Consider the following 72,089-nt stretch of genomic DNA (forward strand, 5'->3'; position numbering starts at 1 on the left):
TTAGTAAAATCATAAGAACAATGCACAATGATGAACATCAAAAAAAGGATACTAAGGTCATTAGCGTCGCATTTTTTATACTCTTACCGGGAGGTTTATTATATAGATATGAAATAAAATTACCAAGCTTGAAAACTTAAAGTGCGGCGATTTTAAATTCCAGTCAGTTTCAGTTCGGCATTGATCCAAGGTTGAGTTTCCCGCTATTTGATGCTTGCATTTTAATTATAATATTTATGTTTACAGCTGGCTATTTATTCTTAAATTCCCAGTTGCTGTCAGAGAACTGTGATTAACCAGGAGTGGTGACTAACTTTATACATTTATTAAATTATTCATTGAATAGAATAATATTTTTACCCAGGTTTATCTTTATAAAAATGCGATATTCGACCAGCTATTATTTGACTATGAAGCAATTCTACTGCGAATAGATTAATTACTGTTACGTATTTGTGATGGGTCTAAGTATGAGTGAGGATGTTATGCACAAGGAAAATTTGTTCTTAATTAGTTATTTTTGAAGGAAGCTGAAAGATTTCACCAAAGGAAAGATAGGTAAAGCATTGCATTGCCACACCACTGGTCAGTTGTAGGTTGTAAGTGGATCAAGGATGAAGTGTATTAAGGTCTGGGTCAAAGCGTTGACCAGTATTGAGGAGGTCGAGGTTTGGCATGCGTCTCCTCTAAGCGCGAGAGGAAGATCTCTTTCGGGAAGTAACCTATATTGATGATGGTGCCTCAGTGAATGGTTAAAGGGGAGGAGGCGGCCGCCCTCCCTCGTAATTTTTTCCGAAAATTATGAAATACTAGGAGACCCGTGCGAAAATCTCACACTCTCCTTTAAATTTTGTTTTTGCCTGCTTATTTTACGTTTTTATATTTAATTAGGGATTTAATGGGATTTTTAACTTTTTTTGAAGTTTATAATAAAAAATGAGTGGAGTCGACCTCGAGTGAGTAATTGACTTGGAAAAATAGAAACTTTTGTGCCAAGTAAATGGATAAATAGTGAAACTTGAGATTGTTATTGTATTTTTCTACAAAAACCGGTGATACAACGTTTAAATAGACACCTCATTTATTAATATAGGTGCAGTATTAGCGGAGCATTTACGGAATGACAGAAAAACCCTTTGTGTAATAATACATATGATGAAAAATTTTAAGGTGGCTTTCAAATGAAAGGTTTTATTTCACCAGTTGAAATGAATGTTGTTAAAAATCAATTGATGAACATCGTAAAGCCACCTGTCTATCTATTATATCAGAACTCAGATGCATATTCGATGTAAAATTGCATGTGATGTGAGTCACGGAAAAACCTTCCCCTAAAAAACGGCCTTAATCCGCCACTGGTCCTAACCCTAGTAAAATTGAGAAGTAGGCAGTGATGTTGCAACTTATAGATATGGAGCAACACCGTAAAATTCAATATATTATACCGAATCTAATTGAATATTTAATTCCTAGCGCAATATCTATGTCTATCCGTATATGTGAATATTGGTCTATTATTTCTCACATTGGCTTGTTAATTACTGATATAATCATATCCTTGCAGTTTGTTTTCCCAATTTTAATCCTCGGATAGATACGAAGGCAAAAATTTGTCACGATAGGGCCATAAAATTTTCATCACGTATTCCATTTTCAAGGTTTTACTTTCAATAAACGTTTGAAAATATTTCAAACATTCATGCCTTAAAAATTAGGGAACGACCAATATTTATGAGAGCCAAGGAAAAATCGTTTTCCGAAGCCAAGAAAAAAAAGCGTGAGGCACGACTCGATGTCGTGTTTCAAATTCGTTCTCGTTTACCAGCCTTGACCGTGGTCCTTCCCTACCGACGACAATTTCGTTTCTGAATATTTTTTCGAGATCACCGAATGATTTAGAATTTTCGATGACCTAAGTAAACAAACGCAAATTCTAATTTTATTACTTAAGAAAACCTTAACACTAACGATAATGGTGACCACTATCGCAATGTTTTGCGTTATTTTTCAGTTATTGCTTATAGCTGGACAGACCATTTGATGAGATCTCTGAATTGATTATTTTTATAATGATATCAATTTTTTTCTCTTAAGATAATCGTGAAAGACATTTTTACTTTTGTTTATGATAAATCAATGTATGGTAACGTAAATGTTTACAGTTCAATTCCAAGATTAGTTATAAGTCAAATTGTTTATCTTTATTAGAAGTTTTTTTCTTGATGGTAACCATTGATTTTTTTTTTATTTTGTAGGGTTGACTCTTCATTTAATGGAGCTTTTTTTTTACGGTGAAACATGATTGGCTTCGCTTAAATTGTTATTTATTAGAATGTAACTTGGATAAAATAGTTATCAAATAACATTAGCTATTGATGCGGAACCCAAGCTAAAGCAAATTAGTATTTTAGTCCAACAAGGCTGCGTGACCGTGCGAGTATTTTATCCCTATACCCAATAGTATTGTAGAAAACTGACATGTTATGCGCAGCAGTCATGTTTACAATACCGCACTACTCATGCAGCCTGAAATAATCCGGTTATATTTTGTCGGTACCTTTGGTGAGGATACCATCGCTATCGATCAACTCCCTTCATTTCGTGGTGAAATCATTTAAAAATTACTAATTACCCCTGAACTTTGGTATAGTTTAATTACCTGATTAATTGCTTATAATTGCTAAATTATAATGACCATGAATCTATTTTTAACTTTGGGGTTATGGGATAAGTTGATAATGATGTTCTCAAAAGTGATTGAGTGAAATACCGGCGCGTTGAATTTCATTCGAGTTGTTGTCTGCATTTAGGTATGCTTTTCTTTATCCTTACCACGAAGGTCATTTTTTTCCCTTTTGAATCATACTATATCCAAAATTCTTAATCAGTCAAGGAGTTGAGATTCATTTGCGGTGTTAATTTCATTTTAAAATGTTGACTACAAAATCTTGGACGAGGCTTTGCTTCACTCAAATTGAGGTCTGAAATATATTTATCTTCTATCGCACTTTCTTTTAACTGGGTGAGTGATATTGTCGTTAGTGGTGAGCATAATCAAGAAAATTTGTTAGAATCGGTTGTTTAGACTGCGGAAAAATATGTTAAAAAATTCTGCGTTGTAATTATCCTATTAGCACATCCTTGCAGGAAAGTTTACATGTTAGTAAATTTGTCTTGAATAATTTAAATCGGTTCATATTTTGGCAAGTTTGGCCAAGACATTCCTGGTGACCATTTATTTTATTCATTCTTTATTTAATTCTTGTGAAAGCTTAGCCTGAAATGGAAACACAAGCCATTCTCACTTGAGCTCTGAATTTGTCTTCTTCTATCTTGAGTCAAATAGGAATTTTGCCTCGGATCATTCATCATTAGTTTAAACTTGGAGAGCGTATTTAGTTATTTTTAATGCTAAGGTTTTGACTCTCCTTATTTATGTACCACCATGATCCGATATGTGCGAAAAAGACGGATTTACTATTATTCACCCTTTAGGTGACAAGTCAAAACTTTATATGCATTAAGAGACTCCTCTTAAATTGTTAATTATTAGAATATAACTTGGATAAAATAGTTATTAAATAACATTCGCCATTGATGCGGAACCTAAGCTAAAGCAAATTATTATATTAGTATAAGGTGGCTGCGTGAACGTGCGAGTATTTTATCCCTATACCCTATAGTGTTGTGGTGAACTGACATGTTACACGCAAGATTAGCCTTCATCAAAAATTTTAAAATTTGGCATATGGGAAAATGCTTTGGCAATATTTTTAATTTGACGGCTAGGAAAATGTCGAAAAGAGCAAATAGCAGTTGCATAAATTATGTCCATTTGATTGTTTGGTCTTTAAATAAGTTACTCATCACGATAAATGACCGGTTGCGCAAAAATTATACATCCTCATGAGTCTACTATACCAACACTTTCCAGGTAATAAATACTCTATCATGAAAATATAAAAAATAGTTAAATATTCAAAATTCACCACTGTGTATGGGTGCAATATTTTGTTATATTGAAGTCGGTAATAGCCTTATGACAATAAAATTAATGGTACTGGTGATGATTCCTGTCCTTGTGAATGAGTATTGTTATGGTACTTGAAATATGATTGCCACAGTTATAGGTATAAGTAAAGGATAACAATTTTTTAGTTGAAGTGCACTTGATTGACATACTTAGGCTCTACTATCTTTAAAGTTGAGTAAGGTTATTAAAATTGTTTAATGTAGAGAAAATATTTAAAAACTATAAAAAGAATTTTATTTATGAAATATTTAGTACATTAAAATTTGTTGTGCGTGGATTTATCCGTAAAATGGAGCCGCACATGCTTGAAATATTTTACTGCACCTCATTTCACACGGTAATTCTTCATCTTTCAAAGAGATATAACCTATTATTTAGGGTTCATTGTCATATTAGATCTGAAAAATGTGGACTATTGTGGAGGGGATCACTTCTTTCTGCTTCACTGGCCTCTAAAAGGTCCATTGTCCTAGAAAACATTTTAGGCACGTGTCTCATGTGCAACTCAATTGCTAAAGAAGTGCTAGGAATTTATGTACACTTCATTTCATTCTGTTGTTGACTGGAGGTTTACTTCACGGAAAGGAGTTGCATTGACTCTACAGCATCCTCGGCCGCAGTCAGAAAAATTGTCGATAGGAGGGAATTTGGTGAGCCCGCATCGTAAGTTATGCTGTTGTGGGGCATGAGGGAGGTCTTCGTACTCTTTGGAGTGTCACCTTCCCGAGCATTGCAATAGGTAGGCCATCAACGGACTGGCCACATAGATTTGAAGATCCCACCCGTGCTCCTCAACCTCCCCTCTGGAATGCGGCCTCACCAATTTCTCTTAAGTCCTTCCGCCTTTCCGCTGGCTACGGCTCAGGTTGCTTGTCAACTGGAGGGCTCCAAAATGTTTCTCCTGAGTATCACGCATCGATTAGAATCGTTGGAAGGTCCTCCTCTGCTGGTATTGCTGTTGTCTGTATTGCTGAGGCACCGGTTCTTGCGCTGCAGCGGGTTGGTCGTAGTCGTACTCGTTTGCTGCCTCCTCTGCTTGTGGCTGTGGTATCTGGGGAGCGGGCCTTCGAGATGCCGGTGGGGGCCCGGCTGGGATGCCGGGAGGCACGGGCGGGGCCTTGGGCAGGTGGTCGCCCTCGGCGCGGAAGCCGTTCTCGTCGGCGACATAGGTGACGGTGATGATGGTGCCGTCGGGTGAGGGGTAAGAGTAGGATCCCCTCTGCACCAGGAGCGTCACCTGCTCCTCAACCTCCTCAATGGGTCCGCCCTTGACCCGCTCCACGGGCCGCTTCACGTTCACCGTCTTCAGGATTCCAGATTCCTCGGAATGGATGTTATTGCCAGTCTCCCAGCTGAAATGATGCATCAAATGACAGAGAAATTAGAGGAAATGCAGTGTTTTTCCTTATTGCATACAGTCAGTAGCCCATACTAGCGACAGATTTCATGTAGTAATAATAAAAGGGACTTCGTACTTTCCGCACTAGTTACCAGTATATATGGAAAGTACAAAGTGGCTTTTATTATTACCCGTGTCCCTATTTTACTATTACTTACTTTAGGTATTAGTATTATCCCTTATCCCTAACTTAGGATAAGAGAAACATAATAAAAAGGAACGGTTGGTTTACAATTCCTTATTTACAAAGTGCAAGGGCTTTTCAGAGTTCTGGTTAACATTTACAGTTTGACCTATTTCCAACAGTATTTTTATTTATGTTAGAACATAAAATGTGATGAAGTTGATTGTAGGTGAATTAAATTTGTGGTAGTTAAGCATGGTAATAACATGTGCATGGTATACAATGTGGAAAGAGCAAAGTACATTTGATTAAGCCTAAGCATAGCTTCCACAATGTGAATGCACCTACTATCAACTTCATCAGATTTTATGTTCTTACACAAATAAAAATACTATAGGAAACATTTCAAACTGTAAATTTTACCCAAAACTCTGAAAAGCCCTTGCAATGTAAAAATAAGGAATTGAAAGCCCACCATTCGCTTTTATATTTTTGTGTTGTCCCAAGTCAGTGACACATTAATTGGTGACCTTTGTTTTCTAATGCCTGTATCATGTTAAAAGTTAAATACCCCAACATGGGACCCTATAGTAGGTTTTTTTCATTCAACAGTAAGAAAACTAATCTGCAAAAAAAACACGAACTTGAGAAAAATATCTAATAAATCAACACCACCCTTTGAATACAGTTCGATTATGTAAACATAGATACCGATATGAGCACACACAACGTTTACGTCATGGTAGCCATCCTGAAAAAGTAAAAAGTCCCCTTTTGGTCCAAGTTAGATCCCTGTCCCATGTATAGCTCGCCTTATTTATTTACTACCATGATCCGATTTGTGAGTTAAACACACATTTATCTACTTATAAATACTCTATTATGACTATACATAATTTTTTTAAGTTTTTGAATAGAGCGAATAATTATAGGGTGGTTGATGTTGAAACAGTGTTACAGGGATAAACGCTGAAAGTTTTTGCACGATATTTTTCATTTTATGTGCGTAAGGAGATGAATGGAGGTGAAGTGGACGGAGTGTAAGAGAAGCAACGAAGTTCTGTACTCGGTGGAAGAGGAGAGACAACTTCTGGATGAAGTGCGGGGACAGAAGGTTTGGATGGAGTGAGCGTTGAACGGGGACGGGTTGTTGAGAGAAAAATTAGTTGGATGGATTTTAGCTAAGTGGAAAAAAGTTGGGAGGAGAGTAGCATTTGTAGGTTGAATGATTTATAGATGGATTATTTTTGAGAAATTAAAAAAAAATTAAGAAAATCTATTGAGACATTTCCAATAACCACGTCTCCAAGTCACTTTAACAAAGTCTTAACCATCGTATTGCAGTGAAAACAATTTAAGGAAGAGCCATACACGGAATTGTAGAATTATAGATTTATAATTAGGTCTAAATTTATCGCTTGGAGCAAGGAGTGTAGGTATGTATATCTCTATGTTATTTGGAACTTCTCTGTGTAACACATCGTGATTTGTTGCTATTTATTTGCTCTTTCACTGTTATTTTACGTAAGAATCATTAAGAACATCGTTTGAAATGAAAGTAGGATAATTAAGGTATAAGAGCAATAACATAATTTTTTAAGCTTCATAAAAATGTACTGGATATGTAATCCGCTAGAAAATTACATCAGAATTCCTTAATTATGTTGATTTTTGTCACTCTGCATAATTGTTGGTCGAGATAGCGGTAGTCGGTTTAGGCAATTGGCCCCCGTAAAAACTAACAAAGTTATTCTAACTTGAAATTTTCTCAAAGCCTGAGATTTTTGGCAATTCAAGGCGTTCAACCATGGGAAATCATGCCTCAAACCCCGCCTCTCCCAACGGCTATAACCCAAACTCCTGTAAGTCCATGCGATTCCAATTATCGCCGATTTTAAAACTCTTCTGTTCCCCTGGGGAGACATTCAGTGTCGGCTCCCCCCTCCCCCCAAGCAAGTCTCCTCCCCGGGCGTGCGAACTATGCCTTTTCAATCCCGAATGGATGATGCAATGGTCCCTACTCGGCGTGTGCTTGTTGCGCAATGCCGGAGGGAAAAAAGGTGGGGGTGTCGTGAGAAGGGAAGATTGTTAAGAAAGATACAAAATAAAGGGAATGGCTGAATAAAAGCTTAGCTAGTCAGAGGAGGCCTTTTGAGAACCTATGGGATGGATTTAAAACAGGTGTAAGCATGCTTCTCCAATATGGACCTGTGCGACTACAGTAAGATTTGATAGGGTGGCTATTAGAAATTATTATGTATTAGGATATTCGTATATGCTACGTATGGAGTATGTTTCTCTATGGAGGCGAGGCTTGGACATCGACAGCAGCAGGGAAGTCAAGAGTGGAAGCAATAGAAATGTTGTGCTACCGAAGAATGATGAAGATGAAATGGATCGACCGTCTTAGTAACGAGGAAGTCCTAAGAAGCGTGGGAGAAAAGAGAAGCCTCCTAAAAACCTTAAGCAGAAGACGGGACAACTTAGTTGGCCACATTATGAAGCATGATGGCCGGATGAACACAATCGTCGAAGGACAGGTGGAAGGGAAGAAGGGCAAGGGACGGCCCCGAATGAGTTAAATAGGACAGGTTGTAAAGGATGTAAAAGAGAAGAAATACGTAGGTGTGAAAAGGCTATCGGATAGGAGAGAGGAATGGAGAGCTGCGTCAAACGACCTCAGGATTGTTGACTAATGATGATAGGGTATTCGAGTGGCTGAATTCCAACCGTGAGTGGTTTGTTGCTATTTATTTGCTCTTTCACTGTTATTTTACGTAAGAATCATTAAGAACATCGTTTGAAATGAAAGTAGGATAATTAAGGTATAAGAGCAATAACATAATTTTGTGAGTGTTATTGGAGTGAAAGTGAGTGGTATTCCAACCGGCGTCTTCAGGTCGATGGACCTGAAGACGCCGGTTGGAATACCGGAGAAACTGTCGTCATAAAGAAAAATCCACGCGGTGAAGCCCAGGAACATGGAGACATATATACATAATGTATGGCTTATTTAAAACAAAGATTCTAAATATAAAATTATTTATAATTATTAAAAGTTTCACCTACCGGTAATCAAATTAAACAATAAAATGTGCACTTGACATTTTAGGGGGTATTATATTAGTAATATACATATATAGGGGTACGGGAGGAAAAAAAGATTGGGACCTGCTAGTCTACATGCTTCTCCAATGTTCTACTTCAATAAAATCTTGCGTAATCTATTTCAATGAAAATTTGCATAGGGTAATCCAAGCCACTACTCTCTGTTTCGCCGGCCATAAGCTGACAGGCAATCAACAAAACAGAAACTGGCAATGGTCATCGATATTCTAATGTCCATTGACATTTAAACTAATGCTTTTCAAATTCAGAGACAGTGATGTACATAAATTTGCCACCCTTAAAATCAATAAGATTTTCAAATTTTCAAAGTGGTATCTGGTGTTGATTAGTGAAATTTATAATTTATATTGAACCAGTAGTAAAAATTAAATTTGTAAATTTCCACAGGCTGCATTTTTCCATAGCCATGGTCAAACAGTCCATACCAAAAGATGCTTGTTCTAATGGACCTTCCAGTTGAACGTAATTATGTCTTCTGCTCGACCATAGCCGTTTAAAAAATCATCCTGTTGAAGTTAAAAGTTTTTTTTTTCTTGTCGGTTCAACATGGCACTATAACAATTTCATTTCAGAGTTTGAACTGACTGTATTAATGAAGACTTACCTAAAGCACTAAAACAAACATAGTGATGGCATTCTAGGTCCATTTAAGGGTTAATAAAATATACTTCTCTCTTACTATTACCTACTTATCGTATGCAATAGTTTTCTATCACAAATTAGTCAACTTTCGTATAAAATTTGCAACAAATTAGTGTCCTCCATTTCAAGCTACTCTAAGATGAGACATTACTGGGTGAATCAAGTAATGTACTCATTTTAATTTATTACTAGCTGCAACATACCAGAATACCCGTCACCCTCAATACTTGCCCGGGCTATAAACCCGGAATCGGCCCCTGTGAGTGTATATACCACCTCTTCAATGGCGATAAATGTAGGTACTCAGGGGAAAAATCACAACACAAGTGTACATGAGACCAGTGTAACCTTTCCAGTGTTAGAGCAATGTACCAGAATAGGTCATCTTACATAGAACATATTGGTGAAATTAGTTCCTTCTTTCTTCTTATGCTATTATTAGCTGAGTTATCCATCAATGTTCAGTGTATATGTGGTTGATGTAAGATAGGACGGAATTTTCTGGTTTTTGACGTATATTACTATTTTTAATTTTTTACAAACTTGATTTTTTATCTTGATACTCAATTTTTTCTTCTTGTGAAACTGTAAGGATTTTAGAAAATCGTAGTCCATGAATGAATTGCATCGGTTGAATTTCGCGCCACATTATCTTTTTCAATTCCTTTCCCTTCATCTTGACCCCTTTCCCAAAACCGACACGTTTTAGCGACAGCGAGAGAGTGGTTCATCGCTTCGCCGCCCGACGTGAATCTTCGGAGAGAGCTGCCACCTATTGTCGGTTCTTAGAACTCACGGCAACTCTTGCCGGTGGTAGTCGGAGGTGAAGGCGCTTTTGAGGAAATTTTGGATGTTTTCCCTCAGCGCGGGCGTTTGTTGTTGTCCTGCCATTAGCTACCTGTCCTACGATATTTTGCTGGTCACACAGGTTATGCGCCATAGAAATGAAATGACTGAGAAAAACACTTAACTTTTGTTTGGTGTACGTAAGTTCCCCACTAAATACCCTATATATGTATAAAATTCCTATAATTTTATGCATTAAACTCTTATCCAACTAAATATCTCATGTGTTCCAAATTATAAGAATCAAGGAAAATGTTTTAAAGGGGGGGAGTTTAAGCTCTACGGCTTCATAAAATGCAATTCTTATTGAATAAAAATTTGTTAATCATTAACGATTTGCTTTGAGAAATGGTTTAATTTGTTCTTTTAACAGGGAATATCATGTTCGAAAATTCTTCTTCATCTTTAGGTGCTTATTTATTTTTTATATCTTCAATTTACGGATTAGTGTATTTTTCAATGTTAAGAAATTTAATCGTTCAAATGTGGTCTAAACGCAGGTGTTTACTAACAGTATACGGAATGTTAATTCTACACTTAGGCAATAACTCTTATTTTTTAGCGACATATAATCGATTAAAGTTTGCTTTTCTGGTGAAGTAATTATGATTCACGTATCTATTTTACTGAAATAGATTCTACTATATTTTTTATTGGTCATTTCAAGGAATGAAATACTACCATTATATTTAGAATATTCGCTGTAAAATCAAAATTGTTAATGTGTGAGAAAAATTCACAGGGAAAGTCCATAAAATTTGACTAAGTAAAAATTTATGGAATGCCAGGGAAAGTAATGCGAAACTTGGGGAATAGCATCTTTGTTGTAAAATACCAGTCCCCAATATTATTCCCATGGTCCCCCAGAGAAGTGTAAGTCCTTTTCATGTAAAATTCCCTTAATATATCACCGTAATAAACTATGTATTTTCTGTTTCCTCATATTTTGTCAACTCAAAACTACTACTATTGCGGTTAATAAATGTTTTAAATGAAATTGGATCGTTTTTAACCTCACTTTGATCTATGAGATGAATTCAGTCTGAATTCTAAACGAATTGCCTTGGTGAATCAATTAATATGGCCAATAAAAAATTATGTTGAAAAGATATCGATATTATCATGAAGAAAATTTTATTGAAAAAGGATCTCGAAATTCGTTGGTACAACACTGTATCCAATCTGCTGTAAATAAATATTGCTGGGTTTGAAACCCAACATTAACCATAAATATTTCTCCTCTTGAGCAGATTTAATCGACTATATGCCGCTAAAAAATAAGAAATATTGCATATATCAAGTATCTCTCTTCATATTAAATGAAGTTAAAATTGACCATTGAAATTAGTCTAAATTTGGATTTCTTAAACCAAATAATTTGTATATTATGAATACACTAATCGATTTGAATCGGCGAATCTATTTAAATAATAAACCGCCAATCAGTCTAGAATTGGTGAAGATAGTTATGAAAGTCAAGATATTTTTAGTGTTTTATGCGAATTTCAAATGCCTCCTTATGGATGTGCAAAATTTCGATTTATGTCGTTGTATATTTTCGATCAAAAAAAGGAGTAGACGCGCGCGTCTAATTCCCTCCCATCTCTCAGAACAATGTGCCGTAAAAATAGTCGTAAGGCATCCGCTTTTAGCTCGCAAACACTGTTAAACCGTGCCTTCAGCGGAAGGCAATGAAATGCCAATGGCGTTAATGCATACCGATTGTCAGCTGTTGAGGGATTCAGGGGCGGATGATGAGTGCATAAATATCTTAGGCAACGGGTCGGTAAGACTCGCTTTCATATAAGGATGCTGGGATGGGGAAGATTGGTGCGATGAGGTTGAGGGGGATGACAAGGACACTGTGGTACCGGGTGAAGCAGGATTCACCCGTAAGGTGAGCCGCGGCCGCTGAGATAACGGTGCCTTCCGCGGTGGGGTGAGGGAGTATTGCGGAGAGTTTAGCGGGAGGAGTGTTGCATCTTCTACGAGTGCAGCGTAGGAGTGGCCTATTAATTAAAGGAGTCACTGGAATTTCCCCGTGAGAGTATATGGGCGATGTCATCGATAATGCTCAAATAAATATTGACCTTTTAACCCATTTCCGCCCAGAAAACATGGTGTTTGCGATTGTGAAGATACTTAGGTACGTTCATCCCATGTATTTAAGACTAGAGGTTAATTAAATCAGAGAGCCAGGCTTTATAAGATGATAAAGATATTAGGCAGCAGAAGGTTCGAATTTCATGCAATATTATGATTTTTTTACTGACCGACAAGCCTAACCAGTTTATTCGGACGAGGTCAGTCTAATGCTTTAGACGGATAAATAGTCTATAAGAACTTTTTTATGCTACAAATCTCTGTAGCTTTACTAACTTCTCCTTCCATCATAATATCAAATGGAATATATTAATCCATTTCTGCCCAGAAAACATTCTGCTTGCGATTGTAAAGATACTTAGGTACGTTGATCCCATGTATTTAAGACTACAGGATGATTAAATCAGGGAGCCAGGGTTTATAAGATGATAAAGATATTAGGCAGCAGAAGGTTCGAACTTCAAGCAATATTATGAAATTTTTTACAGACCGACAAGCCCAACCAGTTAATTCGGACGGACGGACATGTGTAGCTATTTGAACTTCTCGCACCATCATAATAGTAACATTTGGATTTTGTAATTGAAATTTTTATTGAATAAACTACTATTGTTTATTGCTTACATGATATTAATTCAAATTCTATTTATTTGTAACGCTATTGTTTTTAGAGTTTAGCATATTTACCATGTTAAGTGATCAGTTTCTCTCTCATAGTGAAATCAATGCGGTTTTCAATTATCGAATATGGCTTATGACCTCCCTGGAGGCACGAAGGAAGAACTATAAATCGATTTTTACTGTGCAATCGAAGTTACCGATTGATATAGTAATATCAATAAGAGAAAAATGTGAATAAGCACGAGAGTTTCTACTAAATTATACTATGCAGCGTTGCAATGGTTCGAGTTCAATTGTTATTGGTGAAATGGCCGGGAAAACTTATTTTGTTCACTATATATGGATTTATAATTACTCATTTTCAGATTTTCTCGAGACCAATTTATTCCATAATGTTATACCTCTAAACTTATGCCTATTTCTTATCTCTATTGCAGGAAAACGTTTCTTCACATACGGGTGAAAGCTTATTTGATATTCTTTTTTGTCATTTATTTGAAAATAAATAGTAAGTAATAATCATTTTAACGTATTTGTGGAAGCAAAACTCATAACTTTCGTGAATTGGCTAAGATTTCTCAATATTGGCTTTAAGGGTTCATCGATGGAGTGGAGAAACTGCACATATGGAATATCCCCTATTAGTTCCATTCTGAACCGGTCAAATAGGGGCCGTAACCTTTAAAATTTAGGGTAATCCTTAATTTTGGAGGCGAGTCAGAATTCGGTAGCAATTAATTGCATTTTTGGAAGTTATATTTGGCTCGAAGGTATGACACAAGAGGGGTAATGAAATATCTTTCGGAAAACGTCGAGTGAGTCTCCGTTGACACCGAAACTCTAAAAGAGGCCTGTGAGGAAAGTGAAAGTGGAGATGATGATGACGATGCGTGGGCTACTAATTTCATAAGGGCAGATGTAACCTCACGCGCTCGAACGCGGAAACCACATTTCCATACCTCACACAACTTTGGCGAGGGAATTTGGTGGATAGACAGGCGTGTGTTTGGTGGTAAAAAGGGAGAGATGAAGTGGAATTAACATGCTATTGATTATGTATTGGGTGTTAAAATAATATTATTCATATTAAATCTATAAACCTATTAATTTAGAATTTATATCGCCCAAAGAAACTATAATTTTCTCTTACTACATAAATTAACAATTTTCTCAGTTTGGTGCATACTTCGAATTAGCGGACTTCCATCTTAATTCTCAATATAGTGCTGATAAAATGTTTTTAAACTCCATATTCCCGTACCAAATTATGTTGAAAAACAATGATAATCGATTTGGATCTTTATAAGAACACAAATGCCGGAGTGTATATAATTTTTAAATATTTTCTCGAACTCTATCATCTATTTTATACAACTTCATCAACTCTATCATCTCTGTAGCATTTTTGTACTTATAAAGCTTCAAATTGCTTGCCATTTTTAGTCTAGATAATGTTATTAAGGGATTGTATGCTTTGCTGTCAAGTCGTAATGGACACTTTATCATTTATTTCGTAATACTCTGCTTAGAGAAAACGCCGCTGTATTACGTCGGCTTTTTAAAGATACTAAGCGTACACATTTTTATGAACGTAAGAAAATTCTATTCTGCTAAAGAAAAGTTTGCCGTCCTTCAATTATTCGATAATTATGCGATATTTAAAATTTCTGGGGTGTAAAAATTTATTTTAGAAAACCAAATGGAAACTCTAGCTTTTATCATCTCTAGTGGTGTTGCGCCAATCCACTTCGCGCCTAAGGTGATAATGATAGTGCACTCCTCTCCTTGGGCTTGATTTGCAAGTCGTGAAGGCTTAAATGGCTGCTGGCCAAAGGCTTTGGGAATAAAACATGAGCAATGCAATGTCTCTCTTATGGAAGGTGAACTAACGGGTGTTTAGTAGCTTCTGCTTATTGGTCATCCCTTGATTAGATGTGTCGTAAATGACGCAAATGGCTGACACTCACTTTTATCTGAAGGTCTCCTAAAAGTTCTTCTAACATCCCCTGTATTTATGGTATAACATATGCTTGAGAAAGATTTTAGCAGACCAACTTCTGTGTGTGGATGAGTCAATACATTCCTGAGGAAGTATTTCTTTCAACCCAATAACTATATATGTTTAAGATTTTCAGTTAAGAAATTATGCCAATTCTGACCAATGGGAACTCCACTCAGTCGAAGGGTGGTTTGAAAATCGATTTTCAGAGCTCAAAAACGGTGGTTTTTAAGTAGTAAAATAGTTATATTCGTTTAACTTTTTCCAGCAATCACGATCAAATACTAGTGAAAAGTGTTAACTACCTTCTAAAAACATTGAATTTTTACTGTAAGTTTTGACCGAAAGGGAAATATGGCCTATAGCCCTCAGGCGCTAAACATATCACTCCTATTCGTCCCGTTAGGGGAAATAAACTGCCGAAATATATCTATTTGGTAAGGATTTTGCTGAATTCAAATCTTGAAAAGCTATTTTCATAGAATCCTTCCAGAAAGCCTCCAGTTATTTGTCTCCATGCTTGGTTTGGCGATAGCGTTCCCTATTCCTTTTAGCCTCTAATTTTACTGGATTTCTCCAGTATCGATTTTATCAACTTTAAGCTGTGTCGCCTCCGTCACAGTCTTAAGCCGCTTTGTTTTTCGCCTCCATTTGTCCCTGTAGGAGGTGGGAGGAGAACTAGTATCGGAGATATCATGGTTTGCCAATAGCGGGATTCTTCAACCGCGACAGTGGTTGGCAAGTTCCAGATTTCTGTACTAAAGATCTCTACTCGCTAGGCAAGAAAGTTCCCTATTAATTCGTCATTGCATCTTAACTTGCTGGACAATATTACTAAATACTTTTGCCAAGTGGCATTTTCGTTAATTCCCAAATCGAGAAGCTTATCTGCAAAAGTGACCCCTCTCAAATCATTAGTCTCCATGGTTAGTTTGGTAATACAGATTCCGTGTATCCGCCCCTGGCGATGGTGGAAAGAACTCAGGCGCCAGCGTGAATCTTTTGAGGGGGTCGGCAAGCGTGTTGGGGAGGTAAGGAGGTTTGGTGTGGAGGAGGATGTTGCCGGAGATAGAGGACGGACGGGTTGGGTGAGGCGGGAGAAAGGCAAGAAAGTCATCTGGGGGGCGTTGCATCATCAACCGCCCGAGCCATCTTTCGAGCATGGAGTGTGAGGGAAAATGCCATCATCGGCGTCACCCGCCCCTTTGAGGGACGCTGCACTTGCCTCCTCTCCGGGAGAGGTACTTGGGTGCGGGGGAAAAGGGGTGGGATGGGATAGGATTGCGGGGAGAAATGGGAAAATACACACGTGCATAGTGCTTAGATACAACCCTTAGATTGGTATATAGCAACTAAGGGTGGGTAACTATATTTGGTGAAACCTTAAAACGGGAAACATAATCATATATGCACTGATATTGTTTAATTATTATTAAATTATTCTACCGATAAAGGAAGGTTTCCATGAAGTACTTAAGAAGTATTCTTGGAGCCTCCCCTTCCTTCACGCACTTCCCTCTTCAATTCACAATAAGACCTACTCCCTTTCATTCTATCTAAAAATCCTATTCTTTTCCTTCCTCTCCCTCATTTACATAGCATTCTACCAATATCAAGCACGGTCTCTGGCGTTACTTTGTGGAACTGCTTAATCGCAAAATAAAATAAAAATACCTTGTTCTATTCCACATTTTATTTAAAATAGTACGACCCGGGTTTCTGCATATCATGCTATCATCACGTGATGATTTAAAATCCCTTTAACCCGGGTTTTAACATCCCATCCTCGCTAAGTATTTCCTCCATGCATACTTTCTTTCTCCTCCATAATTAATTTAAAATGATCCTGATAGTCTCACAATTTTTTTATGGTCTTACACATGTTTCGACACTATATTACTCCAGGTTTTTAGAAATCTTTGAGAATGACATAGTGTATTATGTGTTAACCTGTATCAGCTCATTAAAAATTTGTGAAACATACAATGTAAAGTATCTGTGATTATGTTTCCTGGTATATAGTGGCCCTCCATTTCTCCTTTATACAGAACAAGTACCTTCAGTTCCCTGATCTTTTATCCTTGTGTCCTTCGTTATCTCTACCTAGTTTATCTCGGGGTCGTCCTTGAGGGACTTATATTTCTCCTGTAACTCAATTGTTTTCCTCACGAAGTGGGAAAATATCAAAATACAATTGCGTTCGGTTGCGCAATCGTTACTCATGGTGTACCGTGATTGGACTCCGTAAAAAATGTAGGACCGTAAAGAGACTACTAGGGAAAATTGCAATGCAACTTCTATGAATATGTCTTCAAGAAAAAATCTACAGGTGTGGTGTAAATTTAATTGCAGTCTGATTATTGACGGGTAAAGGTCCCACTTTGCCCACGACTCTCGCTCATTTGAAAGCATACCTATACTTCGCGTAACTTCTCTTTGACACCTCCATTAGGAGAAGCATGAAGTCTGTTCCAAGATCATTTAAATAGGTCAAAGAATTCCTATTACAGTGAAAGTGATTCCTTGACCACTTTATCTTAGGTGGTATATTTATCGTCATTTTGAAATACGGTAATTATTAATACAATTAAAAATCTTTCATTCGTTTCGCTTTATTCTTCGTTTTATTAATTTTTTTAAGATAATGTGAAAGAGATAGCGACAAAGTGTTTTAAGTATTGAGGTAAGAGATTCTCATTATTTGAGCCTAAATTTGGTTATTTTGGCTCAAATTCAAGAGGATATTTACTACATTCTTTTCGAATGTCATTTTCACCAGCATATTCCACAACAATACGCCTCACGATGTTAATTTCATTTGAAGTAAGGAATCCACTCTCTTTCATTATCATTAAATAACCATTCGCATTGACTGGGATGTTTAAATTTCCAGTCGAGTGATTTAGCCAGTTAAGCTACCTATATGGTGATAGAAAAGATTAGTTTATAGCGAACACCTCTAAATGTTCAAAGTTTGGGCTTTTCTCTCCGGTCCAGGCGTAGATGCACGACTTGGACTGGTAGTCGCATAATATGCTCAGCTGTTCACCTTATCCGGTATAGTCCAATACCTTTCTCTTAGGGCAAATATTCCTCCGTATATTAACTTGCTAAAACAGTCGACCGGAAATTGGGGGATCTAGGTTCGAGCCCAGGTCAAGGCGAATTATTTTTTCTCTTTGGAATTTTCGCATAAATTGTGCACTGCGGGTGACTCAGTAAGTATTAGTTTCTTAACGTGAACTTATATTCCCGCTGGAAGCCGATCGATTGACACTTCATTTTAAGAACATCACAAAAGAAGGTATAATTTCTGGGAGTACATAAATAAATATTTTTGGTCGTCAACGAACGAGCACAAAACATCGGTGATATAGAAGTAAACATGGAATTATTATTGTTATTGCACTATTCCACCGATTAAGGTAGGTTTCCATGAAGTACAAAAAAAGTAATCTGGAAGCCTCCCTTTCCTTTCAGCACTGCCTTCTTCAATTCACTGTAAGGCCTACTCCATTCATTTTAACTATAAATCCTGTTATTTACCGTCCTCTCCCTCATTTACCTAACATTCTACCCTCTAACACCGTTTTCAACATCCCCTCCCCGCCAAGTACTCCCCCAATCCAAACCTTCTATCTCCTCCGTATCTCATCTATAAGTTGCCTCTCGTCACCCAACATGACCAACACTTAGTCCTTCTCTCCGTCCATTTCACCTTTTCCATTCTTCTGCATACCCACATCTCGAATGCTTCCAATCTTCTCTTGTCCTCCTCCCTTAGTGTCCACGTTTCCGCACCGTAGAGAGCTACACTGAAGATAAAAATCTTCACTAAACTTTTCTTTTAAACTCTTACAGAACGATCCTTTCGGAAGCTCCTTCCTGTTCATGAACGCTTCCTTTTGCTAATGCAATTCGCTAACTGATGTCCTTGCTACTGTATCCGTTTTCACCTTGGCTAGTCCTGGTGTACTTAAATTATCATATTATAAGTTCATAAATGTTCGCTAAATTTTATAATGCATCAGCCGTGTATGGGATTTACTTCCCTCAGTTACGTACAACGGGATGGCGGTTAGGTAGGGCTGACGACGGAGAGAGTTAACGGAGAGGAGGTCACGGTGCCACAGTCATCCCATACCACCGGTGTCCTCCTCTCCAGCCTCTCCCACTGTCGCCTCTCTCGACGAGATGAAGCCCATCCCCGGCAGATGGAGGGAGACTTCAACGCTTGCGTAATTTCAACAAGTCCTGCGAGTACCCGCCATTAAACATTTATGCAAGACTCGGGCATCCCGGCGTACTTAAAGCACTGTGAGGAAAGTGCAGTTAGTATCTACCATCCCGGGTGGGGAAAATTAACGATACTTATTTTTAGTGCTCTCTCCGTTTTCTTCCATTCGCCCGCTGCGTTTCGGTTCGTTATGCGCCCCACCATAAAACTTTGTCGTTTACGGTCGATATGATGTGTGACTTGTGGGAGCTTGGTTCGTTACCTATCTAGGAGTGTCGTCATGCATTTTTCAAGTGGCTTGACTCTCTATAATCAGTGTATTTTATTCTTTATAATTTTATAGTGTTACGAATACTTTTATTAGGTTTGATATTCAAGAGAGTAGCATAAGAGTTACCAACTTATCATTGCTTCCGTTCACTATTTAACTATTATGAAGGGTGTATTTATTCAGTGCTTTGTTTGAAAATCATGAAAGGGGTCCAAGGTAAAAATATCAAAGTACATAATTTCTCTGTTGCTCAAATTTCATTGATAATTTTTATAAAAGGATATTTTATTCCCAAGGCATTTGATTTTTTAATATTTACTGACTGTATAATTAGTCTCGGAGAAGATAATTTAGACATCCTTGTTTTATTTTTCTCAAATTTACTTTCAGTGCCTCTATCCCATACTCAGCACCTGTAAATCCTATGTATTTAAGTTGAAGTTTTTCATTCTAAGGGTATAATTTTAAGGTTATTTTCGAAATATACTTGCATATTATTAGTGATACACTTTTAACCTATGTAGAAATTATAATCTCAAACGCCTACGTGTAAAAGAAAATTTTGCTGTGAGAATGCAAAGTATGGTTTGGGTAGTACATACATTTTGAAATGGCCTTTGCAAAATCCAATGCCCAATCGTCTTAAATAACTATTGATACATACGAGACTTAATTGGCAGAGGGTTGAAGTGATAGTTATTAGTTTTATTGTGACATTTTGTAGCTTATTAATTTTATTTTAATGCTTATTAAAAAATTAGGCCTATGACATGAAATTTCAGATGATTAAATGAATGTGTCTGGTATTTTGTGTAATATCCAGAATAAATACAGTTTTTGTGTTAATGTTTTGTAGACTTACTATTACATTCCATTGTAAGCTGTCAGTAAAGGAATCTAATATTGCTGTTTTTTGGCAACATTAATATTTTTTCATCCTGTAATTGAATTAATTTCTCGGTTAAAAAAAACCCTATAGGTTTTCCTATTTGTGGGTATTAGGGACGAATTGCATAGGAGCAATAAAATCCTGTTCCTTCCCATATTCTCTGGTTGTTGCGTTTGATGGGTATTGAGCAACTTCATTAGGAATTGAGAAACGCATCTTCGGTATCCGGAAGGGAGGAGAATGAGTGATGTCACCCCAAAAAGAAGACGATGCGTGCTCGTGTTCATGAGCGTCGCTTTCTCCGCCGGAGAAAATCGGTTCTAGAAAAGTGAGCGTCAAAAAAGAAAACGCTAAAAAGATTTGAATTATGACTAGATAAAGAGTTCGCCTTGAAGATGTTCTCATGAGGGTGAAGAGTGAGGGGATTTGTGAGCGCGACTGTTGTCATGGAGATCTCATCGGTATCATATTGGAAGACGGGGAAGCAGAGACCTCGTATCCATGGGGTGAAAGAGAAAGTCTTTCGTAATGATGGATTGATCAATGCAGGGGCCACTATATTAGTGAGGATAGCTCTAGAAGAAATCATAAATTCGAATTATAATGCAAACGCCTTGAACTCGCTGGGTCTTGTAGTTTATGTAAATTGAGTACGGATAAATAAACCCAATGTAACCAATACATTTTTGGTAAATCCGTAGGAAAGGTTTACAGCAGTCATGTGTGTGCCTTAAATCTACCTTGCATTCCCTTCGTAGATCTTTCTCCAATATTCCATGTAACTTAATTTAATCTAGTCTCTTAAATGTCAATATTTAAATAAGACATATTGCTTTTGGGTCAGAAATTTCTTTCTCTTTCGATTTCTTCGTCATAAGAATGCCAAATTACCCAACTAGAAATACAACCTTCCTGATATTCTCTCAAATTTCCCGCAGTTTAATAAGAAATGTGTAAATACACTTTTAACTTAGGCGAAGATCACGGCAGCATTATGTCAATAACTCATTCCTATTGCATGTGTTAATGCAACAAAAACAAGTCCTAGGAAGTCTCTCTGGCATTGTTTTTATTGTTATCTAATTCATCATAATATTTGTTTTCCTCTATAAACAAACGTGAAGCTTTCTTACATGATTTTAGGCGGCAGAGGCGGCTATTCAACTTTCAATTTCGGCGTCATTCAGCAGTTCATTGTAAAACAAATTTTAGGAAAACATTTTTGATTATTAACGACGGATGGATTTATTTGTAGATATTAAGCTTAAGCTTAAAAAAATTAGAAATATACGCATAATTTATTTCTACATAGAGAGATTTCTAGGAGGAATTATCATCGTACTTATCCTTCGCTAAAATCATCTATCATCGCAAAAACCCTCATTTATCTCCCATATCTTTCCTTCATCATTATATCCTTTACTCTTTAGTAAATCTCCTCTTTTCATTTCTCTCCACTAAAAACGTATCAACCTTTTTGTATCTTACCGTTCCTCCTCTTACTTAACATGGCTATAAAAGCTTTCAAATTCGTTTTTATAGCTATTTTTGACCTTTTATGTACTCATCTCTTCCCAGAACTACATAAATTTGTTATATTGCGCACGACAGGTGGATGATGCCGTTATGTAACCGGTTCCGTAAGGTTTCTGTCATAGTTTGTTGATAGAGGAAAGAAAGACATAGCGTCATGAGATGGTTACAAAACAAAAGTTTCATTAAGCAATTTTGAGCATGTTGCGTGTATTTTTTAATGTTTGAATCTATCAGCTTGTTTCACTCAAGATTAGCTTATTTTATATTTTAGCCTATGGGTAATTAGGCTAGCCTATCCTATCGTATATTGATTTTTTTCATTATCACATTAAACGGTCTAACGTACACCATAAATTGTTTGAGCTTTCATTATGCCCAGCGTTATAAGTTCAATAAGCCATCGTCATATACTACGTGGCGTAGTCTTCATAATATGCCTGGTCATGTAATTATTTTATCTATAATTTTAGCTTAAAATCATTTCACTAAATGCTAATATTCAGTAGCCATTTTAGACCGCCTAAAACTACCGTTTTCTTTATATTTCGTTGTGAATAGAAAAATTTATTTTGGTGCCAAAAGCTGTACAAACACTTTGTCTTAGTCGCTTACGGAGGACATTAAGTGGCTTATCAAAGTTGATATTATGTTCCAGTCTTTTCATTAGTGTGTGCTCGCATGTGCTCGCATTTAGTATGTACCTTTGATTTCTGTTTTTAGGTAACACATACGTGTAAACGCTTGAATTTATTTCTCATTTGCTTTTCTAATGGAGATTTAATATGAAAAGGTATAATTTCAGAGAATGAATTAATTAACACTCTTGACTGAATAAATTGTTGACTTTTTACGTGAAATAATATGTGAAAGTTATGCCCATAGGTTCAATGAAAAATGTTAATTCCACGAATATATGTCAGCTGCTTGTCACATATTTGATGGAGAAGATGGGATGAAAATATTAAATACAGAAGTATGTTCAGTGAGAAAGATTAATAATATATTCTTGCCGTGGTCTTGTGAAATATTTTCGGGGAAGGTGAAGTGAAAGTAATTGATAAAAAATATTATTTCCCCTGATAGACTGAAAAAAGATACCGTATTAGATACCTTACCATAACTTTATCTATAAATATTATTTTCATATAATTTATATTGAACTGAATATATTATGTTGAAAGGCTCATTTAGACTTTCTTTGCCAGGGAAAAGAGCTTCTTAGAGCGTGATTAAGTGGGTCAGTACCTCGTTCTGTAGCTTCCGTCCTCTCCTTGCTCTCGCTCAAGCCTCAGGATGGGGATGGGCGTCACTATCTGCCTGCCATCTTTCGTGAGCTGCGGCTGCCTCTCTTCGTCGGTGAGCGGAGGTGCCGTAAACTGGTAGCGACCCGGTGGTGTCTGTGGCCTGGCCAGGGAAGCTCCCGCTAAGAGCAACACCATCGACGACACCTAAATGTCAATGGATTGCCTCATAAATCGACTGCAAAGCTGGTTGAACCAATGGTGAAATTTTATTTCATCGTGAATAATAAACAAAATTTGCCGTAATAGTATTGTATTATCAATAATAAGGAAATAGTAGACATATTAGTATATAGTAGCGAGATAATATGATATACACAACTGCAGTGAGAAGTTTTTGATTCAGATATTTTAATCTGCCTTTGCGTTTTAAAGTTTTTCGTTTTTTAATGTACTTGAAAGTGTAGATATATCCGTGAATAATTATTCTCATTTTTCATGATATAACTATTAAAATTTTCTAATAATTATATGTTTATAGCAAGAATTAGCATATATTTAACAAGAATTTCAAAATTAGTAACAGAGTATTATCAAATAACCTTAACAAAGAGTAGAAAATTCGAATGATACTCTTTCATTTCTTAGATTATTGTCATCTTGTTTGGAATTATAAGGGATACGTTGTTAAATTTCTGCAATTATGCAATTGAATGTAATTAAAATAAAAAATAACTTTCTTGATGTGTTATTTTTTGCAACCGCTACGTTGTATTGCGATAAGTTTCCCTTATTGTCTTTTTTGATATGTAAACATATTTAATTATAATTTATCCATTTTAAATCATTAAACCACCTAAAATTATCCATTCAAAGTAATGAATACGGCGCCACCCAAACACCTCCTCTATTCGTACTCACGATCAACGATCTTCGCGCCATCTCGCGGCTGCAATGTCAACCGCCTCGAACGAAACAAAACCTGGGAGACAAAAGAAGAGCCGAGAGCGCAAGCGGAGGGAAGACTCGGGAGTAATAAACGCCTTCCTCGCCTGAAAGAAAATATTGATACTAAAAAACAATTAGACGTTCTGGATGTCGCTTCGAGTCGCAGTCCTTTTGGGGTTCTCTGAGTTCTGGGATGTGTATCGAGTGCGGAAAACCTTTTATACAGGAGAGCGGGACGAAGGTGGGCGAGTGGGGAAGGGTGGGGGATTACCAGGGCGTGGAGTTTTGCCTGTGGTGGAGGAGGTATGGCAGGGGTAAGTGGACCAGTTTTGGGGGGAGGGGGTCCTCCTGCCCCCTCCTGTCCCCCACTCCGCAGCCTCAGAGGAGAAAGTGCTTTTAGTGGTGGACGGGGAAAGGAGGTGTAACGCCAGCAGTATAGACTAGAGGGTTGAATCGCGAGGGACTGCAGGGAAAGGGTAATCAGTGTATTGGAGAGGAAGAAAGGCGTATTGAAGATATCCAACTCGGTATGAATGAAGGCAGTGGAGAGGATGATGGTATGGTAGCTGGAGTGTTCGATTTCCACCCGATGGGTCTGGGTTTAAATCCTAGCGGTGGCAGAGACGTTTCAGAGACAGCCCGAAACATCTTTGAGTGCATTGTGGAGAGCATTGAAAGTTCAGCACGCCGTCTGTAGATTAGGACGTTAAACTAAGCGGATTGTGTACCGCGCAATAAGAGAATAAATGTAACAGATACCGTGCACCTGATTAGGGCCCGGTCAATAGGTCCTGAGACACAGTATTTGAGCAAAAGGAAAATTAATGGAAATGAAAAAAACGGAATTATATGGAAAAGTCCTCTGAGGATAGTCCACAGCACTTCTGAGTTCCACTAAGAGATTGTAGATGCAATTTCTTTTGCCACATCTTTATTGTGTCACGGTAAGACTTGAGGGAAAATTTTTATTATGAATATGGCATAATGTGCCGAAACCTGGTTTGATTGACATAAAGAAGTTTGAAAATTGGAGAGTACTTTCTTTATGTTTATTATCAAAGGTTTCCATCTTTTAAATATAAATAAGAAATCGCAAAAACTTTTTTCCGAAACATTTTTGGGAACCACAGGTTTCAACAGATACTTACATGGCAAAATGTTAATTATTGGAGTCCACTGATGATATACAATCTCTTTCTGATACTGATTCTCATATATCCTCGCACATATTGTTTTGATTTGAGATTGCATTTTAGAATGTCGGACAAGTACCTCTACCTTTCCTTTTAAAACTCTTTCTTTCCATTATTCCCATTCCCATTCCCATCTCCACCTGCCCTTAAAAATTCCAACACCGCCTGCCCACTCCACCTTTCCTGATTACCCTTTGGTATATTAGCAGACAGACGGAGACTTTTGTCGTATCCTAGCTGTTGGTAAAAATATACTCCATGCCCTACGTTTTTTATGGTCGCACTCCTTACCTAGGAATGATTGTGGCTCAATGAAAGTATGTGTAAAAATTTTAGCGACTTAGTATGGGAGTGTAAGGGAAATTTTTATGCTCACTTATTTAAAAAAATGTATTTATTGCAGTTGCTGTAAGAAGTATAATTTAAAAATGGTGGAATACATTGAATTCTCTCTTGCATATGGAACATATTCCTTTTAATGCAACCTCTAATTATCCCCGTGAAATTTTTTGGATGTGATTGTGATGTACTCAGGAGTGCATGATTTTGTTTTTACGGAAACCTGAGAAATGATTAAATGCTCATGTGTGGTTATACTTTTAAATTTATTTCATAGGACAAATATTATCCATTTTCACAGGATTTGGTTACTATGTAACTGCATAGACAAGACTACTTAAGTCAGGTTTACTTTTGTTTAAGGATCCGTGATCCTTGAGATAGTAAAATGATACCTAACGTGTCCCAGGAGATTACCATCTTTTCACTGTAACAAATCTTCGAACAATTGGTGTAAGCAAGATGAATGCACTTGTGAATTCGGACTTGTGGAAGAAGGTGCCTAGGTATGAGTAATTACACCATTTGAAGAAACTTAAAATTTCACTGAATATCTTCATAATTTCATGTAATTCATATGAAATTTTTCCTAACGTCATGTATTGGAGTCAATTTGTGTTTGACTGCTAATTTTCGGGTTATCCAGCCGCGTCTGTCGTTTATGGTTGACAACAGTTTCAACCATAAACGATAGACGCGGCTGGAGAACCCGAAAATTAGCAGTCATCGTGAACAACGCCGCGGAAACCTACGCACGAATTTCAATTTGTGTTTGATTCACCTAAACTACTCTGACCGTGAAATCTCATCTATACACAATATTAAAGTAATCTTGTAGAGATTTGAATGATCGTTTCTTTGTATTCAACTAGAACATGAAGCAGTCCTGAAATACGCCTAAATGGCATTGAATTGAAAGAAACTCTTTGGGTTCATATTCTGAAATTTAGACGTAACCAAGATGTTGTGTTCACAATCATCCTCCCTTCTCTGGGTGAACGTCGTACGAGTTGTTTTGTTGGCACTTTCGCCTTGAATTAAATATTTATGTAAAAAGAGATATTTTGAGCGCTAATAAGAGGATTTATATTTGCAGCCACGAGGAAATTTAGTTAAAGTCAATAATGGGGAAAATTTCAAATTTTTTGATTCTCTTCATTCGTTTTTCATAAAGAGTTCAATGATCATCAGTAAACTACGTTATACTCACATACCTTTTTACGGAACATCGAACACGACAAGTTTTTCGTCTGCGTGCGGAATTTTTTTGTAGCTTTAAGTGGTTTTATGGATCATTGATCATGTATGGATCATGGAGCAACGAGGGTTATTGATGGACAAACCTCCCCAGAACTTAGATAAATTTCAAAGTTTAATCCATTTTGCTTAATTGGATAAATATTACTTATAGAATAGTGTAAGGATTGATAAAATATCCCTCAGAAATCCGTAAAACCCACCATTTTTAAACCATTTATCATCAACATTTTCTGGGGGAGGGCACCCACACCATATTCCATACCTCCAATATTAGTTGCTCCAACAATCCCCCTCGCCTTAATTCCTCGTTGCGCGCATGTTATGGTTAGCCTCTTATAGCTATAAATAGCATCTCAATACCTCTAGTTTCTTTTTCAACCCTTCGATGAAAGTTACTTCGGTCTCGTTTGATGGCAATTTTCGGGGTGCATGTCTGTCGATAGCTCAATTATGTTATGATAATTGGTACCAACAGGAAATTATTCTTCTCGTCAAGGATTATGGCTGAGTGGCTGAGGCGGTCATCTTAGTGGATCGCTTTTCGAGGTGAATCCGTTACTTTTTACGCTCTCAAGGACGTGTAAGAGAAATTCCCAGTCTGGTAAATGGATGCCATTGATTACACAATTCTTTCTCGAGGGTCATAACTGGAGCTTCCTTTCACCATTTATGTGGGCGTGATATTTTCAACTTTCGAGAATATTTTGGGACGAAACCTGCTCCTCTTCATTTTATTTCAAGTTTCAGGGACATTATCGAATAAAATGACAACTAAAAAAATCAAGCCTACTAAAAAATCAGGCTGCCTGCTCGTTTTTTCTAAGGAATCCACCGCTTATTACTTTCGCGCTGAGTTTTAAAAAAGTGGTGATAATTTGTGGTTATTATTTGTCCAAAGGAAATGACGCAGTGAGAAAAGTCAAGGCTGAAAATAATTATTTTACGGAAAAGAAATTTCTGGAAGCCGTAGAATCAAATGCCCTTTGATGTAGATGGACAGCGAGTCAAAAGATTCCCGAAAGAAAAATCCCTTGTTACGGTTACGAGTTATAAAATCTTATGAAATACCTTAATAAGATCCTCTTGGGTTGAATTCATATGCAGTGTTTATTATGATTTTAGGTTTAATTTGTTATCGGTGAGATAGAGAGAAAACAATGCACGTTTCAGTGAAAAGTGTGGAGAAATACGGAATTAAAATGTCGACTTTTTATCCCCGTATTTATTATGTTTTTTCCCATTCTGAAAATTATATCTGGTAAGGTAAATATTATCCTTGAGCACTTGCCAAAATCATCACATTCTCATTTGTGTTTACATTTATCTTTTTTTGTGTCTTCTGTTAGAGGTATGAAGTAATGCATCTAGGCTTTGTATGGATTTCATTGTGTTTTACCACCGAATTTAAGGCGCCGAATTTAAGCCAATCCGTAAAATATTGAACACCAGGTTTTGATATTCGTTCAGCTATTTCCGCATTTGGGGTGATAGGTTGAAAAAAAAGTATATTGAGACGCGGATGAACTAGATAAATAATCTAAAAATATAACTGCAAAAATAAGAGTTTAAGAAAATAAGAACTTAATGGTATCCATCCAGCTACATTGAGAATGTTCCTGAAAATTTGTCGTCGAAGGAAGCATTGGTATGATATGTTAAACCTTTTTAATTCCACAGCAGCGTTAATGCGTGTGCTCTGAGGAAAAGTTTGCAAACCCTTATATTTTCGTTTTGTTATACCTAAACTGAACCCCATTTTTTGGGGGAAAAATGGCTTAACGTCTTCTGCTAAGAGGTGTAATGATTGGTAGAAGTAATGTGACGTGGTGTGCAAATCGGGAGCTTCATAAATTTTACTCCAGTGGTTAATGATACACGCATTGATCACTTCAACTTACAATATTGACAACTAATTCGGTTTTTACGTCATGCTTAAACTGAATAGAATCGATCGTTATTTTTTTGTCATTTAGCTACCAGGTAGTTTCAAATTACTGTGACCAAATTTGAGTGAGCTGAATGGGAGATGCCTCGTCCCTTTAGAATGTGAAGTATTCCCGTATACGAATCTCTTCTTGCCCTTCTGTCTCCTTCCAGCGATCTTCGGCATTACAGGTTTAATGCCGCCGGTGGCGGAAAAGGTCACAAGTTATTGGCTCTTCGCCTTCAAGGCGCCACCGCCTAATTCGAGTACCGATCCGTTAGGAAAAATACCAGTAAGGCCTGAGTCGGGGGCTCAACTTCACAGTCGTAAATATTATCTTAATATGCATATTATATATTCATCAGGCCTGTTGGTTCACCTTTGCACTATGCAGTAATAGAGATCTCACTGCGACTATATTATTTCTAGCGATATCTTGATTCAAATTCCCTTAAAGTAGTTAAAAAAAAGTCTTAATTGATGGAAAAATTTATTGATGTGGGGAATATTTAAGCATTGGCATGGAATGCACTTGAATTATTTTTTTGCGGTAGTTAAAGAAACTGCGGAATTTATATTCTAAGGAAATTGAATAGTTTCTCTACATTTTACAAATTTTTTTCGATGCGTCGGAATGCCATGTCATAGGGGTTGGCGAACTGCATGCTACGGAATAACCGATGAGAGTTATTTTCAAAAGTAGCATACACATGTGTAAATGGAAGAAGATATAATTTCACTGGTGTTATTTATTTTCTTATTGTCAAAGTGTGAAATTTTCTTCATATTTAGCCATAATGCGCATCAATTAATGCTACAATAAAAATAATTTTATAATATTTTGTTAAAATATGTTTAATACTATACTTCACCTCATCGTTCGAAATATATCACGTAATTATGTGTTTAAGAGCTCGTGCAGCATCGTCCGAGACTCAAGCAAATTGAGTCATAAAGTTTCGTGATATTTATTTATAATGCGAACCGGCAGATTGATGCCGAAGTGAAGTCTGCAATCGCCTCTTTCTTAGGAAAAGACATCAATGAGCTGGGGAGGCTGAGACGATCACGTGACCAGTCTGAAGGCATGCGTGCCCAAGACCGTCTTCCATCCCGACGAGAATGCAAGGCGGGTTGGTTTTATTCATTTTAAGGGAAAGCGCTAACCCAGTTGATTTCCATCTAGATATCCCCCTCTGCGGGAATTCCGGCGACTCCTCTGATTCGTATTGGTTCTGTGTGAAGCAATCCTGCGTTGTAATTCAACGTTTTCCCAGTAATCTCTGCATGGCTCTTCTTGAAATGTCTCATTGGTACTTGGTGATACTTTTTCAACGTATAAGAATTTTCTTTATATTTAATCAGATCTAAAACTTGAATGAGTTATGCAGAGGGAGGAGAAGTTAACCTGTATGCACCGATTTGCTCTGAGAATCAAGTCTTACTTATCGTTTGTAGGATTTCATAATGGAGGGAAGGTCTCTACGATAGGCTATTGGTAATTTATATTGAGATGGAAAAATTGTTTAACAATTTATAAAAAGAGATCATTCCATTAAAAACTATTAACTAAGTAATGCTGTAAAATTAATTTACAAAATTAATTTTACTGGCTAAAAAATTTCGATTGATATGCATTTCAATAGATGAACTAATATGATATGTAGCTTAAAGGATTGATTTTCCTCCTTAACTGATCATTTTTTAAGCTTGTCCGCCTAATCCGAAAATCACGAGTAATTTATCCATGTGGTTTTTAAAGGTTGGTAGCGAAAGAAATGTAGAAGTAATATATTTGTGGTGTCCTCAATACTATTGGTTTTATATAATCCTGCTTTTCTGAAATTTAAGGTATCACGGTAAGGAATGTTTTCTACACTCAGCTGGAATGGCCTTCGAATAAATTCATTCGTTCCTTCTCGGCTTCGTTGCCGAATCTTAGAGATTGAGCTCCGTGAAATTTTAAAATATGCCAACGGTTAGGGAATAGTGTGTACGGTTTGCATACCGAACGTCATACTCTACTCAAGAATGAGTACGAGAGGTACGTGCATAAACTGATCGAGATGAGGTTATTTTCATAATGTTTTGCCTCCCAAGGTAGACTCGGAAGAGCTACCGTCCACAGACGTTCACAGGCAGTATTGGATTATGTTTGGAGACGGGAGTTTTGGTTTGCTCAAGCGGAGATGGCTCCAAAGTTACTTCTGCTCTTAGAAGAGGTGTGTAAACTGCCTCTTTTACGATGAGTACATTTCAATCACGAAAGAAATTATCACTGAAAACATTGAATTAATTTTTTTGCTCGAAAATCAGCGATCAGTGCATACATTAATGCAATACAAGAGTACTTTCTTATTCTTCTTATAATTATTATTCTTAGACCTATTTTCCGAGACGTTATTTATCATTAAATAATTGAGGACAAGGAAAAGAAAAAAAACTGAATGACTACTGAAAATTTTCTTCTCGTGGTTTCAAGGGAATTCTGGTAATTTTAGTACTGCCGATAAAATATTATGGGAAGCATGGTAGTTTAGTAGGCAGCGTGCTTGGTTGCTGGCCTGTTGGTTCCAAGTTTGATCTCGGGTGAAGCCGTTGAACAGCCCACTCAAAAATCCTAGAAGCGCGGGGTGACACAGGAAATGGAACCCGAATGTGCGGATTCACACGCTTTTGCTTTAGTACGGAGTGAGCTCTACCCTTACCTATCATAGCCAATCTATGGATTTAACCCTTGCGTTTGTGTGTGCGAAGTACCACGATGTTCTTTTGCTTTACCCTCCTCCCATCCATGTGGAGAAGAAAAGGAAAAACCCGTTGACTTACGTGCTGAGGTAGGGTCGGATGACCCAAATAAGTGACGTGTGCCTTTTTGCGTCTTGGCAGTCTTCAGTGGCCCGGGGCATCCGGAAGCTGGTTTCTTCCGAGCAAAGAATACTTTCCTTTTCCATGAGCAATAATTGTCATGATCATGCACTTCTGATTTTCCCACCTTTCAATAACTCACCTTTGTTTATTTGCATTTCGCCTTTTCCAACACATCTCTTTCTCTTGTCGATTGCTTTCCCTACCCTAATCCTAACTTTGAGTTTGGCTAAACTACTCTCTATGTGTGATCACTGCCACATATGTTCATATCTCTCACCCATTTATTGCACCCTATTGTTATTTTATGGTGGAAAATTTTATTGGTTACCCCCAAAACAAAGTTTCTCTTTTACGGATAGGAAGCTCTAAAATTGGGAAAAATTACAATGAAAGGACATTTTATGGCTCAAGTGTAGTAAAAATGCTGGTTTTGTCAGGAGGAAATTTGGCAATACTAGAAAAGTCAGTAATTTCTCGCATTCCAAGCATCTTGCATATTTTATAATGACATCGTGTTTAAATTTGGGTAAGGTAATTCATATTTACGTATTCTTTTACCATTTTTTAGGCCCGCATATTCACGGTAAGACGTCGATCTCTAAATCTTTTATACATGTCTGGGGCAAAATATTGTTCTATGCATAAAAAATATTTAAATTAAAGCCATGAGGAGCTTGATTGAGACTACTAACGTTACGTGCCTCATGAGTCCCCTTGAATATGCGTAAACCGAGACAAGTAGCCCAAAACCATGTTATGAATGGGCTCCTCACGTAAAATAAAAACAGTACGTATATGTTTATGTTTATGATTGATGGGAAAATGTGGCATTCATATTTATTTCTTGAGCTTCCTGCGGATTGCAACGATGTTGAGGCTATAAATCGGTTAACCGCATTATCTATAATTTTATGGATGTGAATTGGATACGAGCACTCTTGTCTTTATGTCACCCAACCCGATTTCACCCTATATATTCTGTTGTGCATTTTTATTTGGGTCTTAATAGTCAGGCTTAATGAGACTAATTACAAGTACAGTAAAGATCACATTGTGTGTAAATTTGACAGTAAATTATCGTATCATTGCAATCGTTTCTTGAATTCGCACATATGAACTAACTACTCTTATTAAACGGGTTTATTTAATGTTTAATTACCCTTTCTATTCGATATTAAGATTTTATTTGGAACGCAGTGCATTAGCATGATTAACATTAATTTTTTTGTATTTTTCTGAGAAATTCTCCCTTGGGAAAAAAAGGTGTACTTGTATTTCTACACTCATTTATTTTCGGCGTAGTTTCCGACGTATACTTTCATTTCCTAATAATTTGTTTGCGATGGTCGAAAAAATATTTACATTAGATTACCCGAAGTGATGTTATTTACTCACATATTTCATATCGATTACCTTTTATCGCCAGTCTCTGAATGAGGTAAACATTTGTTAAGAATTCCCCTCTCCGTTCAAGAGCAGGCGAATTTCTCCCATCTCCATTTCCTCGTGCTTTACCATGCAAGTGTGGACGCCCTCGATTGTATTCCGTGGCCTTGTTTTGATTTCTATTGGTTATGGGTGGATGGGGTGAGGTTATTCCGGGAGTGGTTGACGTGTGGGATAGTGGTGTTGGCAATGCCCTTCTGAGCAGCGTCTTTTCTGACTTTCATTGGTCCTTCCCTGGATTTTGTTAAGGTTCGAATAGCTATAGCACTTTGCTTGTTGTGGGCGTAATGTTACACCAAATTAAATCCTTCAATATTTGCTACGGATGCAATATTACGCCATCCGTCTTTGAAAAATAAAAGCAGTTTGCCATTTTTTGACGAAGTGTTACTGGCTTCTAATAAAATTGTAAAAAAATGAGAAAAATGTATTATTAAAAATGATATAATACACCTATCCCTCTCATCAAATGTGGGTTGTCAAAAATTACTCAGGTATTATAAATGGCCAGCAGTGGGGTATGGATCTACAGCACTAAGTTCAGCACTGTAAGTGTTAATGCAAATTATTATTAGAATTCAAATTAATTGGAGAGAAAATAATTCATGCTGTTTTTCTGTAGCTCTATTTCTTCTCTTCTTAAGGATATATCCCAATTTATGAACAGCCATTATGCTAGCTCACATAGTTATGCCGTGGGAATATTTATGATCATTTTAATCCCTTGATCCAGATGAGACCGCAAGCGTGTCGAAACTTAACCATTTAGAGGATGCACTTCATTACTTCTCGTGAGATGGAAGGGAACTGTTCCGTCACAATTGGAAGTTTCTGTGGAATTTATCTTTTAAAATGATTTTTAAAATCTTTGTTCTTGAATAGAACATCGTTGAATTGTTTTATATTGCTGATATTTTTGTATTGTATGGACATGTTAGGCCGGTATAGATTGAAATATCTACAAAACCTAAGGGGTGCTCGACCATTTGGAAAAGAGAAAAGTATATTTTTGCACATGTTTTCCTACTCATTAACAATACTTTGAGTTTTAAAATTTAAGCAGGGAACAGCAGCACTGAATGTACCATTCTAAAACTCTTAACGGTAATTTTCCTCAAAATGCCTCAAACATTTTGCATTTTATTTTTTGAAAATAATTATATTTCAAGCTAATAATTACAAAAAATGGACTGAAACACCACGTAAATTATGCTGTATGAACTATAGTAAATTTTACACCAACGGGTTATTCGTTACGCCGCGTTCGAATCCCGGCTAAGTCAAATATTTTTTCATGGCGAACTTCATCCGTTGGTGTATTTAACTTTGCACCCGTGCTCATGACTGCGTACAAAGTCACTTGTTCCTTCAGTGCTTTGAAATTCACCGTTGGAAACCAGCGACAAAATAAGGGTTTTTCACCCCAACGCGACGGTGGCTTAGTAAGCACGACCCTCGCCACATGTGCCACAATGTGGACTTGTGACGTCAACATCTTGTTCCTGAGAACCCATTTCCAAGTTCGCTCTTAGAAAATGGCTAGGTGGTGGAACTGGTTAACACGCCTGACAGGCAATTGGAAGATCCGGGTTCGAATCCCGGCTAAGTCAAATATTTTTTCATGGCGAACTTTATCCGTTGGTGAATTTAACTTTGCACCCGTGCGCGTGACTGCGTACAAAGTCACTTGTTCCTGCAGTCTTTTATAGTAAATTTTTATCTTTAGGGTATATTACAATGTTGGAAGTTAGGGGACTGAATTAAGTAATCGAATTACATTGTATGGAATTACCTGGGTACCATCTGGTTATAACCTAATAAAAATAAAAAAATTCGAATGGTGTGCATAGCTTGTAATTACTTTCACTCTGATCTCTCGTAGCTGTCTCCTAACTTTAAAAAAATAAACTTCTTGCTAATGGCTGGCTTTTGCCTCATTTTTATGATAGCGAATACGGAAATATTGGCCACAAGCTTTTTCACCATCATGAATGATTTCTTCAGAGGTCACTTAGGTATCTTTTGTCGTGACACTCCATTAATTATTCAGGCAAATCATCGCTCAAATCCTTTCCTTGACTTTGGGTTCGCGCCTCCATAGCCCTTCCTCATTTGAAGCCGTATTTTTCATATTTTCTCCCCTCAACCCTTCCCGTCTGTGACAAATTTCCAACCGCGACAACCTCCCGACTTTCTCCGCGGTGTGAATTCCCCGTGCGACATTGTCGGCTTGCCACAAAGGACTCCTCAGCAGCTGAGAGTGTTATTCATCGCGTACCCAGATGCCTTTCATCCCTCGTTTAGCATGCTAATTCTTGATTTCCTGACTTGTACGCGTACGAAATTGTTTCGCGTCACACTCTGTGGAACCTTCCATCGCTTTGAAAATAAAAATCACTTTCCCGTACCACGTTATCATCTCTTCGATTTTGTAAACCTAACCATATTTTTTTTAGCAGGCCAAAACTAATTTATTATCCATTTCCTCCGAAAACACCACATATGTGGTTTATGACGAGGAATGTTCGACAATTAACAACGAAAGATCACGGAAACCCGTGTCCTGGAAGGGGTCTAACTTCTCAGATGGGACTCGAACCCGCGACCATCGATTTGGTAGGCGAGGAATAAACGTCGCCGCCACCGAATTGTGTTATGATCGTGACTGTGTTTGTGTTGACATAACCATTTTAAGAGATGCCGACCAGACACATTATAGCCAATCTTATAATAGAGCTGATCATACAGAGTACCTACTTGCAATTAGTTGAAATGATGTCTTATGGCAGCGTATAAAGAAAAAATCTCCGCGGAACCCCTGCAGCTAGACAGGAGCCTTCCCATTATAATTATTACTTTTCCGCCAGCAATACTACCCTTGAGTGATTTTTTTATTACCCCTCATAATTGGGTTTAGCAAAGTTCTATTTACTCGTGGCTACACATTTTTATTGCATTCAATTAGGCTGCTATTCTTCGGTTGCATACGTTTTGTATGTGGAAATACCTAATGATGATTGGGTGTTGCTGGTGAAAAGCCGGAATTACTTAATATTCAGAAGGGTGTTGGTGTAAGTTATACTAAAAATGGGTATTCTTGGTGGGCTTTGATCAGTTTTTACCCTCTTTTTCGGGCTTTTTGAATAAATTTCATTCATGCATGCAGTAATCCCTCGAAATGAGTCAAAATAGTTTGTGAGTTAAAAGGAAATAGCTAAGGGTAGTTTTCAATTTAGTCCCAGAAAAAAAAACTAACCGTCGATGAATGGCCATTGGTCTAGGTTACAAAAAGTCGACTGATGCCAAGTTAAGTTATTGTAGAAAAGGTAATTAGCTGACGACGGTGGTTTCTATGAGACAACATCGAATTAACAGGAAGAGCGCCTCACCATCTACTTCTTTACTAAATATATTTTAGGCAGGCAGGCAGGCGATTCCTCTTTCTTATAGTATCCATCCATCGTCATGTACTCCTATTATACCCCGTCCGCCGCACCCTCTTCTATTTAGAAAACATAGCTGTATAACGTCCATGGGTCGTTGTTCATATGTTCTCTGTTTGCGAAAGTTTTAGGCTCGGGAATAACTGAAAGTAATATTTCGTTCCCGGCAATTTAAATGGCTATGTCTTAAATGATTTTCCCTTTCGGAATCTGTCGAGAAAATAATAAAAACATAACATTTTAGGGAACATTTATAAGAAGGCGTTTATGAGAAGTAGTCTAAATTTGCGTTGATTTTCACCCCTTCTAAGCATATAGACTACTCGTTATTCTAAGTCCTTGGTCGCATTGCTCTAATTTTTCTCTGAAAAATGAAAAATTTACATGCTATCCATAATTAAACAGAAAAGAAACCTGGACAATTTGCTGAATTTTCACTCCAGCTTTTACGATGTTGCATCATAGTTAAAGAAGAATAGGACTTTCACTATGCTGATGCGCCCGAAAGTCGACGCGTAGGCGCTCTGCCTCAGATCGTTAAAAACTGGGCGGGGGAGTTGGATGTTTTTGTAGGTGCGTGATGCATGGGGAATCTCCGGAAGTTCCCGCGCGCCGAATTAAAGAGTAGGCGGCGGTTTCGGGTCCAGGTCATCGGCTCCATCTGCCCTCATACCCGTCTGGGGAAAGGTTACCTTACTTCCCAACGCATGGGCCACCCACGCCTCTTTGGTGAGGCGCTCTTTCTGTTAATTCGTAAATTCTGTCGCATAGAATCTGCCGTCGTCTGCTACTCGCCATTTTAGCAATAACTTAGCTTGGTAAAAGTTAGCTTTTTGCAACCTAGAACAATGTGTGAAATATTACGCCGATTGCAGCATATATTCGCCAATTTTCACGCATTATGGATTGCCATCGAATTTGAAAAATAATATGTTTTCCGTTTTTCGATCAGACGCCTTCATCTTGAGCTAATATTATAATAAAAATTCTATCGATTTCATGCAGTACTTAAGAAGCGTTCTGGCAGCCTCCCCTTGCTTCAAGTAGTTCCCTCATCAAATCACAATAAGGCCTAATCCCTTTCATTCTATTAAAAACTCCTATCTTTTTCCTCCCTCTCCCTCGGTTACCCAACATTCTACCCTCAAACATTGTTTTCAACATCTTCTTTTCGCTAAGTTTCGGTTTTCGCTCCATCTTTACCCTCTCTATTCTCCGTATGTCATGTAAAAACTGCCTCTTCTTACCTATCATGCCCAGCACTTCTCATTTCAAAACTAATTTCAAGTTAATTTGAAAATTAAAATTAATCACTTAACTAAAAACCTCACTTCTCTTCAAACTTACTTGTAACAAAATTTATTCAGTGAGGAAACTTCTACGAAACTACATAAATAAAACTTGAACACGACCCAGGTTTCAACGCCTTAGCGTCGTCATCAGGTGGTAACCACCACAAATTTTCCCAAGATCGTGTTTTATTCTTACTTATAACAATTCTATCATAAGCTCCTTCCTATGCACGAGTCCTTCCTTTGCAAATACAATTCTTTTTATGATATTTATATTGTATGATTGATTGTATTTATGATTGTATTTATGATTGTATTTATGATTGTATTTCACTCGTTTCAGCTTTTGATTTTAAGACTCAAATTCATCCCATGCAATTCAACGAGGGATTATATACTCTGAATGGCTAAATTGCATTGGCCATCCGTAAGATTTTCCAACGCCATCTGAAGGCATTCCTTGGTTCTCTATTGGTCCACGAGAGAGTTCACAATCGAACGGCGCCACGTTCCAATTCGTCACCAAACCAGCGCATTCCCATGTATTACGCGGAGGTTGAGATGCGATAGCCGTGGCATCCACCTTGATCAGATGCTGGTCGCTATATACGTCATAGTCTGATCTCTCTCTCTCTCTGTATTCCCTTTCGTGACTCATACAGTGAAAACATAGAAAAAACTGAGTGATTGTACCTACATATCGTTGTTCTGTTGACATTCATGTTTATTATTAGGTTTTATTAATATATTTCTGTTAGTAATTTCGTTTATTTGATTTTTTTACTATGTGTGTAGTTAAATGTATTTCGAATTTTTATGATTTTATTAGTCGAAAACAATCGCAAAGTAATTCATCACAGTGTTTAATATTCAAGACTGATTTTTTTACATTTACTCTCGTTTTCTAAGCAGTGGCCTTTGTTGTAAATTGTTTCTATCGTCGAGATATTTGAGTAAGTTGGAAGTATATTTTTACACACTTGTCGAAATTCACTCACATAGACTTGGCTTATCAACTAGAGAGCAAATGCTGGACCTTGCAACGTTGCTGTAGGTAGAGCAGTAGCAGGAATAGTCTCCTGCATTCCATCTATGTCTTTTCTTAGCATGTTATGAAATAGGATGTCTTTACTGCTATATTATAACTAATTCAAAGTGAAACTGCAGGTGATTTCCCTAGAAGGTACTTTCAATCATCTGTCTCCAGTTATCATAACTGGCTCTAACATGCTTACATTACGGTTGAAATCTTAATAAATGTTAAATGATTTTCCAATATAAATTTTTGGCAAATATTTATTTTTAATTCATACATGTATAAATAAACTTGGATATATATACTTCTACGACATCCATAACAAATTATTTATTCAAATATTATCCTTAAAACGTATTTGAAATGGGGGCGGCAGTGCTTTTGGTTTCACATTGAAGTATTTTGTGAAGAAACATAGATACATTCACGTTAAACAGTGATATATATTTCACTCAGTATTTGTAGCTGTCGAGCTTGCAACAATTGAAGGAATCCTTTGGGATGAATTGATGAATGTAGTTTAAATCTGGTTGATAACATCCAGAATAATTATTTAGCAAAACGCTAGACAGATATCCTAGCGGTAAAGGAATGGAGTCTTCCTGGAGTGAAAAATTGAATAACTGGTATTTCCAGAGTTTTTTATTTTAATTTCTTTGAAAATATTTTTTGTTTTCAAAAGGTTTGATTGGAAAAACTCCATTCCAGATTTGAGTATAACTAGATGATCTCAGTTAGTCCCGTTGTATCTTGAGCTGGGTTGGCTGTCGGTTGCTGTGGCTGGGTCGGTGACCCAGCTGTTAGTTGTGTTGGTGATTCAGCGGCTATCGCAGGCTCTCCTGTGCCCTGCACTCCGACGTCTTCGGATGCATTGTCGTACGAAAAATCGGTACCCTGCGCCAAGTTTCCATTGCCCTGCTCCACACCATTTACTTGGCCTTGACCCCCAGCCTCTATTTTTCCATTACCCTGGCCAAGTCCGCTTCCCAACCCGTTGCCATTACCTTGGCTTTGGTTGTTATCCTGTGGCTGACCGTTCCCTTGATCCTGGCCGTTACTCTGGCCTAATCCATTTCCCTGACCTAATCCATTACCCTGACCTAATCCATTACCCTGTCCCAATCCATTTTCCTTGCTTATACCCTGGGCATTGCCCTGACCGATTTGGTTTCCTTGGCCTATGGTGTTGTGGTCCTGTGGTGGTAGGTTTGTGGCACCAATGTTGGTATTGCCCTGGGTTATGTCAGCTCCTGCAGCAACCTTGGGTAGATGGTCTCCCTAAAGAGAGAAAAAGTTGGCAATAAAAATGAAATGCATTGAATATATATTGTACACGTTAGGTACGTAGATAAATGTTCTGAAAGACCAGGTGGATCACGTTCTTTGATTATGCAATATTACAGGTCGATGATTTATGACAAAAAAGGAGAATTCTCAAGTTCAACCGTTCTACATGGCGATCAAAAGCTGACTGCCTGCCCACGGTACCGGATCACCTGGGGGCAGATACACAATTTGACTTACTCTGAAAATAAAGGAATGACAAATTGAATTGGTGGGATACAAACTAGGTTACAAAGACTTCAAGCATTCCGCCCACCTCTTCTTCGCGGAAGAGAACCATTGCAGAATAAAATAAAAATATTTAAATGCACATAGATTATAAACTTAGCAAACAATAATCATTTAAAGATTATTAGATTATTCACTGATCTTCTAAGCTCTGGATTTGCCATTTGAATAGTCAGAAGTCGGACATGTCCATTCTTTGTGACAAAAAAGGAGAAATCTCAAGTTCAACCGGTAAAACTTCTTCGTTCTTCTTTGTTAAAACTTTCGTGAGTGCGTGTCGTATTAGTGATAGACATTTGGCCTATGTCGCCACGTCACTTTTTGGGTGGCCCCAACGTTTCCCGGCCGATGCTGGTTGTTTTATCTAGAGAATCAGGTGAGGTAGGAAATTTTATTCATATGTATAGGTATCTTGGTGAGGGGGTAGAGGTATAGGAGCGGGAGGGTTGAGGACTCGGTTTTTCGGGTAGGAGTTTTAGATTATAACGGGTTGCCATGTTTGGCTTATTTTTAGACCAGTGTCCCTATTTCTTCCCTTACTTTTCCATTTTATATATTTTCTCTGACGAGTCTCTTAAAATCTTTTGTTTAGGCAACAATTTTTATTTTCTTAACTGTCGACAGCGTGGCCTAACGCTTCGTATTCGGCTGCCGTGGACTTAGTTTACTGCCCCAGTTGAATTTCTTTCTGGTGCTCTTCTTGGCTCGTTTTCACTGATTTGCCTGTTTCGCTGATGAATTCCTTCCCGTTGCAGGAGAAAATGGGTGGGATACAGGAATTCGGTAAGGCTACAGTCAAAGTTGCTTTTGCTTCTATAAAAGTAAACAGAATGCCATTACACTCATTTAAAGAGATAATAATCGGAAGTATTGTTTTATTACTAACACTGTAGCTGTGTTCTTTCTCTCTATGACTCATTGCAATGGCGATTCTTTTATACGCAAGAGGTAAAAATACCAAACTCGGAAAATATGCAATTTCTGTATATTATAAAATGCATGAATGTTTCTTGAGAATGGCTCTGTCTGCGTTTAGGCTTAAGGAAGTTATTTCATTCAGCAAAGTTGTACTTGATTTCTATGTGTTTTTTGTAAGCCCTTATGTGATACACTTCGTGTGGATATTTTTAACAATTCATTCCATAGAAATAATCTTTCCAATTATTATCACAAATACCAATTTCTCCTGCTACTTGACTTTGAGGAACGTAAGCTTAAGAGAACTTTACAAGTGTAATTTATTTCTTTATTTCTAGACATTAAAATTTTATAGAATATTCGAAATATAATCCCTACCATACCGGTTAGTGGGTGTTGAGTAATCTTCAAGCGCGAGTTTCTCTTTGTCAAAGACAGGTAAGGAGGAATCCAATTTATGGTCGCATCACTTTACCGGAGGGTGATTTTTAATCTTGTCCCATGGAATGCTCGAGGCTTAACTGCGGCAACCTTTCCTCCAAAAAATTTCACCACCTCTACTCACTTCCACAGTGCAATAATTCACACATTAATGTATAATTATTCTCAGAAAGTTAACGAATTCTTAAATAGACTGTTGAAAAATATATTCCACATTTTTGGTGTTGGAATTATTTTCAATCTCCTCCCTTACAATTATAGGAGTAGAAAAGCTCTCCATTCACAAATAAAATTTGATTTTATTGTTGTAATTCATCGGTTGAATCCCATTTCTGCCAATGTTGTCGGCTTGAGACGGATAAAATATCCACCATTAAATCATCATTTATAGATCACCCTCGGTGCTACGGACAGCTATAGTTTTAGTCAACCTTTCGTCATTATCGCTTGTTTAACAATTCTCAGGAGAAAAGTTTTGACGTTTGACTTAAAATATTTTTTGGGGCAGAGGCAATCTATCTTGCAACTTATGCATTCGACCTTATGGATTGTCTAAATTGGCGCTCAAACTCAAGTACTATCCATTTTGCATTTGTCCCGAATGATCATTTTTGTATTCTCGTGAATTTTCACCCAAATATCCAAAAGTTAGGCCCTCAACGATTAGTTGATCATTGGTTTGTAATAAGTTGTTTTTATGATGGTCGAAAGTTCTTGAGGTCTTCAATTGCCATTTATAATCAACATACCGTGTCCATTACCCAAATGAACTCCATACAGTTCCAATTAATGGGCAAATTGGAACACTTCGATACTATTTATTATTATCCAAAGATCACCAATATGCCCATACGTTTCATTAAAGCGGTGACTAGAAAAGAGTTAGTAACAAAATTCCTGCAGGTAGGGGACCTCTATGGATCAGAAGTTTAGGCGATTGGGAAATCTGACCAGGAAAGACCCGAATCCTTCGATAACTAGGTAATGGTACTGGTGAAGGGTCCTAAAAATTAAACAGTGGGATAGGGCAAGAAACAAAATCTATTGAAGACTAGGAGAAAAAAAGAATTCTATTAAGAGCAATACGCCTCAGAAGAACCAGGCGTATACGCCATGATATTCTAACCAAATGAAATATAATGAAGAAAATAATTGATAGAATTGTTTCCATTAATGGATTCTCCTGGGGACGGCCAAGGAATAAGTACAGTAGGAGAAGATAAAGAGAGGCACGAGGGAGAAGAATTTATGAATACTGAAGTACATTGAAACCTCTCACTTACGGATGCCAATACGGTCCTCGAAAATGTGTCCTTAAGTGAGAGTAGGCCCTAAATCGGAGGTAAACCAAAGAAAACTTCTATGTTACACTTTATTTTACTCCGAAAATATTATAGTGTAGGAATTTAAGACAGTTAAATGAAATCGCTTTATTTCAAATACCAGGTCTGAATAGTTAAAAATAATTTGGAAATAAAAACGTAATGCATCAATGGCAATTCTGTTCCCAAAAGAGTAAAATTGTGTCTAAAAGGTATTCGTGAACGTAAGAGAGAGGGTACGTATACTATCGGTTCTATTTTTACACAAATGCAAATCGTTCTGGCGGGGAATAGAATACTGTCCTTAAGTCATAGGTGTCCGTGAACAGTTTTTTCACTGTAGTAACATCATGCATAAAAAACTTGGACCAAATGGATTGTTTTAATCAAAACCACTTCCTCTGCTAATATTGGTCAAAAATTTTGAACAAAATGAATGGCCAAAATCGGTGTCTCGAAAAGGCCTGAATGGAGCGGAAGAAAAAGTGAATGATAGTAATGATGCCAGAAGGCAGCCCGTCAATATGAAGTATGCGCTTCGTGTCTTCAAAACAAGAGAAAGTGGTCAGTGGCCTTGCGTGTGGCCAGGCCGCCATCTTTTGCCCTTCTTCTCGGCTCTTGCATCGGAAAGGTTTTTCCTCCTCTTTCATGAAATAAAAAGAAACCCTTCCCTTTCTCTGGAGGTGTCTGCCGCGTGCAAGACCCAGGTGAGAGAAAGTGGTTAAACAGACCCGTGCTCTAAGGCGTCGTCGTTTTTTTTTGTGCCGCGTGATTGAGGTACGTGTAGACATGCAAATTGTCTGTCTCAAGCAATTGACTTCCCTGTCATAAGTTGACAACCAAGCGTCAATTGATGACTGAGAACCGCGGGTAAAGAGAGGAAGGATCATATTCGCCTTACCAAATGCCTTCGGATGCGGAGTAGGTTACTACAACAAACATGTGCCAGTGTGTGTATTGTTTTATTCCAATAGGTCTTTCTTAATATTTAGCGGCTCTTTGATACATATTTTTTGTTGATGATAACTGAAAATCAATCACTCATGCCTGCATCAAGCATGCGTGATTTTTCTTTGCATAGATTCTACATACTTCCGGGTTATAATGTCAATTTGATCACTTTCAGACATAGTTAAAGACAGTTAAAGCAAAGGCATTATTGAGGAGTATAACATACTATGAAGTTGAATTACTTGCATTTTTTGTCTTCTTTATTTTATTTGGTAAATGAAATTGGGGGATAAATATTCCCTCTCAATACTTAACTAACATCATTGATAAATGCCTCAAGGGAATAATATTCTATGTCATATGTATTTTTAGCGCAATCATGCGGGTATCCCTTTCACATATGGCATTAGCTAAATTCCCCACAGGGCCTCGGACCGCGGCGTGGATCCCCGCCCACTCACCTTGGCTAGTCCTTCCGTGGAACTGAACCTAATTATCGAAATCGCTTGAATTTTCTCTCGTTAATTGGGATAAAAAGCAGTTTTTATGGGCAAAGCCTTAATTCAAACTAATTCAGGCGTGATATGGTGGAAGTTCAACACATTGAAATGAAAGGTAGTTGCCCTATTCCTAACATATTTATTGCGTACGACGCATTTTGGCTTACGGAACCATAAGCTGGTGGATTGAATTGAAAGGCATTGGTCTTATTTACCCATCCCTGAGTTAAAGACGCGCAGTATTTAACGCTACAATCAGATTTATACTTTCTCCGGAATTGAACTGATCCCGGAAACATATCAGCTTTTATTGTCTCTTTTACCACTGCTTAATTTATGAATACATGTTCGCAAACTCAGAAATTTTTATTGAAGAGATACGCATAACTTTTATCTGCCCCCAAAATTTAAGTGCAATTGCTATGATTTTATCATTTTTATGGCTTAATAAATCGACAAAAAACATGCATTGTAGTCCACATAAGGGTTTTCTTTTTACAATAAAACAATTATGTATGCATATTAGCGAAATGCTTCGGATGAATGGGGAAGCCCTCGTAGTTGGGGCTAACTGAGTCGGTTCTTATGTGCCCCAGTATACTAAAACGTACTGCATTTTTATGGAATTTTAGTGCAAGATTTATCGACTTATTTGAACTTTATCGTTTGAGTTTATCTTGAAGTTTGGTGAAAAAGTTTGTATGTAGTTCTTTGCCAATGTTTCAAAAAATTTAATTGTCATTTGCGGGGCATAGAATTTCAGTCGAAAATTCGAATATAAAAACAATGAATTTGAAATATGCAATTATATAATATTTATATTTGTGAGAAACTTAAGAATTTATATCATATTTTATATCTACCAGTTTTCGAAAGAATTTCTTTGCTTGGTGATGACAAATGAATTTTTGGAAACGCTGGAAAAAATAGCTATGCACAAATTTTTATTGACAAAGACCTTAAGTTTAACTAAAATAATCATATTAACTCTGTGGTCAATAAGTGCATTCCTCAAATATTTATCTACAAATTTAGTTTATCTTCTCTCACCTCAACTCTGAAGCCATTCTCGTCGGCGATGTACTTGACAGTATACTGCGTCCCATCAGGTCCAACGTACGAGTACGATCCTTGCGCAACCTGTGCAGTTCCGTCATATTCCTCTGGCGCTCCCTCGGACGGTGGCGGAACATCGTACTTTAGGTAACCAGATTCCTGCCGACGAGTACCATCGGATGTCTCAAAGCTGAAAATGTCGGAAGGTAATTAAAGCCCATTACCTGCGGGAAATGTATTAAATTATCATTATGATAATACTTTTAGGTATGTATAAAATCGTTTCAGGCTTAATTTGGTGGAATAATGCTATATCCATGATTAACACACATATGGTAATTGCCACACTATTGTATTTAACACTGAAAGACCGACCATGGTTCGAAACTTTGTCATTTTCAAAAATGAAACAAAGTGTTGAAACCGGTCTTTAAATGTTAAATAAAAATTGTGGAAATTACCATTTGTGTGTTAATCTTTTAGGTATGATATTATTCTACTAAATTATTAATTAAAATGAGTTAATAGGTTTGATTTAATTAAATGCCTTGCATTTTAATTAGCAGGCTGTTAATGAACTCAAGGTATTTCAATCACCTTCATGATATACATGAATTGTATTGAGAAAAATAACCCTGGACCGTGAATCGAATCACGGATCTTTGGATACCCGGGACGTTGCTCAGGCCACTACAGTATGCAGGTTCTTTATTTATCACGGCGATTGTACGGAGGCTCATTATACTAGATGTAAGGCCATCCTCGATGAACCACGAGGGAGAAAGGACTTCAATGAAGCCACAACACGTTGTGAGCATCAAACCTGTGCTGAAGGCGCGCATAGCGGTATGTGTAATATTTCAAAGCCTGCGGCGTGAACGGCGGTGAAATACACATGAATTGCCTAGAGAAAAAATTTCCCTGGACCGGTAGTGAAACCACGGACCTTTGGCTTTATAACTTACATCGATGTCCTTCCTCTCTCGAGTTGTCATCGTCGTTGTCGTTGTTATCAAAAATTAGTTTTCATGTTATGGAAAGTCATTTTAATATCGTAATTGTCTTTTCATCTACTGTCTAAATTTAGCTAATAAATATGCGCGTTTATAGGCGTTGAATAGTAAATAACTAGAGACTCTTAATGAATTTACAAAATATGGAAAAATGTATCGTTATATTCATTTCCCAAAATCGTGTTAGATTATGGTATCCAAGTAACCACAATATATGTACCTAAAGGGACAATATTAATTTGAGTATTTTCTTATTAGTATTAGAAGATTTTTTATTGTTTCTAGCTTTGCATTTTTGTTGCCATGATGATGCTCGCATTCAATAGTGAAGCGTTGTCTAAGGATAATTTGAAATTTGATTTCATCAACCTCAAAAAAGTTGAAACTAGATATACCTACCTACCTTGTGTTCAATAAATAACGCGATATACAGATATGAAAAAACAAAATCTACTACCTGAAATTATATGTTCCATTGTCTCCAACCTCATACGTTTGTGATATAATAGACACGGGCGCTCCCGATACGGAGTTGGCGCCTTCGCTCTCTTGAGGTGGAGGCGCTGCATTCGCTGCGGCTGACTGCGGTAGGTTTCCGTTTTGGAGATCGAGCTGCGGGGCAGCTAGCGCTGAGACGGCCACGATCAGAACTGCTAACTGCAAGGAAAAGAAATTGGGAGAAGCGTTTGAAATGAGTAGAAGCAAATACCATTTGCCTCAGGCACAATCACTATACTAGAGGAAATTCTGTTCATTCGTTTGTAGTATTTATCTATAAAAGTAGGATGATTTGTACGGATGAAAATATACGCGACCAATGATTGGTTAGACGTACTCTCTGTCAATATTAATTGTTTCAGCGTGAATGACCACATAAGCCTACGAATTAACTGTGTTTACTAATAGTTTTGGAGGGTAAATATTGTTATTCCAATAGTTTTCTATTTGAGTGAAGAAGCATTGTCTTGGTATTGCAATAAGTACGTCATAATTGTATTGATATTTGATGTAGTCATATTTTCTATTAAAATGTAAGGTATCGAATACAGGAATGAGGAAGTTCTGTTTACATTGACTGTATAAATCTTTCCTCACGTTCATGTAAAGGTGATGTAATGTTGCTACACCAAAGAAAACATTTTCACTATTACCAAATATATAGCGTTTCATCTTGGGGCGTATTTCTGACTTTAGTTAAAAAATTGACAAACCTTTCATTGCTACTAAATTCATGCAGGATTTCCAGCTAGGGAGGCCCGGGAATAACGCATAGATATGAAATGAAAGTGTAGGCAAAAAATACAAATAGTATATGATCAACATAACTTTCTTCATTATTAATCAGTACTTTGTTCCAAAAAAATGGAATGAGCTATTAAAAAAATGAGAATTTAAACGGCAACGTCTACTAAAATCAGTTAAGTACAAATGTACCAGTTTTACGTTTTTCCCGTAGTATCCGGGAATACGCTATAAGGGCGAAAAGGATAACTTAAAAATTAAAAAGTCAGTCTTGATAATTATTTCAGAAGTAGCTGCCTATTCCTGCATACGATGTTTAGATCTCGTGTGCCCATCCTTGGCCCTCGCTGCACTATATACAGTCTTCGATAATCAGCTCACTGTATTTTTCAGTTCACATCAAGAAAAAGAAATCTGATGTAGCATTTTTATTCTTAGATTTAACAGTCTTCTTGCAAACTCCTAGGTCCTAAAAATTCATTATTTTTGTTTTTTAATGTATCATTTTTTTTAGCCTGGACATTGCTACATTATTAGGTATCCTTGCGAAGCAAATAGTGAGCCAATATGAACCTTGTACATTGTGATCATTACCAACAGCAAAGGTAAACTTAAAACCAAATACAGTTCCAATAGTATCAGCAACCCAAACATTGACAGCTCCAGCATGATTAGCCTTCAACACAGTGCAGTCCTTGATTATTTTTTCTACTGGTCTCCGAGGAGCCCATCTTCTAACAGAACGATACTTAGGCATGATGTACCACCACTGACGTCACAAGTGACACTCAGATCTCTCACAGAGAGAGGCTTATCTTATCTACACCGGATGTAGCGAGAGAGTGCCGAGGCAACCAGTGGGATGGGGACCGGAAACTGACGTCACCATAGGGAATTAACATGGAGTTCTGGACTTTAACTTTTCACGATACATTGAAAAATTTCTAAGTATGAATTTCCCGTACGTACATAAGTTATTCTAGTGTACGTACGGCGCAAAATATTTCTAAGTCCAGAGATTCCAAGATGGCGCTGGGCGCAATAACAAATGACAACAACATATGCGTATTAATGAATTAAACTTTTTATTAACCTTTAACATAAAATTGAACATCACCAAAAACTCCAACGGAAGCAGAATCTGGAGTTAAATTACTTTTACAAAATACAATTAAACTATCTTCAGGTTTAAATCTCATACACCTTTTAGAAGTTAATACATTCGAGGAAACAGTAGTACTGCTGCTAATCATGCTGGAGCTGTCAATGTTTGGGTTGCTGATACTATTGGAACTGTATTTGGTTTTAAGTTTACCTTTGCTGTTGGTAATGATCACAATGTACAAGGTTCATATTGGCTCACTATTTGCTTCGCAAGGATACCTAATAATGTAACCATGAATATTGGTGGCTTGGAGAGTTTTCCTGCTTCTGATGTTTTGTGTTATAAAACTATTCAAATGAATAATTTTCAATCTTATCAAGAGAAAGAAATCAGGAGCATTGTACTACTGTTTCCTCGAATGTATTAACTTCTAAAAGGTGTATGAGATTATAACAGAAGCGGACGTCAATATTTCTGATTGTTGCCTCTTGTGTTTACGGTTTGTTTTGGGAGCGACCATAGCTGGTACGTATGGGGCTTATTTTCAATGGTATGAATATCGCCAAAGGTGCTATAGTTTACCGTCCTTCTGTTTTCCCTAAAGACAATTAGCAAAAAAATGTAAAAACCTTTGCGAAAATCGTAAGAAAACAGCAACCGGCTGCTTAACCCTTAGGTGCACGCGCCTGCAAGTATAGCGCCAGGGCACGCTAGCGGGGTTTTTGCCGCACTTTTACATTTTTGATTTTCCCAAGTATAAATTCAAATTTCAGGGTATTTTAACGTATTTGGGTAACTTCTAATAAATAAAAGCACTTAAAATATTTTTCCCATTCATTTATAAACTAAAATATCACATAATTATATGCAAATTTCTTGAGAAATACTTCGACTAATTTTTCTAAAGAAATTGCAGACGGCAATCTAGACAAAAGGAAATCTGGAATAAAGCCAAAAAAACACACACAAAAAAGGAAATGTATATGCTAAATCGTTAATGCAATAATAAAAATTTTAAAATAACAAATTTTACAAGCAAAATTAATTTTTCAATTTTTTCATCCTTATTGGCCATCACTGCCTCTGAAATGACATTTGTGACATTTTTTGACGCAGATGGAATGATTATTGCAAATTATTAGAAAACATTCGTATATTTACCATATTATAATTTTTATATTTTCCACGTGTAAAACAATGACCAGCCCTACATTGACGTTCATATGCAGAAGCAGATAATTCAGGAATTTTCCCAAGTCTCATTGCTAGAAAAGCCTACGTGTCTGCTAGAAGATTACCTTTTTTCACCCTGGACTTAAAATGTTTATCTGCAAGGCTAAATGCGAGAGCTTCCATGAACTCCATTCTTGATCTTCGATAAATTTTTTTTCAAAATTCTTAGCTACAGAAATCACGTGGCCGCTAAGAGTAGTTATATAAATAAACCGGAGAAATTGTGATAGAGGCCACCTTCGTGTTCGTCTTGAAGGGGAGTAATTTACACACTTCTGGTTCACAGAATCGACACCTCCCTTGGTTGAGTTGTAGTTCAGGATCATTTCAGGTTTTTGCAATTCGTTTCGATGTCCTCTTTGCAGGGCAACGTAGAAAGCACTTCAAAAGAATTTCACATTTGTTTCGTTTAGTGCAGTACGAAACAAGAGCGCAGGTATCCTGGAAACCAAGAAATGAAGTTGCAGCCTATCGAATTTTTCAGGCTAGAAACTCTCTGTGGGTTTAAGGATTTTTTCACGGTACCTAACAAAGTTAGACCATTTTCTAGCAAATAAATGGCTAAATCAAGACTTGAATAGGAATGCTTTGCTGTTATTTTCCCATTCGAATTCATGAATTCCCGTTGCTATCCCGAACGCTGTTCTGTAAATCATTAGGCCTGTTCCATCTGTTTTAAAAGCTCTTCTAGCATCTCCCTTTCAACTTTTATTTACAGAGAGAGTGTATTTAATTCCAAATAAAGATATTATTTCTATACGAGAAGTAATGATGCAATCTCTGATTCTCGAGTACACATGAGATAACAGTTTTCCTTCAATATACAGGTTGGTATTTTCGACATTTTTTTAATCGCGTTCAGTAAAATCGTTTTCGGCAACAATTCGAGTTCAGTTGCGGCATTCTTAGGAAATGATGTTGACCCTGGTGAAATACGAACAATGTATTTAGCTTTTGTTTGGCTGTTTGCAAATTGTATCTAAGAGTTCAGCCAAAAAGTTTCACCGTTTTCCGTTGATCTAGACAAACGTTGAAATTATGTGGGCGGCTAATAATATTATTATCATCAGACTGCTAACTCTCGCTGAAATGTAATGCGTCTTCAAAAAAATTCTTCCTCCCCTTCCCTTTCATGTGAGAAATCAAAAAAAAATATTTTCCATATCGTGGTTTACCTGCCCTTTCCTTCCATCTTCATTATCAAGCTTTTGAAGCACTCGTTAGAACTCAACAGGGTGATAAATACGTACTGACCTTGGAATATAATATACTCTACATTTGTCATCACCGGCTCGATTTGTTCACAATTCTATAAAATCATAATACAATTTATGTCCATAAGGAGGTTACGATTCCTGAATCTTGATATAATGCCTTTGCAGCATTATTTTCTTTTCCCGCAGATAGATACAAAAAGTGCCGACCCTTGGTCTTCAAGCTACAATGCATAATACATTATAATAACCGTGCATCACTAATTTTTCGGTAATTAGTCAAGTGTATGTAGTGCATTTTTACATAAATGTAATGCATATTTGAGTATGAAGACGAAATTTTTGAATTACGACGTGGTTTGAAGTTGACATAAATTATACAAGTAACAATAGTAAAGAAATGATAATGCAAATGCTTACAAAAATATAATAAATACGAGACAACATATTAACATAGTATTGCAAAAAGGATTATGCTTCCAAGTTTCCACGGTAACGACAGATTATCAGAAGTTCCTTAGTATCGGGTGAACGCCATCTAGCGGCAAATCACCCGAAGTTGTCGTCGTTCTCACTTTGTAAGATTCTAACGCAATAGTTGGCCGTCAAATTGACGCAAACATATGTTCTTGGTGGAGAGAAAAGTACAGTAATAGAATAACAAAGTATGCCACAAGTGATCCATTCACAGTAAACGCGCTATTTCGAATTTTTGAAAAATGCGGCAAAATCCCCGCTTAGCGTGCACCTAAGGGTTAACAGAAGCAAATAATAATAGTTAGTGGCCCTTTCTGCATTGCTCACTTCTCCGAGTTGGCTTTTGCTTTAGATAGATAAAATTATTGATGGTGGTATTTGTGGTGCTCTTTACAGCTGTTTTTCCGTGTTACAAGTGGTAATTACATCAGTGATATGTTTCTCCTCCGAAACGAGTACCTATCCATTTTGCCCATATCCGTCTTGCCCGAAGCCACAACATTAGAGAGATTCGTAAAACTTTCAGATATATTTGGCTGTCAGTGGAAGAATAAAGTCACAAATTAAACTTAAAGATACGTGCCATCGAACAAATAGAAATTATGATTGATCAGTAGAAAATTAGCGAAAAAAATACGAACAAACCTTAGTAAAAATAGTAAGTAACCAGAATAAATCGTTCGTATTCATTTAACGACAAACTCACGTTTTTATTGTTTTGTTTTAACTGTGATGTGTCACTAAGCAGATCAGCTGACCCGACCTACACCTATCGTGACGTTATCTATAAGCAATTCGAGAAGAAACAGCTTATTCTTCTTACCCGCACTATGCTTCTTGCCCGGGCCTCCCCTATATTTCTCACACTTTTTACAAAATAAATATAATAGATGCCGTAAAACTTTATTTCCTTTATTGAATGTGGACATTTTTTTGCCGATTTTGTGGTTGCTATGGTATCGCATTTGATAGAAATTTTACCGTAATCATCATCAGAATTCTACAATGCTGCGATTTGTTTGATAGCTCTCCACCCACTTATCTCATAAACTAGTCTTTTCACTGTTGATAAATACGTATCTCCTTCAAATACAAAAATTATCTTCTTCAATATTTTTATTTAGGCTAAAACTTTTTTCGAATATCCGTTTTTGCTACGCTGAATGTTTTTTATTTGAAATTGCATTTACTCATGTATTATTAAAATAGGATGCCTTTCACCCGTGCGGACCCGAAACTCAAATTTGAGGCTCTCCATCAGTACTGGCTTCATGCAATTCCTTTCTACTTCCCATTGCCATCTTGAATGGACACCAAAGGATAACATCCCATTTTAGCGGATTAGGTGAAAGACATGGCGTTTTTATCAACTATATTTTGCGCGCTGTTGCCGTGAAAAATACTGAAACGAATTAAGTGATTGAGACAAATAATCAGAAAATTTAACTGCACACCTGGAGGAATAATGAATTGACTGAAATAGCATATCAAGGAGGAAATTACCAGGAAAATGCATTGGAGCATTTTAAAAGAATTTCAGTTTGCCTATGCGTGCACTCAAATGAAATATTACTTTAATAAAACATAAACAAAACTCAGATACAGGTATGTAACTAAATCTGTTAATTAATCTTCGGATTGTTCCACTCTATGCTACGTATCAATTAAGTTCGTTTAATTTAGGTGATGAATTTCGTACATGTTCCTGAACGTGATCAAAGCATATCATTTGGTGATAATGCGTGGAGTTTCTTTTTATATTTATAGACACTTTTTTACTCTCCTAATTAATTATATGATGAACCTTGTAAAAACTCAATAATTTAGCCTAGAAATATCTAGGAATGGTGGTAAACAGAAATGAGTGAACCATTTAGCGATTGTCATCTGTGATGATATCCCGCAACATAACCATTTATTATTACTTACTTGTAAGTGAACGAATTACATTTTTCTTAACAGGAGGTTCGTGATTTTAATACGACTATTGAGTTTTCATAAATACGATCTATGTTTTTCTAGCGTGACTAATATATTCATCGAAATATCAGGACATTCAATGTATTCCTAGTTTCATGTGCATTAATTCTTCGTAGTGTATGCATCTCTGTAATCCATTTTGTCTTTCAATATTTAAATGTTGCTTGTGTTCTATTATTTGCTCATATTTTAGTCGCTAACCCTAATTTCTGTTTATTTCCATTTCCTCGTTGGATTCCGCGTGTTGGCTGCATTATATTTTTTTGCCAATGATATTTTGAGTTGATTATAATTTTAATCATTATTATTATTTGTTCTTTGCATCACAATTCTACATCCTCCTACTACATTATAATTTTAATCCTTAAATTACGCTAAGGCTATTGCCCTAGAAATGGCTGTAGCGTGGCATAGTTAAATGGCATAGATTGGATGTGAAAATATGGTTTTATTATAATGTCTCTAAATGTGTATAATGGGTACAAAAACATAAATAATAAGTGCATTAGGACTTTTAAACATTGAGAAAACTGTTAAAAATGTTGATTTCATTTTTGATGGAAGTAGTAAAACTCATTCGAGGCGTCGCGTCACTTTTGTTGGCCATAGCTCCTAGAGTGGGATGAAATTTGGGGTAGTGCTGTAGGCCTCCCCTTGATTACTCAGAAAACTATGTATGACATGAATACTGAAAAAAAAGCTGCCGTGATTTACTAACCTTGTCCCTACCGTTGGTCATGAGCGAAAGTTTAGTAAAAGAGACAAATTCTTCCACTCGTGTATATATTTCGAAGATCCTAACTTTCATTCAATATGAAAAATTTGTTGTACATCATTCCATAGTATAATATGGTACATTCTTCCATATGAAATATACTATCATTAAGAAGGGACAGAGGGGTTTGTACATAGTTTTCTGGGTAATTAAGGGGAGGGGCTACAGCACTACCCCAAATTTCATCCCATTCTAAGACCTATCCCCAGCAAACGCGACACCTCGAATGAGTTTTACTATTTCTATAAAAAATTAAATCAACATTTTTTAACAGTTTTCTCAATGTTTGAATGACCTAATGCATTTATTATTAGTGTTTTTGTACCCAATATACACATTTAGAGGCATAATAATATAACCCTATTGCCTCATCCGATCATAGCCATTTCTAGGGCAATAACTTATGCGCAACGTAAGGTATGGATTCTTAAATATTATTGACAATCCTCTATTTTAGAACTATTTTTAGAAAGTCAGGAGCTTTTTAGGGAATGATGTACGTCAAAGTAAATTGCTAAACACGTAATAGCATCGTTCTATTGTAAATCGCAAGTTTCCATGCAAATGGCTGAATGGCTCTTGCAAAGTCGTCACACTAAGCAGTGACCATGTGATATCGCAGTCATAATACGTCATATCGCAGTGGCTATAGTTTCTATCCCCGTAGTTGTGTCTACGTTACAAGAAGTAATGAGGGCCCAGGGTAGCATCTATTGACGCTGTAAGCAGTCAACATTTTTGTACCAGTTATTCAATTGACTCACTTAAATATTCAATGGTTTTTATACATGCCGAGCGATTTCAGCACTTCATTTTCCAAACACTTATTTTCAAAAAGTTTCATTTGAACCGTCATCGCATCAAATCAACAAAACCAACGGGCATGTTTATAAAATAGAGTGGAAAGATACAGAGACAGTGGCAGTGCTGATTAAGTGAATTCTGTTGAATTTACATGAATGCCTTTGTGTTACTATTTCATCATACCACAACTTGTGAAATGGTTGTGGTGGAATGTAGTCGATATCTGTATTAAGCAATGGCATAGGAAAATTCCGATTAAATATAAACTCAAAGTTAGGAATTCGTTCTACAACGTCAGAGTTATAATATTTTTATGCCTTATCTATACGAGACGCCCTTGCTAATTCAGTGGAATTTTCAGTGAATAATATGTATGCACATAGTCTTAGCACTGGAGATATATTATAAATCAATGATTAAGCTCCACTTATGTGGAATTATGATAACTTTATTTCAAGTGATAGTATTCGCTATCATCAAAAGTTTCTTTGATTTCACGGATAATTGGAGATATAGCTATCGTACACTAATGCAATATATTGTGCGATAAAAATGCGTATGTATGCGTAACGAATCGAAAGTGAATGAGGTTGGAAGAATATGTGCTAAAATGTAGTAAAGTATGTGTTTAATGTATGATAATCTCGTATGAATATGTTAGTAGTCATATTGAATTAATACGAGGGTCAAAATGGGAATTTTCTTGTAACGGATCAAAATTGGGAGGGTATGAAAGAATTCACGACAATAAGGAGTACAACTAATCGCTGTTATTATCCTTACTTGGGAAGTATAGATATGTTTTGTTTCGGATTTTTTCGTACAAATAGATGGAGAAATAGATTCATAGTTCTGTAATACAGTAAATTGTTTGGTAAAAATTAGCATGTATGCGTAACAAATCAAAAGTGGGAGAGGTTGGAATAAAGTGTGCCAATTTATAGAAATTAACGTGCTTAATTAATGACTTAATTTATCTCTAATGAATAGAATGGTAGTCATATCAAATTAACCCATTATAACCCAATGTTGCTTCTAAGTAACGTCATAAATGTATACTTTTTAAGCTCTATTCAGGAAAGATTCATCGGACGCAATGGATCTGATAGGCACAGCGCGAGTGTTTTTTTTCATTTCTCCGAGCCACCATGCGGCATAGACCCTCGACGCTCATATTACCTTTTTGGTTTGGCTCACAATGCAGCCTTTTGCTTTTCGAATTTATGCCGACAGATCAGTGGCGGATAATTTAGCATATTTAAATAAAAAAATGGCAAAAAATAAAATATTCAAGCATCATTAGCTAAATAAGTTAACAAAACGAAAACACACTGTTCTTATACAATTCACAAGCTAAATTACATTACATATGATAATACTCAACAGTCTAAATAGCACGTTAAATTGCACCTAGCTGGATCATTCCCGGGCTATATCACGGCATGTAAAGGGGTACATGCATAGCATGAAAGACATCGTGTAAGTGTTCAACTACACTAATAATGGTGTCCTAAACTTAAAAGGCGTATCACTTGGCAAGAGTTAATAATGTTTTTTCACATTTGTGCCTGTCAGGCATATTACGCCTGAACTCAGTAATTCCAATTTTGCGCCTGACGGAAGGTTAAACTACGCGTTGTTTTTTGCTGTAAAATTTAATGGTGTAATATTTAGCTGCCATGTTATTTGATAAGGTGAGAAGCCAAGGGGTTCAAATGATATTTTTCCTAAACAGAGCGATGTAGAAACATTGATGAAGCAAATACACAAAAACTTGTTGGCCTAAGGATAGAGTGAGTCTCTGTTCTGTGCTGACATTAAGTGGAAAATGAAATGCACTGCTGAATATGTAGTTATAGTATATTTCTTGTTCTTTACCTAATTCCTGTATCTAACTCAGTCTAGAAAAAAAACACTTGTGCCCCTTGGATCCTAACTTCCTCAATTATGATCGAGTGGAATATTTACACATTTTTTTTAAATTTAGAAGCCTTGGAATTTTATTTCTCCCAGAAGCAGCTCTGGGTTATAAAGGGTAAATAAGTCGCTGGAAATATCAATTTGTACGTAACGGAGAAAAATCCGGAGGGGTTGGAAGTATTTGTGAAAATAAGGAGTACAACTCACCGCTGTTATCACCTTTACATGAGAATTATAGATATCTATGTTTTATTTCGGATTTCCACGGACAAATGGAAAAGTAGCTATATCGTATTCACATCGTATATTGTAGCTATCATGTAGCTATATCGTAGATTTAGTAGGTAAAAATGAAAATGCACTTGTAGCAAATCGAGATTAAGTTAGATTGGAAGAGCGCGTGCCACAAACTTGAAAAGTATGTGTTTAATTTATGATCGTTCCGGTTGAAAGGGGTGGTTTTCATATTCAATTCATTACCGCGGTCAAAATGGCAATTCGCACGTAATGGATCACATTTATGAGAGGTTGGAATTATTCGTGATAATAAGGAGTACAACTCACCACTGTTATCATCTTGACTTGCGTTCTTCTCAAGATTCCAAATGGATGTTGGCTCGATACCTCCTCAGTGCTAGTTAAATGGCGCTGTGTGCGAGGAGAGCTGTGGTTATATAGGTACGGCGGTGTGTACTCACATAGGTGGTCACAAATACACACGTGCTTACGCGTAAGCGTTACAGGAAATCCCACTCGGGCCTTTGTGGTTCTTCGAACGAATCGAGTGGTGGGGGGAGTTCTGAGTTGGAAATGGAGAAGTGGAAAGGGTTGGCACGGAGTGAGTAACAATATCGGGGGTTTGGGGGACGTCGAATGAAGATTTCTCATCCGAAGAAATTGCCCATTAATTTTTTCTTTCGAACCTTCTGTAATCACTGAGCAAAGCCACGGTAAATAAGGGGCATGGAATATTTTCCCCGCGATTAATTATCCCTACTTCATTCACCTCCTTTTTCACAAAAGATAGTGTTAATCAAGGTACTCAAATTTTATACATTCACTAACTCATCCCTTATACACATGGGGAAGGAAAATCTTTTATTATGACAACGTATGAATGACATATTTAAATTACACCAACCTACCTCGTATTTAAATCCATCGGCTCTATGAGTTGCTCTTCTTAAATTTTGCTTTCACATCGCTCAATAATGTACCAGTGCTCAGATCTATCTTTACTGTACTTTCTTCATAATTATGCTATACTTCCACGAAGTGATAGATAATTTTTCTGTTACACATTATGTCTCATGCATAAAAAACTGATAGATTTTAGGAATTCATGCATCATGATTATTAACGCACTTTTGGCAATTAATCACATTCAACTAAGGAAATTTCCCATTCATTTTTTAAGTGCATCAACTTTTTATGTATTAAAATCCATCAACTCTACTACTTGCTTGCTCTTCTTAAATTTTGCTTACATATCGCCTATCAACGGACCTATGCTTAGATCTTTGACCTATTCTATATTCATTGCTACGTTATATGTACTCTCATGAAGTAAAGCAAATAGGTAATATCTGTTACATATTAATTTTCATGTGTATTAATCTGAGAGAATTCAGGAATTAATGCATCATAATTACACAATTGTTTCCAGCAAGTTATGACATTCATCAATGCCTCTCGGGAATTGCAATTTTTTTTCCGAGAATGATGAAGAATTATGCAATACTAGTCAATACCCTTTTGAATTCAAATGCTATTTCGATTTGAAGCGCTGCGTTCTGTTAATCAATTTCAAAATTATTTTTCTGTTTTGTGTTTTACCGACGGTTTTAAAAGGGTAGCTGATATTTTAATTAAAAAAATAAGTTAATTAAAAAATCTAATTCATTTAATAGGATTTTTTTTCGAATGAAATGCGATTTTTTCGAATTATTCTCCATATGAGTGCGTGATAAATCCCCAATTTTTCGAACTGTAAGAATAGTATCGAAATTCTAAGAAATTGGTTATGTACCATTAATGATATTTGCCATTAATGCATCTAAGTTGATTAGATAATATATGGAAGGAGGTAGATCAGTGCAATGTCAGTGTCCTAGTTTAGTACTTTCCTGTGTTAAATTCATATGAAAAGTATCTTTTATTCTCAACTTGTGGATATCTTTGGTTATTACCAGCATTGAGACTACTATTTTGAAATATGTAGCGAAACAACCCAAAAGTCTAAATTGAAAACGAGTCGGTAACCCCAAAACGGAATCTTAATTCTAATGGGGCGCCTAAGTTCCAAATTATGTATTTACAAATAAAAATTTTATTTATGTCTGGAGTAAACATTATTATTATAATTATATTTATGGAATGGAAGTGAAAATATAATGGAATAATAGTATTTACCTTGCTAGGATCATGGTCATCATTAGGTTTCAATTGGAAGGAAATTTTATTTTTTGCACAACCTCAATTCCAAATTTGTAAATTTTCCCGCGCAAGTATTCGGTCAAGGTAAATGTGTCTTAACTTTCTGCGAGTGCTAACTAGGCCCGCATATCTCTCAGCAGCTTTCCTTCATCGTCTATTACCCCCGCAGATCCTACCAGCCTCCTCCCACTTCCTCCTCTCCACCCCTCGTCAATTCCAATGATCCAAGCGGCCGCCGCACTATTCACCATAATCTCGTGAGCAAACATATCGCGCGTCCATCCCCTCGTTTCCCTTTGAACTAGAGTTAGCACTCTTGAGTGTGCAATACAGGCGCGGCACAAACACGCCTAGTACTGAGAACCTCGACTCAAGGCAAGTTTCTCTCCGTGTACGTAGTAGGCATGCAGACATAATCCAATATTATACTACGACGTAAGTCTAAAACTCTCTATTTACCTCACCTTCATCCTATGCAGTGGCGGATCCACGACCAATTTGTGAACGAAATGTATATGATTCAATTCAATTCAATGTCATTTCAAAAAAATTTATTTCCGTACTGCAGTTTTAAAGGAATATTTACATAGTGAGGTTGGTATTATATTTATATACAGTAAGGAACCCACTATAGGAAAATGTTTACTTTTAAGGGCATGTGACAATTTGTTATTATTTAGATATTATTTGCGATCTTTTAGCAGATATGGTATGTGTATTCAGAGCCTTATAATTTTATGCTTTCCATTCAAAAAGGTTTGTACTGGAGTTTTAAAAGCATATTCACATAGTGAGGTAGGTGTCATATTTATATGTATTGAAGTCCCCGTTATATGAATATATTTCCTCTTGAGGGCATGTGGCAATTTGTCACAATTCATTGATCATTTGTGAGCTTATATTTTTGAGAGTCCGGAACACCTTCCTCTGAGATGCCTTTTGGTCCGACATTCATCCTAGTTCTGAGGAAACCGGCAACGATCTCCGAGTAACATTATTGCCGTTGTTGTTGATATTAAAGTGATCTTGGTGGTGTCATTCAGTGTTATCTCGGTATCCTTGGTGAGCTGTTGTATCCAGTCATGTGGTGATGTTCATTTGAAGTGCTGCAATGTCAGAAATCAAAACAATTATATTATTAAAGAAATGTAATAGGGTATACGACAATTACAATACATCAGTTAGTAATATTAGCACAAGTGTTATTGTTGTAGCTAGAACCAACAAGGCATAGTCACTAAAAATAGGTGGGTCGTATTTATGAAGTATTCTTGGGATTAACATGATTAATTTGGCCCTAATAAAACGTGAAAATTATCAACTAACTTGTGAGTAAAAAAGTGTCGTTTCATCCCCAGAAGAAGATGGCAGTCTTTGCTACAGATATGTTAACATTATTATGCTCAAATACCTCATTTGAATCCCGATAAAAATTCATAATGTGTGAGCAATACATTATCTTCAATTAAAATCCAAAGATCTGAGCGTGTTGGAGTGCAATTATTCCATATTGAAACAAATACTTGCAATTTTCCATGATTTTAAAATTTTATTCTCACTATAGCCCGGTCAAATTAGCCCAAAAAATGTAGGGGGTACCCTTGCATAAATTGCCAACATGCTGAACATTTCCAGGAGCGTTAGGGATACCACTCTAATGGAATCCTGAAAAGTCCCCATCGATCCTGCGTGTGCAAATATTTTATTCAAGGTCAAAGGTCACAAAAATAAGTTTTTTGCATTTTTGGCCAAACGGTTAGTTTTGTGATAAAAATTGCTCAAACCAAAATTGTAGATCAGAAAATTATCTACAACATTGTCATCTCTATTTTTTCTATTAGATTTACCGTTTCTGAGAAAAAGCCATTCGAATGTATGCGAGTTACGCGTCCAATAATGTTCGGAGAGCGCAGAGTCATGCATATTAGGAAGAATACAGCTCCAGCTTGCATTCGAATGGCTTTTTCTCAGGAACGGAAAATCTTAGAGAAAAAAGCGAAGTGACAATTTTGTAGATAATTTTTTGATCTACAATTTTGGTTTGAGCAATTTTTATCATAAAACTAACCGTTTGGCCAAAAAATGCAAAAAAATCATTTTTGTGACCTTTGACCTTGAATAAAATTTTTTGCACACACGGTATCGATGAGGACTTTTCAGGATTTCATTAGAGTGGTATCCTTGAGGTTCATACAAATTTTCAGCTTGTTGGCAATTTATGCAAGGGTCAATGTCTATTTTTACCGGGCTAATAAGGCTTGGATGTAACTACGTCATGGTTGATGATTGGTTTCCGGGATAATTCCGAATCGACTCATTTTTGGCGGACGACAGTTTCGGGCGCGTTCCAGCTCACGTCTTCGGGCCCAAATGATCTGCAGAGCTGCAAATCTTTATACATAATTATTTATATATTGCGCTAATTTGCTCGATGTGAGTGTGTTTGCTCAACTCACGCCTGACTAGCCTTATATATTAATAATGGCAGCTTTGCAGATCATTTGGACCCGAAGACACGAGCTGGAACGCGCCCGAAACTGTCGTCCCCCAACATTAGCCGCTGCGGAACTAACCCAGTAAACAATCGTCAATTTGGGTAAACTTTTCTCGGGATTCCCACCGGGTTAATGTTTTTATATCGGCCAACGTTTCAAGTACCGTCTCGGCACTCATCTTCAGGGCTGAATATTGGTTTATTTAATCAATAAAAAATATCAATTCAAAAAAATCAATATTCAGCCCTGAATATGAGTGCCGAGACGGTACTTGAAACGTTGGCCGATATAAAAACATTAACCCGGTGGGAATCCCGAGAAAAGTTTACCCACATCATCCGCCGGGAAAGCATTAAATCATATTTCAATCGTCAATTTAATAACCGCGGAAGCCTCCATAAAGTTACTACGTTATCTTCAAGGTATAAAATTGCACTAAACCGTTTATGTCTGGAAGATGATGTAGTGACATCGAAACTAGATCGGAATAAAAGTATGATAATCGTGGAAAAGGTGTTTATTTCATTATCTTGAAAGAATAGCTCTCGAGTCTCCAAACGTATTTGGTTTTTGGCTAGCTAGTCCCATCACTTCGAAAGCCGTTCAAGTGGACCCAATTGGTTATTTCTCGTTTGGTGTTGTTTTCGTTTGTATTGGTTTGAAGATGATGAAGACGATTCATGACTCAGCCTTCAAAACGTTGGTACCAGTTGCCCAAAACCCGGTAGGAAACCCAAATATTTTTCCTTCAAACTATGCGTCGGGAAAACTTAAATGCAGTAACATTATTCATTTACCAGAATGTATTATTTCACCATTTCAAGAAATAAAAAGATCTGAAAGTCTGGTTAAAATCTTCTCGGGATTTTAACCGGGTCAATTTATCCATATTAGCCAACGCTTCATGCTCCGACGCGGGGCTCATCCTTAGGGCTGCTGAATGTCGTTTTATTTGTTTATGAACAAATATAGTCGTTTCATTTGTTAATGAACAGCATTCAACAGCCCTGAGAATGAGTCTCGAGTCGGAGTTTGAAACGTTGGATAATATGAATAAATTCACACTGTGGGAATCTCGAAAAGAGTTTACCCACATCATTCTCAGGGAAAATATTAAACCATGTTTTATATGAAAGTCTATTTTACGTTAGCTTTACCAAATTTATGATACCTAATCTTTACTAAAAGTCTAAAAGTTAAGCTTGACTAAAGGTAAAAGGTAACCTTTACTAAAGTTAAGTTTGGAAAAGGTCTAAAAGATAAGCTTTACTAAAGATATTAAAGTTAATCTTTACTAGCGTCTGTTGAGCTTTACTAAAGGTCTAAAAGCATAACATATGTAAGCTGTGAGGACAATAGAAAGTCACTCATCAACATGAACATAGGTCTAATATCCTGAGGATATCATATCTCCACTGTAGTTTCCTATCTGTTAACCTACTAGTATTTTGATTCTTTTTCCCTTCTACGAAAAGCATTTCGTAATACTCAGATAATTATATGCCCAATTTTCGTGTAAGGGTGCATTTTATGCGTTGTTCCCTATCATAAGGGGGTGAAATTTCTCCAATTTATTACGTTTATTCTGATTTTTATATGATATTTAAAAGAAAGTGCGCTAGTATTCTTTACGCTGGTCGATATGTTTGTATTGCTCAAATTAAAAATATCTAGATTAATGTTTGCTATTAACAGAGTGAAATAAACTAGTATAAGTGTTTATCTCCGAAAAATTTTCCTGGATTCCCATAAAGTTTTGCTAATATGAAGACAAACTAATATTGTGTAGTTCAGAATACAGCTTCGAATTTCTCGTCAAAACAAATCCATTCCATATAGATAGTTGAATCAACATCAATCACCTTCAGATTTCTTTTCTTCTTGTTACTTCATCATGGATTAGAGATTTTTACCACTATGAGTGTCATATAAATAATTTATTTTCATCAATTGTCGTCATTTTTGTTTTGATTCCTAATTCTTTCAGGAGTTTTTTTATTATTATTTCACCACTGGAGGTTTCCTTGGAATAAAAGATAGAAGACCTTAACATTAAAATATACGAAGCTTATGAACTTTGTCGTCTTCGATATTTTAAACCTAAAAGAAGGCTACCCCGATGGGGTAAGACTGAAAAGGTGAGGGCTAAAGGTATCAAATCGGGAGGATTGAACACACGGTGAAACAAATATCTTATGAAGAATTCCTTGCTTGATTTGACGACACACTCCAATGATTATTTTCGGATTTTGCAAGGGATTTGTTGCCTCAAGCGTATGATCAGTGAGAACAATTAGCTCCGCGTTGTAACCTATTGACGCCGACTCCTTATTATCTGGCTTTATGTACGTGCCTATTCATTCTCGAAATGGGTAGTTCGCTGCCGACAAAAGGCCTTAATTCCTACTCATGCTCTCATGTTTGTATGAACATAAATATTAGTGGTATTTGATTTTTGAGGTCGTCATCTAAGAATACCCTTCAATAATCATGGTATAATTGTTTTAGTCATTTTCAGAATGTTCACGATCCTCGAGATTAATTAATTAACGGTCTGCTATTTGTAATTTAATTATTTGCTCAGATTACTTAATCATTAGTCGTAAATATTTCCTATGGTGCAACTTAAACTTTTATATCTTAGGTTCGTGTTGATATTGAGTAGGTAGAATCTGTCAAATATTGTGTAAATAATCCTTGTGAAAGGCATTATTCATACATGCCATTTTCGTTCTGACAGCACTTAAATATGAATTTTACAATTACTCTTTGTTTAGTATTTTAGGATCAATTTTTCTGCCGAACATCAGGATATTTAATCCTGTGTAATTTATGATGACCATCATAGAGTGAAAATATTTCAAGTCATATTACGGTAGAATAGGGTGGTCTTTGTAAATTATTCTTTTGAAATAGCTAAGGTAATAGTTTGATAAGGAAATGTACCTGGACTTGTATAGAGAAAACTGAACACACTGGATGCAAGACTACTCCATAGCGTCTTACTATGTCATTTTATCTTCCCCGTCACGGTGTTTAAAAGCAGCTAGCTGCCATTTGCGATCAATTTTGCAAGCTGATGCGCCGTGAAGATATACTTTGAATTGCGGAAACGCGAATGCGGGAAACTTTGCTGCAAGATCATGGTAACACGCGCTTAATAATAATGGAATTAGTGTGGTGAAAGCCATTTCCAATGGTCTGAGTGCATTTTATTGCCTCTTTCACAAGTCGGATGCTCGTATCATTGCTAGACTGGTGAATAGTAGTGGAAACCATTGTTGTACTTGGTTTTTGTGCATCATCGCGTAGCTAGTTACTCCAATGAGTAATCCTTCTCATGAATGAAATTTCATGCTTTTTTTTGACAAACGTGATTTTCAGAATGTGCGATCTCTCAACGATAGATAAATCTTTGAGTCTATAAAATTGCTGGAACTGATGTCTTTAGGCTGTCACTGGATTCTTAATCACAATTTTCAGAATGCTTGCAGTAATTTTCCGTTCTTATGCTTCATATTCTTTGCACACGTTGTATTCTCATGAGTTTATCATGTCTTATGTAAAAAAATAGTCTTCGTTTTCCTAATGAGCCAAATATAATATTAAGAGTTTTTTTAAACCAAATTTGGTGGAATTCTAACATATTTTAAGTCACAAGTGACTGTAAATGACGAAAATAATCCAATTTTTACTATAAACTTTCTTGAAGTTGAATGGAAGTATAATTTAGATATTCTCAGTCAATTTTATTTATTATGAGTTAAATGGAAACTGATTCACATATTTATCTTAAAATATCAATTCTTAGATACACATGGCATTAGAGCAGTTTAAATATACAAGGTATTGCAGGAGGAATCTGTACTAAGGAGGTGGTAGGGTAGACAATTTTTAGAATTTGTTGACCCTAAACATGTGGTTAAAACTCCTTAGTTAGGGAACTATGGTAACACAAACATTGTTTGGAATCACGTTGTAGTTACCATGGAAACGGTTCTTCTTGGGTATCCAGCCTTTACTACATTTATTTAGTACTCTGGATTTTTAAGGACATTAAATAATTAAGAATAGATGAAAATGTGCTAATATTATTGTCTGAAACAATTTATCTGAAAATGGGTGAGATTGCATATTATTTTTGATCGCATTGGTGATTATTGCTCAAAGCTCTCGTTTAATTGAGTTCAAAGACTAATTAATTGAGGTTATTATGATATAATATTTTAGTTTAACCTTAATTTCTATTATGATGTCCTTAAAAATACAGATATATATTTAATAAAATGTCGAAGAGACTTGATACCCATGAAAAACCGTTTTCATGGAAACTGCAAAATGCATTCAAATAAACTGTTTCGTTGCAATACCTCAGAAACTAAGGAGTTCTTAACCTATGTTTGCGGACAAGAAATACTTAAAATTGTCTCTCACACCACCTCCTGAAGTACTTCAGATTCCTTGTGAAACACCTTGCGTACGAGAGCGTCATGATCCAATGGGGAGGTTATTGAGTTCCCAATCGAAGGATCTTGTGTTCAAATTCCGTATTTATGTAAATTATTATATATTTAATGTGTCTGAAAATGTGTGATTTTCTATTAGTCCTACGTTTTTATGTTACACCTGAATATTTTTCTTTGAATAAATAGTGATACTGTTTCAAATGTATCTAAATGTTGTGTGGCTAGATAGTCGGGTATCCGCATTCGGGATGCATTTGTACGTATAGGTATGCTTGTATAGATTTATATTTTGTTTTTTTTTTGTTTTTTTTTTCGCTATTTACTGAGTCTTGCTGTAGTGTTTTTTTTTCTTTGAACCTTTGTCAAAAGATTTTTACGTAATTGTTGTGCACTTGTAAATTATCTCATGGGCCGAATGGCCCACAATAATAAATTAATATATTAAATGTAATTGAAATTCCGGATAGAGGCTTCCGATTTCATAATTGAAAATCTTCCAAGTGGAAGTTGGTTTAGGGAAATGATTTCCTTTCCCCAAATGCGGGAAATTCACCTGCCTGTGGCAGCTGTCTATGATAAGATGTACCTCCATCGAACCAAACCAGCCCTCGGGATTAGTCACTGAGTGAAAGCGAATCAATTCCTTTTTCCATTTTCTCTGATATTTATCTGTAATATTTCGAAGATTTTTAGCTCTTTTGTTCGTTAATTCTAAAAGAAGAGGAATACCGTCTTCCCTATTGTGTTTAGCGGAAATATATGCGATACTTGTGGAGAGGAGCCCTTGTCAAATTTGGGCGACGTAGAAACGTGAGGTTGTACGTGAAAACAGGATGAGATAATGTCTTCGATTTCAGTGTGGGGATCGGGTTGTTGTGGTGTCTAGAGTGTTGGCTCTCCAACCCATGGGATCGGGTTCAAATCCCGGCGGTGTTCGAGAATTCTCATGCATTACCCTTTCCCTGGTTGAATGAAGTGTGGAGGATATTTCAAGCAGAATACTCCGTCCATCGGATGGGACGTTAAGCCGTGGTCCCCTTGGCGCCTTTCGTTTAGAGCAGGCAAAGGCCGACGCCGGGTTTCTCTCCAACCTTCCTTCCTTCGTGCTGAAAGTGACCTCAGCTGTCGGTAGCCTCCTCCAAATACCGAGGCTTTAACCCTTGGTTACCCAGAGCTTCTCCTGGGAGAATTTAATTTAAAAAAAGTGAAAATATTCTACTCAACCATAATTATTACGGCAGATACGTATTTAGCTATTAAACTTAACAGCGCAAAATGACACGCAGTTTAAATATTTCCTGAATAGAGCTGAAAATGTGCACATTTTTTATGTTACTTAAAAGCAACATTGGGCTATAATGGGTTAAGGGTATGCTATTGGATAATGGCAAAATTTAACTTTCTGTGTTAAAGGAAGAATATGGAAGTCTCGAATCGAAGAATCGGAGAAGGAAGTACTCTTCACTTAACAAAGGGATATATAACTTCTACTTTGTTACGTACGTGGAATGGTCTCTCGTTTTAGTTTTTCAGTACTTAACTGTCCTTGCATTTCAACGAGCTGACTGTACTCACTTTCTTCTTTATGTATCCTTTTAGGGATAATATTTTCAAGAAACACCCTTTATTAAAAAGAAGAAAATTACTAAATAACTTTTGAAAATTAAATAATTGAAAATTTCAACTATACTTGTTGAGAAAGTTGCTGTAAGTTATAGAAGAATATTTCAGATATCAAAAACGAAAAGAGCAGCCCGCATGTGGGATTGTATTTGCTTTCGCTGAGGGACAAGGATAATATCTCTTGACCAGCAAGTATTGGAGGGAAAGAATTATTTTATTGTTCATAATTTATATTTATAAATTGTACTCTCTACCTTCCCCTCCCTTGCTTGCCTAAAATTCTTCTCTCTGATGCGGTAATTAACATTTTAATGGTACCTGTTCACTGTAGAGTTTTTCTCTAGATTTTCCGTAGCGAGAGAAGTCTACCAGAAAGGTGTACATTGTACAGTGAACAATGCAAACATCTCTGAGAGCTCTCTTGCTAGAGCGACTCTTAGATATTGTCGTAGAGCTATTATCGCGCTGGAGTATCCCGTTAGACTACTCTTGCTCTAACTAGGTGGCTAGAGTATCTTCTCTCGCTAAGGCATATCAATCCTTTTTGCAAAAAAATGGTAAAAATTGGCGTTAAACTGACCTGTGATTCAGTTCAGCTGGTAGAAAGTTGTGCAAAAAGATGATCTGGTGCTTTCCCGGAGTCTCAACCAAATGAAATGCTCTAGATTCTTCTACCAAAAGAGTTGCCCGGTTACTGTAGACGTTTAGAACATTTTCAATTTTTTTTATCAAGAAGAGAGCGAGTCGATGATCGAAACGTTTATAGTGGGCGCGTTCCAAAATTCACTACCAGTACTGTAAGTGCCGCCAAACAGTTACGAAATCATCTGGCAATATGGCGCAGTTAATAATAGCGTCATTCAAATGATGAAATTTTCCTCTGTGGGAACTATTTCGGCTACTACAGCCCAAGGGCAGCAGCAGCGTCAGTAACCTGAAGGAAGCCATTGTTCACTTGTTTTTGTAACACAGCGACCGCTTTGTTTACTAACACATACTACGCACTTAAACAATATATTTCAGACTCAATTCATATTAATCACGTTAATTGGGCAAAAATTCCCATTATTTCTACCTATGATCATGTATCGGGTGTGAATATGGCAAGTTGTGTGCGCATAACATTCCTTCTTCACTTACCTCAGAATCCGTCTACCAGCCACGTTTTTTGTAAGTGATTACCGTTTTAAAATATATAAAAAACATTAAGCGTTTTGTCACAATTTTATTTTTACGTAAGAACCCTCACCATCAATTACTTTTCCACATAATTTCCGTTGATATAAAGGCACTTATCAAATCGAACAACAAGATTTTGTGCACCGTCATCATAGGAAATTGCCGCCCGAGTTGACAGATACTGCAAAAATTTAGTATGCTTGCCAATTTTTTCCTTGTGGTGACACAATAATGCTGTGAGATCTTAAAGAAATTGCACCGTGCAATTCAGAACAAAAGACGAGGAATGCTGAGTAAAGGGTTCGTTGTGCTTCATGACAATGCTCATCTAGGTGTAGCCAATCGAACTCAAGATCTAATTGGATCATTATGGGGGGAATCCTCAGTGACGTCATGGTAAAATTAGCAGTGCCGAAACACACTTCGCTTAACTTTTTTTTTTAGAAGTGAAATATTACTCTGCTCTTATTTACATTTTATAAAAAAAATTTTTGTATTGGTTACGAATGTAAATAATGGTAATTTTGACACAGAAAAATAGATAAAAGTGTTATTTGGCTATTATTTCTTTTTGTTAACCAGTGTCGGAACGGCACTCCGGCGCGTTCCGGGTCATGGCACCACTGATAATCCTCCGTACTGTCTCGACCTAGCGCAAAGAGACCACCACGTTTTTTTTTATCAAAAGAAACATGTTGGCGGTCAGAGCGATGATGACGATGAAAGCGTAAGAACAAAATTTGTAGTGTCTGTCAACTCAAACGGCAATTTTCTAAGACGACAATGTACACAATCTTGTTGTTCGATATCATAGTGCCTTTATGTGAACGAAAATTATGTGGAAAAGTATTTTCAATGTGGGATTTTAAGTAAAAATTAAAATATACCAAAGAGTTTTTTTATATTTCGAAAATGTAAAGCTTTCAGTTTTTTATTTTGGGCCGTATTCATAGTTTCTTTACTAAGCTACTAATGCCTAAGTAGCGTTCTCAGTTGTAGAATACTAGCACAATGGTATTCATAGATCGTTAGCAAGGGCTGATAAGCTAAGTATACTACTACCTAAGTAGCCGGCTCTTAGTCGCCCACCTGCCTTGTCTAAGGGAGCTACTAAATATGGCGGACCGTTGTTGATGATCGAAATCCGGTTTTATTTGTATACTGTTATGGATTTTTACGCATTTTTGCCCTAATGGGACACTTAAATTTCGATGGAATGGAACACTAAAAATTTCGATGCATTTTGCGGCATCAATTTCTTTTGTTTGATAGTTTTACGAATTTTCCACGCCGCAGAGGAGTCGGATCCAGTGTTGCCAAGAGTAGCCTAATCGGTAGAACACAAATCGCTACCGAGTATCGGCTGCTGAGCTGGCTAGCAGCATACTAAGTTAGTAGCTCTTAGTAGCTCACTTAATAGAATCCAAGAATACCATATCTTATTAGGCGTCCAAAAGGTCTTAGTAGCCGGCTAAGTTAGTCGCCCTACTAGCGTGTTTTAGTGGAAATCTATGAATACGGCCGTTTATGTCTCCTCGTCTCTTTGTCTCCTCTTTTCTCTCCTCTAGAAGCTTCCTGTCATCGCCCACCATATTCAGCACTTTGTATTTCCTTCATCTCTCCATCTAATCAACCTTCTCCATTCATCTCCACACTCCCATCTGGTATACCGTCAGTTTTTTCTCGTCCACCTTCCTCACTGGCAACGTTTCCACCACTTTTAGTGCTGCACACTAGAGAAATCTTATAACTCTCGTTTTATTTCTACCCTAACGTGACGATACTTATATTAGCTCCTTTGATTTCATCAACGCCTCCCTTGATATTGATAACATCTTTCAGTTATACCTACCTCTGTGTCATGCGTCTTCTAAAATACTGCCCTAGTTGTTGAAATACTTCCCATGCCCTAGTATATGACCAACTACTTTCTTGGGCCCTTGAACTATATATCCCTTGTTCGCCATGCGTAAGTGATCATGACATAGAGTAATAATGGTAGTAAAAAGGGTGGATTTGCGGTTTTACACAAAATTTAAGATTTTGAATATTTACAAATAGTTTCATGACATGCTATAATATTCAAAGTCATCATGACTAGCCAGCAGTTTGTAGATTGCATTGACGTAACCCACGACATCTTACTTATTTCAACTTTTTCGTACTTTGTAGCCTAAATGTATCCGTAAAGTAGAGGTCACCCATTGGATTGTGAGGAACAACTTTAAGGAAAGGGGCGTAAGATGTAATACCCCTAGGGACAAAAATGGAAAACTGATGATTGAAAACGAAGACGAAGGGACGATTTGGAATGAATATCTGGAAGATCTGTACAAAGGAAGTAGCCTACGTACTTATGAGGTCAAAGAGCGAAGGGCATAAAAATGTCATAGAAGACCTCATTTTAAGAGCAGAATTTAATGCGGCTGTAACAGATCGTCGGATTAATAAAGCATCTGGAATTGACGATATTCCATCTGAGGTAATTACAAATTCTGGAGAAAAAACGTTGAACCAGCTACACAAAATCATAAGTTGAATGTAT

General features: G+C 36.8%; 2 protein-coding genes across 2 annotated transcripts; both read right to left on the reverse strand.

The window, feature by feature from the left end:
• Positions 1–4,244: 4,244 nt before the first annotated feature.
• Positions 4,245–24,196, reverse strand: LOC124160225 (endocuticle structural glycoprotein SgAbd-2-like). The gene is made up of 3 exons (XM_046536033.1): positions 23,992–24,196; positions 23,075–23,277; positions 4,245–5,385 (listed from the first exon to the last, which is right to left on the reverse strand). Exons 1-3 carry the CDS (start codon positions 24,010–24,012, stop codon positions 4,953–4,955), a joined length of 657 nt encoding a protein of 218 aa, XP_046391989.1. The 5' UTR covers positions 24,013–24,196; the 3' UTR covers positions 4,245–4,952.
• Positions 24,197–39,064: 14,868 nt separating this feature from the next.
• On the reverse strand, positions 39,065–57,977 carry LOC124160975 (pupal cuticle protein 36-like). Its single transcript, XM_046537113.1, has 4 exons — positions 57,910–57,977; positions 47,053–47,252; positions 45,577–45,772; positions 39,065–40,100 (listed from the first exon to the last, which is right to left on the reverse strand). The coding sequence occupies exons 1-4, from the start codon at positions 57,919–57,921 to the stop codon at positions 39,543–39,545; spliced, it is 966 nt and encodes a 321-aa protein (XP_046393069.1). The 5' UTR covers positions 57,922–57,977; the 3' UTR covers positions 39,065–39,542.
• Between the last annotated feature and the right edge of the window lie 14,112 nt (positions 57,978–72,089).

Source organism: Ischnura elegans, chromosome 6 (genome assembly GCF_921293095.1).
Source record: "Ischnura elegans chromosome 6, ioIscEleg1.1, whole genome shotgun sequence".
Taxonomy (NCBI): domain Eukaryota; kingdom Metazoa; phylum Arthropoda; class Insecta; order Odonata; family Coenagrionidae; genus Ischnura; species Ischnura elegans.

Bases quoted from the DNA above. Each gene is read 5' to 3' on its own strand.
- LOC124160225 (XM_046536033.1), bottom strand. From the start codon at position 24,012: ATGGCGCGAAGATCGTTGATC. The intron at 23,278-23,991 runs GTGAGTACGAAT...ATTGACATTTAG, and splicing joins TGGCGCGAAGATCGTTGATC to GTGTCGTCGATGGTGTTGCT. The intron at 5,386-23,074 runs GTACTGACCCAC...GCATCATTTCAG, and splicing joins GACGGAAGCTACAGAACGAG to CTGGGAGACTGGCAATAACA.
- LOC124160975 (XM_046537113.1), bottom strand. The intron at 45,773-47,052 runs GTAGTAGATTTT...CGACATTTTCAG, and splicing joins AATGGAACATATAATTTCAG to CTTTGAGACATCCGATGGTA. The intron at 40,101-45,576 runs GTGAGAGAAGAT...TTCTCTCTTTAG, and splicing joins AGAATGGCTTCAGAGTTGAG to GGAGACCATCTACCCAAGGT.